The sequence below is a fragment of the Trichosurus vulpecula genome, chromosome 6 (genome assembly GCF_011100635.1).
Source record: "Trichosurus vulpecula isolate mTriVul1 chromosome 6, mTriVul1.pri, whole genome shotgun sequence".
Taxonomy (NCBI): Eukaryota; Metazoa; Chordata; class Mammalia; order Diprotodontia; family Phalangeridae; genus Trichosurus; species Trichosurus vulpecula.
The window spans coordinates 9076077-9148165 of record NC_050578.1 but is presented as its reverse complement, the minus strand read 5'-3'; the positions used below and the strand labels follow the sequence as shown (position 1 = coordinate 9148165).

At 37.6% G+C, this 72089-nt stretch overlaps 2 pseudogenes; one reads left to right on the top strand and one right to left on the bottom strand.

Moving 5' to 3' along the window:
• Positions 1-20595: 20595 nt before the first annotated feature.
• LOC118855347 lies at positions 20596-21047 on the top strand (annotated as a pseudogene).
• A 1733-nt stretch (positions 21048-22780) lies between these two features.
• On the bottom strand, positions 22781-64696 carry LOC118853304 (annotated as a pseudogene).
• Between the last annotated feature and the right edge of the window lie 7393 nt (positions 64697-72089).

Below are 72089 nucleotides of genomic sequence, written 5' to 3'. Positions count from 1 at the left end.
TTCTTTTTGTACCCAGCTTCAGTTAGTCAATTAGTATTTATTAAGTTCCTTATCAATAGAAAAGGTAGCTTTCAGCTTCTAAAATTGGTGAAGATACAGGGAGTAAAGGGAGCACCTGGAGAGAAGTAGGGGCTAGGATCTTGGAGTCTACAAAAAACGAAAAAAGACTGTCTTCAGAATCTTCAGCCCTTACCCCTCCCCCTTTATGCATTACTGCATGAGCTTGCCTGACACACTGCCTGTGTCAGGGGCCTTGAGACATTGAGTAACAGACATTGGACAACCTGGGCTGAGATTTCCTGAACTGAGTTGACAGCTGAATATTGCTCAGAATAGCTTAGTTGTTGTTCTTCTAACAATATTGCTGTTACTGTATACAATGTTCTCTTAGTTCTGCTTCACTCTTCGTTATTTCATGCAACTCTTTCCATGTTTTTTTTTCTAAAATCAACTTGCTCGTCATTTCTTATAGCACTGCAACATTCTATCACAAGTCCTCCCTGACACACCTCTAGCGCGAGGGCTTTTCAGGGCAGCTCATTTGTCTTTGGCGTCTACCTGTCACCCAATTTTCACCTGTGGTTCCAAGAAGCTGTAACATGCACAGTGGTCACACCCTCGTAAAACTCTCTTGACAGAGAGGCTAAACGAGGTTGAGGGTAATTGACAGGCCTCAAACTCATCAATGAGTTGGGGGGAGGGGTGTCTACTTCAAGCATGTAAAGGTGTCCCCAGTGGAATGGGCAGATGAGAACAATTTGTTCCAAAGGCCATCAAGGCAGCTAAAGCAAATGTTGTGGAGCACTTAGAAAGCTTGATCACTCATCAAAGATGCCAAGGTCATGCACTGCATCCTCGACCATTGCCAGTATTCTTGACTTTTGTCCTGCCACTAGACTTTGATGGCTTTAGAAGACAAAGTGATGCTGATGACTTTAAGCAACTCTGCCTCACTTAAGTCCAATTCACACACAAATCAAGATATCACCCCGTGATGTCATTGCTCATCTTCAAAAATGAATGAACAACAACCTACTTTTTAAACATAACCTTTACTTCCAGTAAAGTCCCCACATTGTGGCATGGCACATTCTGGATGTCCTTGAAGTTTATTCCAAAGAGGTACAGGCTCTCACAGACCCCACCAAGCTGGAAAGACTTGCAAAGAATTGACGACACAACCCTTGTCAAGGGATCCTATTAGCTAAGATCAAAGCTGACCATCACTTCAAGTTTGGTCACTAGGTAATAAATACAATGGCCACATCCACTCTTATAGGCAATCTACTAAATTGCAGAGGGCTTATTATCTGTGCTAATAGAGGGAGTGTCTTCCCCAATAAAACAGCATTCTGGAAGTATTGAAAGGAATCTGGAATCAGTTCCCTCCCAACTTTAGCTTAGCCTCTTATCCTTCACACTGGATAGTTCTTGCTGCAGATGTCAGATATTGCCTGATATTCCACATGAAGTCAAGAATTTTATAAGGTGTTTCTTGGACATAGCTAATACTGAAATTTGTTTTGCTGGTCTATATCTATTTGTAATGAGAAAGAATTTTAAAAGACTAAAAGATTGATAAAAATTATTGATAAAAAAATGGATTAAAATATTTAAAGCTACCTTTTCAGTGTTACATAGCAAGAACTTCCATCTTCATCTAATAAGAGAGTAAATGGTTTCATATAAAGAATGAATACATGTAATATTTATGTATATGCACATATGCTTATACATACATGTGTATGTATGTGTATTTCTGTGTATATATATAATATATAATTTTATGTCTTGTATAAGCTGCACCTTCTTTTTGTGGCTTGTGACTTGATTCAGCTGTTCAAAAGATGCCATTCATCCTTAGAAAACTGAGAAGATGCATCATCTTTCCTATAAACAAGTGAATAAAAGATTATGCTATTCTTAAATAGTGCACACCAACAGTTTTCCAGCTGTTGCCTTTGTTGTAATCATGTTCTTTGATCAATTCTAGTGATTGCCATGGACAGATGTTACATGCTACCAAAATAATATTTTCTCTCCATGGGGTATATATAAAATCATAGAAGGAGAATTTGCTTTAATTTGCCTTAATGAGTAATTTAATCTGATCCCTTTATCTTGCAGAAAAATTATAGCCTAGCTTTAAAAGAGAGAGAGAGAGAGAAGAGAGAGAGAGAGAGAGAGAGAGAGAGAGAGAGAGAGAGAGAGATTCCTCTAGATTGACATCAGGCTTGAGCAAGGTCTCTACTTTGGTACCCCAGGTCTCTGCCATTTGATTTTCACAACGATCCTGTGAGGTAAACCCTCTTATTATCCCCATTTTATAGATGGAAGGACTAAAATAGATAGATATGAAAAGGAAGAAAACAAGCATGTGTTATATGCTTACTATGTGCCAGGCACTTTACTGTGAACTTTACAAATAATATCTCATTTGATCTTCAACAATCCTGGAAAAGAGGTGCTGTTATTATCCCCATTTTATGGTTGAGGAAACAGACAAAGTCAGAGGTTAAGTGACTTGCCTAGATACCATCTGATAGACATAGCTAGAAAGTGTCTGAAGACAGATTGGGACTCAGGTCTTTCTAACTCCTGTATTTGTGTGCGTGTGTTCCTGAGTGAAAAAAAAAAAATTCCTTCCCCCCCCCCACCAGGTCCAATCAGCAGCTTGGGATGTAGGGTGGGGGGGTGGGGGGGGATGGTGGTGTACAGTGTAGTGTAGGGTGTGGTAATAGCAGGCTGGTCTTTGGTTCTAGCTGTGGTGACGCTAGGGCATAACACACCCTTTAATTTGTCTAGGAAAGAAGAAATAGTCTCCTGGTTTAGTCCCTATTTTTGCCTCCTATTAACTTATGAACTGAGGAACCCCAACAGAGAATGGAACTCATTCGTAGTCCACCTCCATTAGGTGAGCATGGAGCAGTGAACCCAGACCTAGAAAGCAAGGTCTGATGAGGGAAATTCTCTGTTCCCCTTTAAGGCTTACTTGTCCTGTACCTTTAATTGTTCAAGGGCAGACTGTCCAATAGTCTCCAATGGAATTAATTGATAGTCTTCCACCCACTTAAACCCCACGGTTCCCTAGGGAGGGATGTCTGGCTACTCAAAAAACTTAAAAATTAAAGGGAAAGATTTAAGCTAGGTCAGTTTCTAATTTTTTACATACAATGGAACTAAGAATAGCAAAAACAGCATAGCAAAAGGGATTCCCTTAAATGGTTCAGGGAAAGTAGAAAATGAAAGGTCGTTAGGTCATTTAAAAACTTTTCCCTTTTGTGTAATCAGGATGTGTGATTTACAGAAACCTTCGTCTCCCTCTGATCTCTCCACCTCGAGAAGAAAAATCCCTAGGTTTGACAAGGACTCAGGAGCATAAATAGATCATTTTAATGCTACATTTAAAGATTAAAATCCTACTTAGAAAGATGTAACTGATTTACTGGTAACTTTGTTCTCCCTGAATAAAGACAAACAGTCATAGAGCTAGCTAATAGGGTGTATTAGGAGGGCAGAGTTTATAATCTCAAAGAGGATCATAAACATGTCTGAAAGGTTCAGAACCGCCGGATATAAGAAACTCTCAAAGTAGAAGGCAGAAGAATCAAAACATATATTTAGGCTCCACAGTAACCAACCCATGAACCAGCAACCCCATTTTGATATATTGATCAAAAGCTTCCAGGCCCAATAAGTACGCCTTGAAAGAGTAACCAGGAGGCTACAGAGAAGCATGATTGCGTAAAGCAAAATCATGCTTCCTCCTCTATGGTAAAAAGATTACCCACTGGCCTGAAGTCCTTGTTCAGCTTCCTCCCGTAGGTCAGCTCTGCCACTGGCAGCTCCTGCTTCGGCTGTGGCTGTGGCTGTGGCTGTGGCTGTGGCTGTGGCTGTGGCTGTGGCTGTGGCTGTGACTGTAGCTATAGCAGCCTCTGGCTCCAACGGGAGCTGCTTTTAACCATCCGGCTTCTGCGGGAGGGGGGGGCGGTAAGGTACGCCGGGGAAAGCACAGGTTCTTTCAATCTGCTTAAGCAAGGTGAAGGGCTTGACCAGGAAAGCACAGGTTCTTTCCATCAGCTTAAGCAAGGTGAAGGGGTTGACCGGGAAAGCACAGGTTCTTTCCATCAGCTTAAGCAAGGGAAGCAAGGTGAAGGGGCCGACAAGCTTACTCCAGTCCAACATACAAACAGCATTCAGTTCAGGGGAAAAAGCCAAACTAGTCAAGGGCACTTGTTGACTAAGTGCTAAGGAGCCCATTTTTGGTTGCCAACACATAGGGTTAGTTAGCTCCAATAGAACGGGGAATCCTTGACTTCAGAGGTCTTCCCAGTTGGCCTCTATAGGACCTACAATGGGACCCCAATAAGTCTGATGATTTCATCAGGCCAAACAATCTTTTCTTGAAAGTATGACTGTTTGTGCATCATGCCCAGCTAACTGGAATAAGTTTCAGAAGACAGTGCAAGAAGAGTATGAGAATCCTAATCATTGTTACAATAGGCTATGCAAAAATGTTTAACTATATGGGAGGCTACACCCCTCAATTACACCATCCTATTATTTGCACTCTCTTTGTCAATCAGTTTCTGCCAAAAATACAAGAACATTTTTATAATCAACACCCTAGTTGGTAAAATATGCCTATTGAGCACATCAAATACATCACTTTATACATTTTATATGAAGAAAAGGAAAGGCAGGAGAGAGGAAAAGAGGGGCAGGAATTGGTGAAACATTAACCTGACACCTGAACTAGAAGTTACAAAAGGAAAAGATTCAATTATTTCCCCTTATACCCCACTGCCTAAATCCTTAGCAAAATATAACAGAAGTTAGATAAGCATCTGGTAGCTGTGCTCACTCACCTTTTCAGGATGGGTTGTAAGAAACTCATGTTTATGAAGTGCTTAGCATTGGGCTTTGCCCATATTATACATCTAGCACTATATACACACTGGCTAGTATGATCTGTGACTGTTATATAATATCTTAAATGTTTCCTTATATCATCCAAATTGAGATTTATTTAACTCTCTAGGTGAAAACTCCCAAGGATTTCTGTCTGGGGAAAAGGGACTACACTCTGTCAGCACCTAACCTAATTCCTTAGAACTTTTCTTCTTTGGATAAAAAGCGGCCTTCCACCCAAAAATCTTAGTGTAAGAAACTTTAAAGGCAATGATTTATAATACTTAGCCCAGCATCCTTTAACCTAACCTAATAACAACATGTGTGAATTCAAACTAGTAAAACTACATATGTATTTCCTAGTACTGTTAATGTAAAATTAAATACCTGTCTATATTATGAAACTTTGTGACACCAACATAGTTAGGAAAAGGAATACTCTTGAATTTAGATACTGTTAGTTTATAAACTCATCTGTTAAAAAGTTGTCTAAAAGATGCTAAGCATTTTTGTTAGGAGCATTTTATTTCATTGGGATTATAATAATAATAAAAAAAATCTTTGTTGTTTTACCTGATAAGATGGTTGATGTGGTTATAAATCTCTTTTAGCTCTGCTGGTGATCTGGTGCCTAAATCTGAGGTTGAAGCGCTTAATCTTTATACCTAGCTAGAATTAAAAAGTTTACAAATCAGCTCATATTAAGGAAGTGCCACTTAAATTTGTTCAGCTATATGAAGGCCACAAGATAGGATGAACGATTAGATGATTATCTGTTAGTCTGCAAATAACTGTCAGCTTCTTCTGAGAGATTCTGTTTGAGTAAACTCTCTCATATTCATTGACTATGTGAAATTACCAACTATAATCATTCCATTAATTGTTTTTATACCAGTAAGAGTTTAAACTAGAGAAGTAGAATAGGCTGCAGAGAAAGATGCCGTGCAATTTTTGGAAGTCTTTTTCACTTGCAAACTAACTTATTATAACATCATGAGAGCAATTTATATCCCACCCTAAGAATGATTAGTTTAACTTGCTATCTGAAATAAAATCTTATGGGACTACAATTGATAATATTCTCAATCAGAATCCAGGTATGATCATCAAGAAATGGTCCAGTGATCCATAGTATCAGTAGCCCTATGGGGACGACATCTGAGAACTGCGACTGAAGTTCTGTCATGAGAAAGCTGGGAGAAGGGGATTTTGGCATGGGCTGAAGCCAGACTCTTGACTTGATTTCACCAGTATGGCATTTTCTCTTCAATGCAAAATTTTCCCACTTGGTTGACTCTAACCCTGACTATGACATTCTCTCAATGCAGTTAGCTACCTATACGACTCTTGCCCAGAATCAACATGAAATTAATGGAAGATTTTTGCCCTACTATAGCTATATCCTTCTTTTCCTTTTAAGGAAAACTTTTATAATCATGGCAGGTGATCACTAAAAGATATGGATACAAATTTAAATCTTTATCTAATACACTAAAGCTGGCATACATCTAAGATTCTATAATAAATTGCAAGTATGTAAGGTCTTGTTATGTTAATGTAATGTGAAGATCTTTCTCGTCCATTAATAGGCCTATTTGACCTGCTTGAGTCACATGGAAGCCTGAGTCATATGAACCTGTGGTGGGACGAGTTTGCCAAATGGGTGGAGCAGGAAGTTGGGGTGAGTTGGAGCTTGGAGAGAGAGAGAAGGCAGAGAAAGCAGAGCAGCTAGCGTGAGTGAGAGGGAGAGTAATTTTGCTTAGGGAGTTTGTTTGTGGGGAAGCCTGACAGAGGGAAGGCTTGGGAATGTTGGTGCTCTCTACATTGATAATGTGTATAGGTTTCTTTGTTGCTATGAAGGATTTGGTGTTTGAATAAACATTTTGGTTTCATCTGCCATGAAGACAGCCTGTTATGTCTTGTGATTCAAACCTGGGAATATACTGGCATATTCATAGCAGCCACTGTGGGTATCATGTTGGTGATATATTTGGCATCACAAACAGGATCTCAACATATAAAGCCTCTACTTGGAGACAGAAAAGCTTTAAGGAAGGAAATGGGTATCCCAAGATGGGAGTATTTACCTTATTCTTCTCTGGAGCAGAGGACTCTGTGACTACACAAGGGAGGACCCAGAGATTTAGAAAGATGTTTGCAAGAAATACCAATAGAACCAACGAAAGAAATAGAATGGGTGTGGGGGAGAGGCTAGGCCTTTCTAATAAGTTATCATATTATACGTAAAAACAGAGACAAATTGCTGGAGGAAAAGGTTCAGATGAAAAAGGAGTTAGCTGATTTGCATGGGAAACTTTCTATACTACAGAATTTGAACTTACCTTTAGAAGAGCAAGTTAGAAAGTTTCAGGTGATAGAAGAGAAAACAGCTGTGAATTAAGCTCAGAAAAAGAAGTGAAAAGTCAACAAGAGGAATGTGCATGCAGCCCTTGCACAGGCTGGGATCATTTTGGACCCAGACACCCGGCAGGAAGATGCATGGGAGGAAAATGAAACAAAGTTAGATGAGGAGGCTTCTAGGAATGCATCCATTCATCCAATACTAAGAAGGAAGCAGGAGAACCAGTGGGGCCACACAGTTTACTCAGCAGGAGCTAACAGATATTTTGAGTCCATTCACCCCAAAGATGGGAGAATTGTTAGTATCTTGGATGGTGAGAATCAGTGATGAAGGGGTTGGAGGAGTAAGGATAGATAACATAGATTGTTTGAAATTCATAGGTACTAGTCAGAATCCTTTTGTACAGTAAGCTTTTAAGGTTTTCCATACGCAAGGAGGTAACAATGGAACTAATCTGTTAGCTTTGACTGCAAGAGGATGCAGTAAGCAGTATCCCACTGACTCTATGTGGCCTAGTGGAGATAGACCCTGGTATTCACTTTGAGACTGTATGAGAAAGTGTAGCACCAATGCAATATTCACAGTGCTTGTGGTGTCTATGAATATGCTGGAATAGTTCTGAATCACAAAAGATAACAGACTCTCTCCATTGAAGGCAGAACCAAAGCATTTATTCAAACACCAGAAAGCCAAATCCATCATAGAAACAAAGAAATCTATACACATTAGTAATCCAGGGGGCACTGACATCTCCAACCCTTCCCTCTGTAGGGCCTTCCCAAAAACCAAGCTGCCTTAGGCAAAATGCCCCTCTCTCACCCACGCTAGCTGCTGCACTCTCTGCCTCCTCTCTCTCTTCTCAAGTTACAACAACTTTCAAATTCCTGCTCCACCCATTCAACAAGCTCCTCCCACCACAGACTTATGTGACTCAGACTTCCATGTTACTCAGGCAGGTCAAATAGGCCTATTAATGGATGGGAAGGATCTTCCCATTTACATTACCATTACAGAAAGTTAAAGGAAGAGCTAATGAAAATGGCAATAGTAGGTGGAGATGCCAATGCTTATTAAAGCACTCTCTTAACAATTCCTCATAGAAATATAATAGTGAAGATGGCTCTTCCTGCTTATAAGCACCTAATTCTGACTCTACTAATTGGGGAAATAGGATACCCTCTTTCAGAGGTGCTGGATAAGATTTCATAGTTAAGTGACTTAAGGGAATGGGGAAAAGATAAATTTCCTCAAGAGAGAAGAGCCAATAGCCAGTGGATTCAAAGTCAGAATAGATTATCAAGAAAAAGAATTGTTTACTGCTCTATTAATATCAGGGATAGATTTTAGAAGACTAGATGGTATCCCAACTAATGAACTTTATAAGATGTACCAAGAAAAGGAACTTAATATTAGATAGAATAGGGAAGTAAGAACTGCCCCTATAAATCCTCCTGGATCATTGTATCCAAGTTTGTCACATCCTCAAGGAGAATAGGAAATTGGCCAAGCCCCAGCTCAGATTAAAGATATATACAGACTGGATTACAGACCCCATATCAATTTGACCATTATATCGGAAAAATGGATCAAATACTATAACTAGGGCATTAATAGATACTGGGGCAGAGGCCTCCCTTGTATATGAAAACCCTGATAAATTTAAACATGGAACTCTCATTATCATCACAGGACTTGGAGGAGCTGAAATATCAGCCAGACAAGTTAAGCTAATGATGAAAATTGTACACTTACCTAAGAAAGAATATACCAAGCTAATTGTACTCATTCTTGAATACATCATTGGAATAGATATATTGAGAGGTGTGACTTTAAATTTGCCTGAGGAGAGATACCAATTTGTAGTAAGGAAGATAGGAATTAATACAGTTTTAGTGGGTAAAATAAAAATGGGCCCAATCACTTTACCTGAACCTTCTGAAGTAATTACTTTAAAGCAGTACCGTATGCCACATGAGCAAGATGAAATTATCAATACTACACAGGAATATGTTGAGGCAGGAGTGTTATTCACTACAACCACCAGATGGAATAATTTTGTCTGGCCAGTATGAAAGTCAGATGGGATGTGAAGAATGACAGTGGATTACAGACAATTGAATAAGATGACTCCCCCCTTGTATGCTGCTGTTCCAGATACTGTTAATAGAAAGGATCCAGAAATATGAAGGACTTGGTACGCAGTTATTGATTTAGCCAACGCTTTCTTCACTATTACAATAGATTCTAAATAATGGGACCAGTGTGCTTTCACTTGGCAGGGCAGACAATATGCTTTTACCCAATTGCCACAAGGATACCTGCATACCCATACTGTTTGTCATAGGATTTTGGATGAATTGGAATCACCTGACATACAGCTTACCCACTACATAGATGATATTATGATATAGGGAAAAAATGTAAAAGAAGTGGAGAAGAGTTTGATGCTTTCAATTGAGCATATGAAAAGCAAAGCGTGGGAAATTAAGCCTGCAAGGATTCAAAGATCAGTTCAAACAGTAAAATTTTTTAGATATATAATGGAATAAGGGGCTGCGAGATTCTTCCACAAGCCTGACAAAAGATTCATGATTTTCCTATCCCTACCAATAAGAAAGAGGCCCCAGAATTTATAGGATTGTTTGGATATTGGAGGCATCACATTCCACATCTAGGACAGCTTTTGAAACCCTTATATAAAGTTATTAGGAAGTAATACATACTTGATTGAGGACTTGAGCAGAGTAAATCTCTTGAAGAAACCAATGCTGCTATACAGTTGGCTCTGGATTTATGGCCTATGCAAAATGGCCTAGTGGAATTACAAGTCACTGTACAGGATGAATATGCATAGTGGAGTTTATGGGGTTTTTTTGTTTGTTTGTTTGTTTTGCAGGGCAATTGGAGTTAAGTGACTTGCCCAAGGTCACGCAGCTAGTACACGTGTCAAGTGTTTGAGGCCGGATTTGAACTCAGGTCCTCCTGACTCCAGGGCCAGTACTCTACTCACTGTGCCACCTAGCTGCCCCCATAAACTTTTGTAGCCTTAATTGTTTTTTGGAGGAGAGAAGGGAAGGCATTTGGGGTTAAGTGACTTACCCAAGGTCACACAGCTAATAAGTGTGTCAAGTGTCTGAGGCCAGATTTGAACTCAGGTCCTCTTTACTCCAGGGCCGGTGCTCTACTCTCTGTGCCACCTAGCTGCCCAAATATTTTTATTTGGTTAAGTTTTTTTTCTTTCTTTCCCTTTTTTGGAGGGAGGAAGGCAGGGCAACTGGGGTTAAGTGGCTTGCCCAAGATCACACAGATAGTAAGTATGTCAAGTGTCTGAGGTTGGATTTGAATTCAGGTCCTCCTGACTCCAGGGCCACTGCTCTACTCACTGTGTCACCTAGCTGCCCCCAAACTGGAATTTATGACAAAAACAACAAAGCTGAAATGTACCATTAGGATTTTTGGTCTAGGAAACTTCCTTCATCTGGAGTTCAATATTCCCCTTTTGAAAATCAGTTGTTAGCTGCATATTAGGCTTTAGTAGAGACTGAACAATTGACTCTGGGCCATGAGGTAATATTAAGGCCTGGAATCTCAATTACAACCTGGGTAATGAATACCCCAGCTTCCCACAGAATTGGACATACACGAGAGGCTAGCATAATTAAATGGAAATGGTATATTCAAAATAGATTTAAAACAGGCAAAAGTGGAGTTTCTGCTTTACATGAATCTACAGAAAACATAGATTCTGAGGGAATTGATACACCCCCTGAACCAAAGCAACAATTAGTACAGTCCTTGGTAAAATGGAATGAGCGATATGATGGATTAACTGAAGAACAAAAGAATTATGCGTGGTTTACTGATGGGACAGCAAAATATTTGGGCCATAAAAGTCATTGGAAAGCAGTAGCCTATAACCCATGCACTAAGTGAACTTTGGAAAATACTGGGATAGGTGGAAGTAGTCAATATGCTTACCTTATGCCAGTACATCAAGCTATCAAAACAGAATAAGGAGGATGATTTCATATATTCACTGATTTGTGGGCGGTAGCTAATGGGGTAGCTACAAGGAACTCCCACGTGAAAAAATCAAAATTGGGAAATTCATGGCAAACAAGTCTGGGGCAAAGAATTATGGGAAGATACATGAGACATGTTTTTGGTTACTAATTTGTCAGTTTTTCACATAGATGCTCATGTGGCCCTCACCAAGCCAAAATGTGAGTACAATGCACATGCTGATAAACTAGCAAAGATTGCTACTGAATATAGTGTCCCTACTCTGAAACCAACTGATGATCCAGTACTAGCAAAATGGGTCCATCAAACAGTCAGCCGTTTAGGGGTCCAGGCCATACAGCAGTGGGCACAAGATTGAGGTATTAGTATCTCTTATTCATTGTTAAAATACATAACAGAGAATGTCGTATGTCAATTGGGAAAGGAATGAACTGTTCCCAGGGTAGTAACTGGAGACAGAGCAAGGGAAAAAGTCCCAACCCAAATTTGGCAAATAGATAATATTGGACCCCTACCTCAAGATAAAGGATGTACATTTATATGTACTTGTGTTGATACCTATTCAGGTGTACTTGTCCCTATAAGAATGCAACCCCTAAAAACACATGTAAAACTCTAGATATCATAGGTCTATATCATGGAATCCCAATGCAGATTCAAAATGGCAATAGGTTATATTTCAAAGCTAATGAAATGAAGAGATATTGCATATTAAACAATATAGAATGGATATATCATTCCATGTTATCCACAAGCATCTGGGTTAATTGAAAGAATGAATGGATTATTGAAAGAAAAGTTAAGGAAGTTAAGTTCTAATAATTCTTATCAATGTTGAAAAGATAATTTGTTCACTGCTTTATGTAATTTGAATAATAGACCTTTGGGAGAAAGTACACCTCTAGCCAGAATGATGACCCCAAATCTGCAAATTAGAAAACAGCAAACAAATAAGATCTCAAATATTGAGTACTTGACTTTGAGGCATGATGTCTTAGCACCATATCCAGGGACACCTGATTCAGCAGGATATAATTTACATTGTTTGGAAGACTTTTGGTTGGATAGAAAAGAAATAAGAAAAATCTCTACTGGAATATGTATGAGAATCCCTAAAAATCATTTTGGATGGATATTAACTAAAGCAGGATTAGCAGCTCAAGGAATACATGTATTGGCTGGAGTAATAGATTCTAATATTGTGACATTCCAGAATTTTTGGAATTTTACACTTTTGTAAAAATGATAGAATAGTTCAAGTTATTATTATTCCTTGTGAAACAATATCCCTTGTGAAACTGACCCTTCTTCTGAAATAACTATCAGAGGAACTGAAGGGTGTGGTTCTACTGATGGAATAAAATTGGGAGCTAAAGTATGGATAAAACAAAAGCCAGATGATGTTCCAAAGGCTGAGGAAATTAAAGCATATGGGAAAGATAATACTGTTGCTATGATGGATTTGGCTTTCTGGTGTTTGAATAAATGTTTTGGTTTCATCTTCCATGAAGAGAGTCTGTTATATCTTGTGATTCAAACCTGGGAATATGGGCATATTCATAGCGGCTGCTGTGGGTATCACATTGGTGATATAAGTCTTAGCTATTCATCCTGAAATAATAATCCTTCTATATCCAATGCAACTAAGAAGATGAATACATGGGCTTATCATCTGCCTGTTACTAAATGTGTGTGTATGTGTGTGTAAGATAAGGTCCTTGAAATATCTCAGTGCTGTGGGAATAATTACAGAATGTTACAGCATTTTGCAGGACCAAAGCATAATGCCTTATTTGTTGAAGTTTCAGTGCAATTAGTTATCTTAAAGGAGAATGACTTGTGGTCTACCTTGTCTACCTCAAAGAGACATCCAATTTTACTTAGATATATAATTTAGTGTGGAATTAACACTTGTACACAGAGCATGCTCTAAAATGCAAACAAGTTTCACAGGGTTTTAAAGAGTCTATTTACACATCCTAAATAACAAATCATTGCTAACATTGAAGAGGATGGTTTTAGTTCTGGCATTGGAAGCCAGAACATAGGCAATTAAGAAGAGAGTGAGAAGAAAGAAAGTGGAGATAGCTATTATAGAAGGCCTTCTCAAGGAGTTTAGCCATAAAAGAGAGGAGAGATATGGGATGACAGCTAGCAAGTATGGATGTATCAAGTGAAGGATTTTGTTCATGTGGCAAACAGTAATCAAGAGCAGAGAAAAAAGAGTGTTCCAAGCATGGGGGACAGACAGAGAAAATACCCAGAGGCAAGAAATAAAGTGTCTTGTTTGTAGAATAGCCAGAATGCCAGTGTCACTGGATCCAAAAATGTGTGTTGGGAAGAAAAATGTAAGAAGACTGGAAAGGGAGGAGGGAACTAGTCTATAAAAGGCTTTGAAGGCCAAACAAAGCATTTTGTATTTGGTCCTAGAAGAAGCAGGAAGCCATCAAAGTTCATTGAGTAGGGAGGTGACATAATTGGATTCGTGCTTTAGGAAAATAATTTTAGTGTCTGAATGGAGGATGGATTGGAGTGGGGAGAGATTTGAGATAGGCAGAACCACCAGTAGGCTGTTGCAATAATCCAAACATGAAATGAGAAGTGTCCAAACTAAAGTGGTAGCTATGTTCAAAGGAGAGATGGGGACAGATTAAGAAATAATGCAAAGGTGAAATTGACAGACCTTCACAACAGATTGGATATGGGAAGTGAGAGATAGTGAGAAATACAGGATGACTCCTAAATTGAAAATCTGAAGGATTGGGAGGATGGTATTTTCCTCTATAGTAATAAGAGGTAGGAAGGAGGTTAGGAAGAAATATACTGATTTATTTTTTGGATATATTTAGTTTAAAATGCCTTCTGGACATTCATTTTGAGATACCTGAAAAGTCAGCAGAGAAATTGTGGCAGGGTAAGTAGATTTTACAATCATCAGCATAGAAATGGTAATTAAATCTGTGGGAAGTGAAGAGATCACCATGTGAAGTAGTATAGAAGAAGAAGAGAACAGAAAAGGAAAAAGAGGAGTGATGTCTTGACAACCTAGAGATACAAGAGTATCAAGGAAAAAAGAGTTATCAGCAATGTCAAAGGCTGCAGAGAGGTCAAGGATTGAGGACTGAGAAAAGGCCACTGAGTTTAGCAACTAAGAGATTATTAGTAATTTTGGAGAGAGTGGTTTTGGTGGAATGACAAGGGCAGAAGCCAAATTGTAAGGGGTTAAAAAGAGAGTAAGCAGAGATAAAGTAGAGGTACTTATTGTAGATGGCTTTTTCAAGAAGTTGTACTATGGGGGGCAGAGGAAAACTAGTATAATAGTGAGGATGGAAGGATCAAGTGAGCCTTGGACCACTTCATCACATAACGCTAGTAACACAAGGCATCCGAGTGATAGGTGATGAGGAAGAGGGAGAAGAAGGGACTCATGGATAATAGCTTCATTTTTTTTCCGTAAAATATGAGTCAAGATTCTCATCTAAGAGTGTGGGGTTAGGGGAGAAAGTTTTTTAAAGGGTAAAAATGTTTGGAAGAGCTGCTGTGGAAAGTGGGATAGTCAACTGATAAGGGATGTATAGTAGGATTTCCTAGCAGCATTGAGGGGCCAGTTGAGATTATGTAACATAAATTTGTAGAAACCCAGTCAGAATGATTGTATGATTTTCTCCACTTTCATTCAGCAGCAAGTGTGTAGGAGAAAAGCTAACAAAATGGTGGGAAAATGACAGTAGAGAAGAAGCCAGTAGATAGGAAGAAATTGAAGATAAATAAGAGTGGTAAGTACCTGAGGATCTTCTTTTGAATCCCAGGTGGGACACTTATTATTTGGGACCATAGACACGTCATTTAATTCCTCACTTGTAAAATAAAGACATTTGATTAGTGATCTCTAAGTTCCCTCTCAGCTCTATGACACTATAATATGATACTAAACAATACTATAATATTAAATGGCCAAGCCAAGATTTGAGCCTAAGTTTGAGTACAAATCCAGCCAATCAACTAACATTTTTACCCAAAGAAAGTAGGAGGCAGAGTTGAGGAGGAAGAGTATATTAGGCTCTATAGCTAGCAGGAATGAAAGACCACTGCTCATGGACATGGAGAAATTATTATCGTTATTTTATTACTGAAAAGGTGTGATGGGGCCCTCTGAACTTACTTTCTTGAGTTACCCTAATTTCCAGAGATGACCCCCCCAAATTAACAAAAAAGTGGTCTTTGGCAACTATTAACCTTTCAGAGCCCTTGTAGCTGAGCCAGCAACTTCAAGGCTGGCTCTGGCCAGTCTGCCCAGACTAATAAAGTGCTTCTGTAACTGGGACCCTTTCAGATAAGCAGAACATCCTACCTCCATGGTTAAGACATTCACAATCCCTCCTTCTCTCATGCCACTCCCATTTGAGAAGGAGTTGTCCTCCATTCCTCCCATGAGACCTTCCCTTGTTGTTGGACCCTATAAATAACCAAGGCATTGTCTGTACAGCAGGCTCTTTGGTTACAGAGCTCTCACACACCTGTGACTTTCTCTTATAATAAATCAAGTTACTCTCCATGTCTTGTGAAGTCATGACTTTTGGTTAACAAAGGCACTATCAGAGAATACCTTCTTCAGAAGGTAAACAACTCTAATATTATGGGGTTTTTTTCCATTACAAGTTTTTATTTTCTCTCCTCACTCTTCTCCATTGGAATAAAAATTAACAAATATAATTAGTGAGATAAATGATTATTAAATAACCAATTGTCAAAATAGGGAAAATCCAGGATTTTTATCTTCCCTATTTGGAGATTAGATTCTCTGAAGGGCAGGGAGGATATGAGATGAAATCTTGGAACAGTTACCCCATCCAACTAGAAGACACTACAAAGAATTTAATCTAAGGTGAATTCTGGCCGATTGTGTTCCACTCAGGCAGACTTGATTGCCTAGGCCAGGGTGGATTGGGAGTGCGGGGGGGTGTCTGGTGTGAGATAGTCTCTCTTTGTCCATGAGTGATGTAATTAGTCATGTCCCCAGTCCCTCATTAGACTAGGTCCACCTCTCATCATAATATTCATTCTCTTATTGCTTGTTAACTAATCAGAGTTGTTTGCCACCCTCAGAAACACCTATTCTCCTAAGGGCATAAGAGCATTGAATGGGTTCCATGACAGGTCTTTGTCTTTTGAGAGTGCAGTTATCCACGAGCAATGACTAGTAAAATGACTAATTACAGAAATTATGTCACTCAAAATTGTATATGTCATAACAGTACAGTGAAACAAATTTTTGAATTGGCCAGGTACAAAAAAGGTATGTCTCATTCTACATCTTGAATCCATCACCTCTCTCTGTCAGGAGGTGGGTATCATGGGTTGTTATCAGTCCTCTGGTAACATGTTTGGATATTGCATTGATCAATCTTCTTATGTTTTTCAGAGTTGTTTGTCATTATAATGTCATTATTTTATAATCTGATCTCTTTCCATCTTCTTAAGCTCATACAAATCATCCTCATTTTCTCTGAAACCATCTCTTTTGTCATTCTTATGACACAATAGTATTGCATTACATTTATATGTGTTCAAACACTCCCCAATTGATGGGCACCCCATTGGCTTTGAATTTTGCCACTATAAAAAGAGCTGCTATAAATATTTTTGTAAATATGATTAGATCTCTTGGTAGTAAAGGTCTGACAGTGGTGCTACTGGGTCAAAGAGAATGCATAGTTTAGTGGCTTTGAGGGCATAAACTCAAATTGCTTTCCAATTTGTGAATAAGCTGTACCAATTCAAAGTTCCATCAACAGTACATTAATGTGCCTTCATTTTTTACAGCCTCTCTAGCATGTGTCATTTTCTTTTTTGTCATCTTCAACAATCTGATGAGAGGGAGATAGAATATTGAAGTTGTTTTAATTTGTGTTCCTCTCATATTTAGTGATTTGGAACATTTTTATATCACTTTTGATGGCTTGGATTTCATCCTTGAAGATTGCCTTTGGCACCCACATGTACAAAAATGTTTATAGCAGCTCTCTTTGTGGTGGCCAAGAACTGGAAATTGAAGGGATGCCCATCAATGGGGAATGGCTGGACAAGTTGTGGTATGTGAATGTAATGAAATACTATCATGCTATGAGAAATGATGAAGAGACAGACTTCAGAAAAACCTGGAAAGATTGATATGACCTGATGCTATGTGAAGCGAGAAGAACCAGGAGAATATTGTATACCATTACAGTCATAATCTGTGATGAACAATTTTGGTTGACTTAGCCCTTCTCATCAATGGAAGGACCTAAAACAATTCCAAAGGACTCATGATGGAAAATGCCATCCACATCCAGAAAAAGAATTATGGAGTATGAATGCAGAGCAAAGCAGACTATTTTTTTTTGTTTTGTTTTGTTTTGTTTTTCTTTTCATGGTTTATCCCATTTTATTATAATTCTTCTATACAAGATCACTAATGTGAAAATATATTTAATAGGAATGTATATGTAGAGCCCATATCACATTGCAGGCCATCTTCGGAAGGGAGAGGGAAAAATTTAAAACTTCTGGAAGCAAATGTTGAAAATTAAAAATAAATAAATTGACTTTAATAAAAAAGGAAAAAAAAACTTGCCTTTGACCATTTATCAGTTAGGGAATCCATTACTATTTGACAAGGCACCCTATTGAAGACAACCTGTCTGGTGAACAGGTTTATCCATATTTAAAATGTACTGAAAAATTGGAAGAGGGGTTAGACTGAGACTCAGAAAATCCTGTTGATGGAAAAGTTGTCAATATGGAGACAACAGAGCATTGAACCTATGCAGTTATAAGCCAATTGGCACATACAGGCTTCCCAGAGTTAGCGCTATAGAAGAGACCATGAATAACCTATGTTCTAGTTGTTGGGTTCTCAATTACCAGTCCCAACAGTAATATCAATTCTTGACTCGGGATGAGAAAGAGGAGCATGTGATTAAGTAGGAATAGTTGGGGAAGCAACCATCAGAGGTCAGAATGAGGTCTCAGTTCCCCACATTGCTACTCTACTAGGCATATATTTTCAATGTCACTTTCCCATGATAAGTAAGCAAATAGATATCTGACCCAATGACTTGTTTTTGACATCTCAAGAGAAATATTTCTGAGAGGTTGAAAAAAGAAGGGAAATTCATGAGGTGACTTATAGCACCAATTAAAGTGATGTGCTCAACAGCCTTTTGCCTAGAATCAGTTTAGGTTGGTCAAGAACAGTAAATGCTTTAATTAATTTCCTAATCTATGTTCTGTTGGTAGTACAGCCCATGGGGAAAGCAGATTAATGATTTCTTTTTGGGAGAGCAACAAGTTGTATTTATTTTTAAGGCTGTTCTAAATTATAGTGTATGATTTCTAATGATATGCTAATTAATTTTGCCTTTAAAACAACACCAGGAAGTAGGTATATCCATTTGATAAACAGCAGGATATATCATCTTGGAAAAAAGAAAGAGAAGGAAATAAATGGAATATTAGGACATTTAAGTTCACCTTGGGCATAGTTAAAGCAGATTTTGATATGGGGTGGGGGGTGATGGTAAGAAGAAGATAACAGAGCCTATGTAGAAGGAAGCAAAATGGCACAAACAGTAAAGAAATTAACAAGAAAAATACAGAAGAACATTGTATATTTGACAAATGAAAGTAATGACCTCATTTAGAAAACCATAACCTGTAACTCATGACCTTAGGGCATTGTAAAGATGCATAGAGAGAAGAATTAGAATAAACATATTGCCAGCCCAAGGATACACTCAAGAATATGTGCTATGGAAATAGGATGTGGGTTGGTCATGGAGTTAAAGCAGGCACAACAACAGAAAATTCAAAGGCTTGAGAACTGCACTGATATCCATGAAATTTGAACGAACAACAAGGAAACCTAAAGAATTGGGTGGATTCTCTAGTTGAAGGAAGAGAGAAATTGAAAGACATGGACATATTAGATGAGAGGGAATAAATGAAGCAGGAATGACACTGTCATAGGAATATACTTCGGTCTGCCCAATGAGACAAAGTACTTGGTTAAAACTTTCCCAGTACACATAACAAAACTGGACCAGAAGCAAGATAAAGTGGGGGCAGGAGACCTCACCTCTCAGAATAGAGGCTATATTTCTATCTGCCTTATAAATATAATATTATGTTATAGTATGATATACACATTACTTTATTAAAATAATAGATTTTCTAGGTACATTATGAATTTTGTGACTTTTGTGTGTTGTCTTGGGAACCTAATTAATATTCATATAACATTTCTATAGGAAAGTATTTAAATTTCCAATAGTTGACTTTAAAACATTCTGGAAGAATGCTTAGAAGTTGACAGACCAAGGCTGACATTTAAAATTTCAGCTTCACATTAAAAGCCATTAGGATTAAAAGATCACTGAAAAAAACTTCAGAGTGGGTATTTCAAATCACACACAGGTTACCTTTACAATTCAGTACAGAAATCATGTTCAGTTAAATTCTGGATTGAGATTACAATATTATAAACAAAGATAGTAACATTAATTCAGCACTTTTTAGTATATCAAATTGAAATACATAGGTTCAAAACTTCAATTTTTATGGCAAAGACTTCAAATACAATACAGACATCTCCTGAAGTTACTACCATATCATTTACTAAGGTGATACTTAAACCTCTAGCTGTTTTCATTTTCGCATAAAAGAAGTCTTTTACAGACTTCACAGCAAAATTGATTTGCAGTGAAACCTAGAAGCTATCATAAATGATCAATAAGCTCAAAGCTGCAAAAGTTTGGCATTCCTTACCACAAAGAAGCATGACATGTAAAGGAGGTAGGGAAGCAATTCCTCCATCTTTCTGAGTTTTAAGGTAATTCTAGAATTTTGAATTTTGCACAAATCCCTACATTTAACTTTAGTCACCCCCACAAATACAATTAAGATGACACACTAGCATTGCCAGTATCCTAAATTTAAGCAACCCCAATATTAAGTTCAAATAGACATTCATTATATCAGAAAGTATCAAGCAATGAGTGCACCCTGTTGGTTTCAAAGGTTGAACTTTTGAGAGAATCATGATCAATTTCTTTCTGTTTTGAAGCAAATGTGTAAAAACCAGCTTTGTGTTGTATTCCTAACTCATAAGTACAGATTAGGATTTTCTGTCAGTTGGTACCAATGTGAAGTTATATTTCCACTTGGAAGGCAGAAATTCCACAGCTGAGCAAAAGGTAAGTTAGGGAGGGACAGCAGCAGCCCTCAGTTTACTTTGTCAACTTCTCAACAACTCCATCATGTCATTTAGTGCTGACCAGATTGCTGACTTCAAGGAGGCTTTCCTCCTTTTTGACAGGACTGGTGAAAGCAAGATTACATTAAGCCAAGTTGGTGATGTCCCGAGTGCTCTGGGTACCAATCCAACCAAAGCAGAGGTCAAGAAAGTCCTGGGGAACCCCAGCGATGAAGAGCTGAATACCAAAAAATTGAGGTGGAGCAGTTAATGCCCATGATGCAAGCCATTTCCAACAACAAGGATCAGGGAAGCTATGAAGACTTCATCAAGGGGCTGCATGTCTTTGATGAGAAGAGCAACGACACAGTTATAGGCTCTGAACTTTGCCATGTGCTAGCTATCCTGGGTGAAAAGATGAAGGAAGAGTAGGTGGAAGCCCTATTGAAAGGCCAAAAAGATTCCAATGGCTGCATCGATTGTGAAGCCTTTGTCAAACACATCATGTTCATATAAATGGAACTCTCAAGAACAAATGATCTCTATGAAGAATGACTGGAAACTAAGCCATGAACTTTAGGAACATTCACATTCAACTCTCCGGATCAGTTGACCAACAAGGGAGGAAAAACCAAAGGAATTTGGACTATACTATATTGATGGCCTTCCCAATTTTTTATGTACCTTTTGAGTTTCTTTTGAATCCTCAAATTATATTTCTACTACACAAGTCAAATGTTTGCAGAAGTAAACAACATGGACAAAGTTTCTACACATCTCAAATCTAAGTTATCTCTCTTTCTGTGCTATCCACCATGGGTAAACGTGTACCCTTAAAAGAATCTAAAAATCAATAAATCATTCTGGTCAGTCTCTGGTGCTAAGAAACAAAAGAAAGATAAGTTAGGACCAATGATTCTTGTTTCATTATCATTTCAATTCTGAAAGCTAAAATTATTAATAACATCAGCAGTAAACATTGCAAATCCTGACTAAACACTGTCAGGCTAAGGTTAAACAAACAAATAAAAACTTCAACCAAATTAGTATAAGAATTAAAAGAGTAATACTAATTGAACTTAGAGTAACAAAGAGTTAAGGAAACAGCTTAATTTTTTCTAATTATTACTGCAGTTGAAAAACTTAATAGAATGCTTTCCTTCAATTAAAAAATTTAAATATCCAGTGCAAAGGATCATTGAGGTTTTTGAATATGGATATGGCCCTTCCTTTTACTGATATGCAAAACTATTTGCAATTTATTCCCCCCACCTACTCCATTATTTAGCATAAACTAACATTTCAGCCAATATACTTGTAATTGTATGTCTAAGGTACTATATATCTGTTTATTACTGTTGGGCTGGCAGGTTTAACATTTTTGCTGTTAGGATTGTTAAAGAAACATACTGTGTTTAATAAACCTTGCAAACTACACGTCAATTGTCCAGTAAAGAATGTGAAATTCATAATGATTTATCAAACTTATTTTACTTAAATTTTTGCAAACTTAAGTAATTGAAAAAAATTAAAGTACTGCCAAACTAAGCTTGAAATAATGGGCTAAAGAAAAATAACTTTTAAAACAGTCATATACACATCTGTTTCAAAACTACATTTGCTAACTAGCCCCTTTCCCAAAGTTTTAGCCTAAAAAAACTGTAAAATCTACTAAAAAAAATTTATTTTACCACACAAAGATTACATCAGGTCAAATACAACAAATACTATGATGCAATTTTACATTTATTAACTTATGGTTTGAAGCACCAATTTACACTTTCTAAATACAATAAACATATCTAAATGAAGTCACACTGGTCTTCCAATGATATTTGATTTATCAGGGCAAAAGATAACAACTTTACAAGATTTTCTAACAGGAACCCTTAGTATTAAAAAAAAAAAACTGTGTACTTGTATGTAAATTGTTTATAATGGGGAACCCAGGTGATGGTCTTCCATCTCCACTAAGTCATCCATTTTGTTGCATATTTTATTTTAGATGTTTAGGCTTTAGGCAACTGGTAAGTTTAAATCTGGACATGTTATCTAATTCCCACCTCACCCCCAAAGAACTACAGTTATAAGCTGGTTCTGTCGTATCTCAATTAGCTATTATTACTGATTTATTTTAAGTTTTGGAGAGTGAATAGTTAAGATGGTTCAATTTTTCTTCCATACTGGAATATTGACCAGAAAAACTTAACTTGCAACTTCAGTTCTAAAAGGAAGAGTTAATGCCTGTTTTAAGCTTCACTGTGAAGGCTACTATCTTCTTGGTTCAGCTTAATGCAAGAAGGCACAAAGAAGAAGTTCATCATTGTGTCTGAAGCAATTCTAGCATCTTGAATCTCATACCAATCACTGAATGATACCACGTAATAAATAGTTGGCCTCTGAAAATCATTAAAAGAAGATGGCTCATGGAGAGTGTCTGTTCCCATATTATCAAAGCTCAGGAAATCTCCCACATTCAACTGAGGAAGAAGACAGTTTTCCACAATCTGATCAAGCTCATCATAGAATGGACCCCAAAGATTGCTTATAAATAGAGGTATATCTTTCTTGTATTTCTTGTGAATCTCTGGGATGGTATCCAAGTTCTCAGACAATTTGCTTGCAAAAGAACCATAAACACCACCATTCATGTAATACATAAAAGCTGGTTCCTTATTCCCAGTCTCTTCTAATCCAGAGGAAACATCATTTTCAAAAACTCTCCTTGCAAAGATCTTAACTGCTAAAGTTAATGCAAAAGATAAATAGTAGCTTCCAGGTTCTGAAATGACCTTAATGCCAGATCGTGCAGGAAAGTAGGCATCCAACAATGGACTGATGACATGATTAACCTCTTGCAAGTGAAATTCATTACCTATGAAGCCTCTGCGAATGTCCAATATGATCACCTCAGAGCTAAATTCTTCTGCCATGTCAAACACACATGGAACATTAGATCAAGCATGAATATACACTTGAGGTTCTTTGCAACAATTTGAAACATGAAACTTAACACCAACTATGTGGATGTCAAGTTCCTTCACAAAACAAATCCTTTTATTAAGGAGATATGTTCTGTGAAATTTGCATTCAGTCAAAGGGCCTCACTTGAGGACCTAGAGGGCCACATGTGTCCTTGAGGCTGCAGGTTCTCCATGCCTGGGGCCCTCTGGATAGTTGTATACCTAATCAGAAAGTGTGCTGTGAGATAATGGCCCGAAGAGTCGGGTAAAGCATATTCTCTTTTTAAGCTGAATTTTTTAGGAGGGCTGTGCAGAAATACCTGGGGTGGCCAGGGCCATAGGACATTTGGGCAGGGCTGAGGGGTGTTAGAGGGAGGGACATGGAAAGCACATCACCGACACCACCCATGCAGCTGAGGCAACGGCAGCTGAGGAAGAAAAAATAAATTAAAAATGCTATTTTAAAATTTTCCCAAAACAAGGTGGGGGTGGGTCGGGGTTTAGGATGATAGGCAAGTTCATTTAAGAGAAGAGTAATAGAGTGAGAAAGGGAGGGGCTGAGGGAAGAAAGAAGAAAAAGGGGACACCACAAAAAGATGATGGGAGCTAGCTGGGATGAAGAACAAATGACTGTAGGTGAACTACCATTTGTTTTTGCTTTGGTATTTTAATGGAAAATTATAATTTCCTTTGTAATTTTTTTCAAGATATCTAAACATCAGCAGGGTAATTCAAAGTATCTGACATTCCAGAGGTTACTTTGTTAAATGTTCCACAATAGGAAAGAGAAATGCATGTATTTTGAAAGAAGTCGTAGACATAAAAAGCAACTCAAAACTAATTTGCAAAAATGTAAATTGCAATCATAATACATATGACTTTAAATTTTGCAAAATTATGATCTAGTCTTCACTTTCCACCTAAATGTAAACCCATTGCAAGAAGGAATAGGATCTCCTTAATCTGATATTCTCAGCCCTGCACAAAGCAAGTACTCATTAAATAATTGTTGGATTATATTTATTAAAAATCATTTCTGAATTGCATTTAATTGAATTATTAATTCAGGAAATGCAGTAATTTAACAAGTAAGGTTCTTAGGGCATCATTTGTAGATTAATTTTACATTTACTCTCTGAAAACTGATCTTAATAATCAAATCTTGGAACAAAATGCCAACTTTTGCCTCTCTACCTTCCCACAAGTTATATGTTGTATCCTGTGCCTGGAATGCTCTAGCTCCACACCTTTGTTTCTTGGATTCTCTGGCTCCATATAAGAGTCTACACAAATGTTATGTATTACAAAAGACCTTTCCCAATCCCTCCAGAGTGCTATTTCTGTCACCCTGGTCAAAATTATTTTGAGATACATGTGTGTGTGTGTGTGTGCGCGCGCGTGTGTGTGTGTAGTTCCATTTTTTGATGCCCATCAACTTTTCCCAGTGCCTGGTTTACTGGTCTATAGAAGGACCTTAACAAATTAGTGCTTAATTGAAAATAATTGAGTTTTTAGTTCTATCAGAAGATATGAAGTTAAGTAGCTGTGTTTTCTTGTCCCCTGACCCACATTTATAACTTTGCTTCCTTAAAGTTTAAAAGCTGAAGGGAAGAATTCAGACTTCCATGAGCTTATCCATTATAAGTTTGATTAGACTTGCCAATGTTGCTGCTGAGCAAGAATCTTTAGCAGATTAGGTATATTTTTAGTGTTATCTGATTGAGGCATGTGTGAGAGGGGTAAAAAAAAAAAACACGTGCCACAGTTTAAGACTTTGGTGCCTTCTAAAAACACTATTGTCTAACAAGACAACTTGATTTGCCAACTCACTGTTGAAAACACTGGATCTAGAATATTTGTAGTTGTTAAACATAAGAGCATTTATATTGCCATATTTTGTGGTTTGCATACATAAGGAAACAGTGTTCCAAGTTAAAACAGCTAAATGAGCATGGCTCCCAAAATCTTTTTTTTTTTAACAAAATATGGAGAGAAAGAAAAAGTTATCAGAAAAATGTAGTTCTGAATCCAGTCCCTCAAAGCTTTCTTTTTCACAAACATAATCCTTGAATATTTTCATTCTAATCCTCCTTCACCTGGAAATGTTACATAAAAACAGAGCCAAATTTCAGGAAGGTGACTGTAATAAAAGGAGTGGGATCATTTGCTATTTCTGTTTTATCTCTTGTTTCTTGATCTTCCAAATTAATCACCCTTCTCCTTTGCCCCAATCCCTCTTACTCTTTTTCTTCCCATTAATTTCTGTTTCATGCAGAGTTAGTAGGTCTGTAGCTTGCCGAGGTATGAGATCACCATTATTGAGAAGAAATTTCATTGCTGAAGCCCTATCAATAGCCAAGTATTTTAATTGATGTTGCTGAATAGTTATGAAGGACAAAATCATTAGGATTTTTCATTTTAAAGAGCTAATCATAACTAATAATAAGACATGATCCCATATCCCAGAAAGAACATCTGAGGTCATTGCTGATTATGTCCAAGGTCTCTTTCATGCATATTTTGCTTCTTATTTGCATTTTCAATTTAATTTTGATGAAAAGAATACACCATCTCTGTTTCAAATTAATTAGTTCTTTTCTTCATTCAGCTTATTAAAATATTAAGAAATTATTAAATTTAATGTTAAAAAAGCACTGTCATTTGTGACAAAAGGGATAGACAGCCTGTAGAGAGAGAATTAGACTAACTCCTGCAGTATAGCAAATGAGTGGTTACTAACTTATGATGTTTTCATTAAACAAGAAGCTATAAAATGAAGTTGAAAACATAAATCAGCTTTTCCACAAAATAAAATGATCCATTTCTCCAGGTTCAAATCCGAGATCTCCTCAACTCCAAGTTAATTAATGAGATAGATTCCTATTTTCTCAGAAGCTGAATATTTGGAAGAGGGGAAAACAGTCATCAGTCAGTTACTTATAAAGGGATTATCCAGTTTAACATTTTGCCCATACCCCCTGATTTATTTTTCCCTCTTAATCCCAACTGTAACTTTCTTTCGGTCATTTTTTCTTCTCAGCATTTCCTCTACAGTGATGTAGAGGAAGAGAACGAAGATTTAAAGTACTGAAGAAGGAGAAAAAATATATAATAAATGAAATGAAGTTATACTGGATATCACTGATCATCAGTACAAATGCATGGCTTAAGGAAACAATATAAATTATTGACACTTTTATATTTATATCGTTCTTCTCTTAAGCCAGCAGTAGATGGATACTGGGGTTCAGATCCCAAGAAAGCAGCCTGTTTGTAAAGCCTAGAGTTTTTTTTAAAGGCTCCTCCAAATATGGCCCAAGTCATACTAATAGTGTCACAAAAGCAAGAAATCAAATTTTAGCACTTTAAAACAGACCAGAAATTCTGGAATAGCCATGTAACCCCTGCACGTAAAAATTCCATAGTATGTACTACTGAACAAAAGCCACAACTGACATCAAAAGTATGGGAAGAAAACTGAAATCAAGAAAACTATTAAACTGATAAATAAAAATAAGAGCTGGTTTTATGAAAAAAAAATTGATAAATCTTTGCTCAATTTGATTTAAAAAAAAAAAGAAGAAAACCAAATTGCCAGTATCAAAAAGTGAATAGGGCAAATTCACCACCAATGAACAGGAAATTAAAACCATAATTATGAATTATTTTACCCAATTGTATGCCCATAAATTAGATAAACTTAGGGATATGGATGAATATTTGCAAAAATATTAATTGCCCGGGTTAACAGAAGAGGAAGTAAAATACCTAAATAACCCCATCTCAGAAAAAGAAATAGAGCAAGCCATCAATGAACTCCATAGGAAAAAATCTCCAGGGCCAGATGGTTTTACATGTGAATTCCATCAAACATTTAAAGAACAATTAATTCCCATACTTTATAGATTATTTGGGAAAATAGGCAGAGAAGGAGTCCTACCAAATTCTTTTTATGACACAAATATGGTATTAATATCTAAACCAGGAGGAGTCAAAACAGAGAAAGAAAATTATAGATCAATTTCCCTAGTGAATATTGATGTCAAAATTTTAAATAAAATATTAGCAAAAAGATTGTAGCAACTTATCACAAGAACAATACACTATGACCAGATAGGATTTATTCCAGGAATGCAAAGCTGGTTTGATATTAGGAAGACTATCAGCATAATTATCACATCAACAACAAAACTAGCAGAAACCATATGATTATCTCGATAGATGCAGAAAAAGCTTTTGAAAAAATACAACCATTCTTATTAAACACACTAGAAAGCATAGTAATAAATGGTGTCTTCCTTAAAATTATAAGTAGCATCTACCTAAAACCAGTAGCAAGCTTTATATGGAATGGGGATAAGCTAGATGCATTCCCAATAAGATTGGGGGTGAAACAAGGATGTCCCTTATCACCTCTATTATTCAATTTGGTACTAGAAATGTTAGCTTTAGCAATAAGAGAAGAAAAAGAAATTGAAGGAATTAGAATAGGCAAAGAAGAAACTAACTTATCACTCTTTGCAGATGACATGATAATTTACCTAGAGAATGTTACAAAATCAAGTAAAAAATACTTAAAATAATAAATAACTTTAGCAAATTTGCAGGATATAAAATCCCACATAAATCCTCAGCATTCCTATATATTACTAACAAAGCCCAACAACAAGAGATACAAAGAGAAATTCCGTTTAAAGTTACTGTAGACACTATAAAATATTGGGGATTCTACCTGTCAAGATAAATCCAAGACATATATGAACACAATTACAAAACACTTTTCACACAAAAAAGTCAGATCTAAATAAATGGAAAAATATCAGTTGCCCTTGGTTAGGCTGAGCTAATATATTAAAAATGACACTTTTATCTAAGTTAATTTACTTATTCAGTGCCATACCAATCAAACTATCAAAAAATTATTTTACAGAGCTGGATAAAATAATAACAAAATTCATCTGGAAGAACAAGAGGTCCAGAATATCAAGGGAATTAACGAAAAGAAATGCTAGGGAAGGTGGCCAACCCATACCAGATATTAAACTGTATTATAAAGCAGCAGTTATCAAAACTACTTGGTACTGGCTAAGAAACAGAGTGGTAGATCAGTGGAACAGGTTAGGTACATAAGACACAGGATTCAACGGCTATAGTAATCTACTCTTTGGTAAACCCAAAGAATCCAGCTTCTGGGTTAAGAACTCACTATTTTACAAAACTGCTGGGAGCATCGGAAAATAGTATGACAGAAACTGGGCATAGACCAATATCTTACACCATATACCAAAATAAAGACAAAACAGGCTCATGATTTAAGAATAAAAGCTGATATTATAAGCAATTTGAGAGAGCTAGGAATAGTTTACCTGAGAAGAATTCATGACACAATAAGAGACAGAGATCACTACAAAATGCAAAATGGATAATTTTGATCATGTTAAATCAAAAAGTTTTTGAAGAAACAAAGCCAATGCAACAAAAGATTAAGAGGGAAGCAGAAAATTGAAAAAGAATCTTTACAACCAGTGTCTCTGCTAAAGGCCTCATATCTAAAATACACAGAGATTGAGTCAAATCTATAGGAATACAAGTCATTCCCCAGTTGAGAAATGGTCAAAGGATATAAACAGGCAGGTTTCAGAGGAAGAAATTAAAGATATCTATAAGATATCTATAGGCATATGAAAAAAATGCTCTAAATCTCTATTGATTAGAGAAATGCAAATCAAAGCAACTCTTAGGTACCACATCTCTCCTGTCAGATTAGCTAACATGAAAAAACAGGGAAATAATAAATATTGGAGAGGATGTGAGAAAATTGGAAAATTGTTACATTGTTGGTGGAGCTGTGAACTGATTCAGCCATTCTGGAGAGCAATTTGGAACTATGCCCAAAGGGCTATAAAAATGTACATACCCTTTGACCCAGCAATACCACTTCTAGGGTTGTATCCCAAAGAGATCACACAAGTGGGAAATGGACCAGTATGTACAAAAATATTTATAGCAGCTCTTTTTGTGGTAGCAAAGCATTGAAAATCAAGGTGATGCCCATCAATTGGGGAATGGCTAAACATATTGTGTCATATGAATGTAATGGAATATTATCATACCATGAGAAATAAGGAGTAGACAGACTTCATTATAACCTCGAAATACTTATATGAACTGATGCTGAGTGAGGGGAGCAAAACCAGGAGATCATTATACATGATTACAGACACATGGTATCTGTAAGGACTACCTTTGATAGAATTCTCTCCTCTTATCAATGCAAGGTTCAAAGATAGCTTTAAAAGTCTCATGATAGAAAAAAACTATGGACATGCAGAGAAAATTTATGGAGTCTGAATGCAGATTGAAGCAAACTATTTGCTCTCTTTTTTTCCTTCTTTTTTTGGTTTCATTTCTTCTTTCTCATGATTTTTTCCACTGGTTATAATTCTTCTTTACAACTGGATTATTATGTAAATAAGTTCATTATGAATGTATATGTAGAACCCACACTGGATTACGTGCTGTCTTGGGTGGGGGAGGAGAGAGAGGGAAAGAAAATTTGGAACCCCAAAAATTGTGAAACTGAGTGTTGTAAACTAAAAATAAAAAATAAATTTATAATTAAAAAAAGTATGTGGAGTGTCTTCTCAATAATGGGATATAAATTTTAATAGTTTTCCTAAATAATAATGATACAGTCAGACTTCTGTTTCTTCTCATTCTGTAAATGCATTATTTTTAACTTTGCATAGTCCTATAGCATTCCAGGAGCTCCTCTCCTGTGTAAACCATGTCACCCTTAGCTGAGCAGATGCCATAAAAACCTAGTCAGTTTAACCTGTTAACTTCACTAACTTGGCAGACTGGTGCACACCAGTCCTGAAGGCAACACTACCATTTTATTAGCCATTGGATTAAGCAAGGAAATGAAACAGTATTATTTTGTCTGATACTTTATTTTGTGCATTTGGCCATAATGATAATAATACTAAAGACTTTCCCCACAACAACCTGAGGTAATGGTAAAGAAGGATATGTCATCATATAAAGACACTAAAAATGAGCATGTGCAGCAGTTAGGATGGTGGTGCTGTTGGTACTGGTTTGAAAGGAAAAATATATATACATGCAAACAAATATGACACAAATTATGGGCTTCACTTAGATTTCATGCTAGCTAAATTCAAGGAACAAGTGTAACCTATATTCAGCTTCATGTTTTATGCTGCCCAAGCTCTAATTTTGTAATCTCAATGGTTATAATGTTGTAGCTCAGAGATTGACAACACCATCAAAATAAAATGAGAGGATGATTACTATCATCTCCAAATCACAGAGTCAGGCCAAATGAGATGAAATGAAAATTATTTTTTTTCCATTAGGGCCCAGTGTCCAAAATACAATCAGCCCTAACAGTAAAGAAAATAAAGCCTAATGGATACCTTGCATTTCACTTATATGATAACACTTTTCTTCCCTAAGTGCATCTATGTCATCATTCCTACTTCCCAAAATTGGACACTGAAGGACAAAGTTGTATGTAAGGGGGCCACCAAAATATATCAGACATGGAAATGCGAAGGGTAAGAACAAAATATAAGGCTTTTATTTCCTTACCTAGACCTTAGCACTCTTATGTATCTATTCATCTTCCAGGAAATATATTCTTATTTTGAACAATGGTATTTTTCCCTTCTCTATGTGGATATAATGACACAGCTTAAACTGAGGTAAATGTAAGTCATTGCTTGTCGTCAGGTATTCCTCATAGCAGAACACCAAGAAAAAAGTGGCTGCCAAATTTGAACTCAGGTTGTGTTATTCCAAGGTTAAGATTCTGGTAATTTTACTGCTATGTGAAGAAAGGATGGAGCCCTATTAGTTGTGAAATAATAGTCTCCCCTCTCATCTATGTGTCTGCAGAAATCTAACAATAAGTTCTGGGTGCTCTGTGAGTCAAAATTCTTTTCAAATTGTAGTTCATAGGCCTCCACTTATGTTTCCTTTTTTGTTTGTTTGTTTGTTCCAGTAGACACAAGTTCATTCAAAGCAAAATAATTCCATAAAATAACATATTAATAAAGGTAACAACAGAACATTCTCCCCATACACCTGGAGCTCATTATCCCCCAAAATAGATAGTTTCTATGAGAAGAAAAAGCATGAATGGGGTCACATGTGGTGAATATACATGAGGGATCATGTGTTGCCAAGGCATTGGTGTAAAAGGGTGACTCCTACTTGCAATGTTTCTGATCTTCTGGTGTCATGTTGCTTTTCTATAGCAAGAGCTAATATTTATGCAATCCCTTAAAATTTGCAGAACATTTTGAATATGTGCCTCATTTGACCTTTAAATCAACCTTGTAAAGTAGGTGATATTATCGCTCCCATTTTGCAGTTAAGGAAATTGAGGCTAAGAGAGGGTAAATGACTTATCCGTGGACACACATCAAGTAAATGTTTAAGTCAGTATTGAAACTCAGGGCTTCCTGACTCCTAGTAGAGTACTTTATCCACTATGTTGCCAGCTCCCTGATTACAGGGCAGACCTGCACAATTTGGCAGTAGGTAGGTGCCAAAATTGAAACAGCCCAAACTTCCTCAGGCCACAGATAGGTTTCTAGCAGCTCACTTTCCAAGCAAAGGTATAATTAATGATTAAACTATTTTGCACATAAACCATATTTTAAAAAAGGAAATTTCAATTAATATCAATTAATTACACTTATTAGCATTTTTATTTATCATGAAATCACATTAATGTTTAAAAATTGCTTTCCTAAGTTGCAAAAGTTTTAATACATTTTTCAGGTTTTCTTACTGTTTACATTTAGTTAATGGGACATATTACACTTCTTTTTGTTTGTTTGTTTTGCAGGGGGGATGGCAGGGCAATTGGGGTTAAGTCACTTGACCAAGGTCACACAGCTAGTGAGTGTGTCGAGTGTCAGAGGCCGGATTTGAATTCAGGTCCTCCTGACTTCAAGGCCAGTGCTCTACTCACTACGCCACCTAGCTGCCCCAATATATTATACTTCTTGTCAGCAATGAGTTTATTGTACTCCAGAATCATGTTTGAAATCGATTTCTATAGAAATCTAAAAACTAACCCTAGTAACTGCCTCATTTTCTGAGTTTACTTTCTTGAAAAACCATTGTTCTTTACTGAGATATTTTTTAACAATTCGTATGCTTTAATTTGTTTGTCATTGGTGTTCAATTTGCTTAAATCAGGATGTTTCAATTTGAAATGACAACAAAGATTGTATTCCTTCAGAATTGTTATTACTACTTGGCAAACAAGGCACAATATTTTGTTGCTCATGTAAGTAAACAAACATCTATTTTTCCACCCAAGATTAAACACCCTATGTTATGATTCAATCTTCCATTTCTTTTTATCAGCCATTTTACAAATTCACCCCAAAAATGTTAATGTTAGAACCAAAAAAGTCTCCACAGCAATGCTCACAAACAAAGAAATATTGAACTGAGCGTCTAACCTTGGAGAGAGTACCAGATACTCATGTAATTTGGATGGTGGCCAAGCAGCAAGGGAGGGGAAGAAGCCCTTGAGTTGTTCCTGTTCATCACATAGTGGGGATCAGCTGTGTTGGCACATGTCTGCACTTACTTTGTCCCTATTCAATGCCAGTAATAATTGAAAACAGCAAAAAAATATGACTCTTGCTCCTCTCAGAGTAGAGACTGATGATGGTTGGTTGCTTTGGATCACATGACAAACAGGAGAGAATGTGCACTGGCAACTCATCCACCAAGTTATGTGATGGGCACAGTAGTGACTAGTGAATTTCAGGTTAAATGGGGCATAGACAAAGCACTTGTTACATCTTTACTTTCTTCTACATCCTCTACATTTTTTTTCTTGGACTACCCAAAAGCCTTTAGTGGACCATAGGGCATTTGTTGCTTCTCCACATCATTTGATATTCAATGCCATCCTAATATTCTGCCTACCATTGACTAGTGACGATGTAAGTAGTAAGCATAAAGGGAGAACCCCTTCTTTCAGCCACTGCTACCATAGTCTGAAGTTGCTGTGATTAGTAAGTCTCTCTGTGGGGAGAGGAGGGAGGGGGCAGCCATAGTTCATTTCAGCAAATTCTTTCAGCCTCCTAACCTAGTAAGGATTAGTATTTTCCAAGTCACCTACTATTCCCTTATACATTGTGGCTAAGGGTGGGGGAGGGGAGAAGTAATGGGTTTAATTAGCTTTTCCTCCACAGGTGAGTGCTACAGATTTTTCAGCCAATAAATAGGAATCACTTTGTCTTAGCTAGGCTTCGACAGAAGGCAGCAAATATCTAGTTTGAAATCATATCCTTTCTTTAAACTACTTTCTCTTTTTCTGTGCTTTCTCATTCTCAGCTCACTTTTCATTTAAATTCTGGTCAGAAACACATTTTTGTCCTTAGTTTTTAATCATATTTTACTCACCACCCTAATCGTGCTCTCATTCCACAAATAGAAAAGGAAATAAATGAAAATTTGATGAGAAACCACTTTTAAACTCCTCCAATCATGCTACTATATTTTATGGAAACCACAAGGACTAGAATCAGAAAAACTCTGAAAAGGTTGATAAATTCTATTCCACTCCTCAAAAAAGAATTAAAATTCATTTCTCTCTTGACTCTCTATTTGCTTTTGTTGTTCAGTCATTTTTCGGTCATGGCCAACTCTTCATGACCTTATTTGTGGTTTTCTTGGCAGAGATACTGGAGTGGTTCATCATTTTCTTCTCTGGCTCATTTTACAGATGAGGAAACTGAGGTGAACAGGGTTGAGTGACTTGCCCTTGCCCTTGAGGTTCACATAGCTAGTAATTTTCTGAGACATGATTTGAACTCCAGAGGATGTCTTCTGGACACCAGGTTCTGTATCTGCTGTGTCACATAGCTGGCTGATCTCTCTATAGGTATAGCTATACAATATCAAAAATAGCAGCAATGTGGGAAAAATATTAATGAAACAATTATTTTTTTCTAAATGAATCTAAAAACTAGTGAAGTGCTTAAGATGTCATAAAGTATAAAGAAAGACCTTTAGCATATTGATGAGATCTGCTTTGTCAAATTTGTGGACAAATGTGGACGAGAATTTTGCAAGCTGAGGGGACATTGATGGGTTATACTTGTATTAGTGGAGGAAATATATTCATCAATGATACCCACAAAGTATTCAAGACTAAGCTACTTCAGCTAGTTTTATCTGTGCTTCCATTGAGTTAGTGAATCTCAATATTTTAAAAGCCAAATTAAACAAATTTGATACCATGTAGTTTCAGACTAAATATTGACTCAGACTAATCACTAGAGTGAGTTTCCAACTATAGAATACACATCTATTATGATGAGAATAATAAAAATAATTTAAATTTAGTCATTTAAATATAGTACATAATAGTTACAAAGCACTTTCATACATAGTATCTCATTTTGATCTCATAAGAAAAGTAGTGTGGAGCATTGAATAACATATGTTCAAACCCTGTCTCTGACACTCTTTGTGTGGCTCCAAGTAAGTCTCTTAACCTCTCCCAGCCTCTATTTTCTCATTGGTAAAATGCACAGAAAAATACCTGCAGTGTCTAGATCACAGTGTCAAATGAGATGATGTATATAAAGCACCTCAAAGAAAAGAAAGACTCTGAGAAGAAATCAACACATAGAGGAGATGGAACCTCTGTCGTGTCCCTATCCCCACCTTGTCTCAACCTAGCAGCCAAAACATCATGTCCTGCAAAAAATGGAGAGATTCAGCTATTACCTATGCTAAACCCACAGATGAGCTTGGTAGAAGGAATGTTTTCTAGTAATTATTTTGTTCAACTCCACTTTCTCCAAATACTACAGTGGTAGAGGAGAATGTGCTATAACTTCTGAGGAAATATCCTTTTGTAAAATCTAATTAATATAAACTAGTTTTACAATGTTGTGGATTTACTAACTGGCAATTGATATTGGGAAGAGCACCCTTGATAGGGGTTGATATTAGGAAAAAAGCCCTGTCCCTTCAGGGATACCCTTACAACCCCAAAGTTAAGAGTAGCTCTTTGTTATGGAAACTCAGACCACTAGTCTAAGCATGATTTTGGGAGAGTAAGTCCAGAGCCTATATGCTGCATGGGAAAAGACTATCAAATTTGTCAATTAAGAGATCACTGGTAATTTTTGAAATTTGGAATTTTGGAAATTTCATTTAACTGATGATGTCAGAAGCCAGAAGCCAGGATTGAGTGAGAGGAAAGGAAATGAAGTAGAGAGTAGACAAGAGTAGACAACCTTGGGCTAAGACAGTTTGGCTAAGAAAAGCAGGGAAGGAAGTAGTATATAGGGAGATGTTGAAGGAGGGAGAGAGAGAGAGAGAGAGAGAGAGAGAGGGGGGGGGGGGGGGGGGGTGAGAGAGAGAAATTGAGGTTGCACTGAAAAAATGGAGGAAATGAAGGTATCAAGTGCATGTATAGAGAGATTGGCCTTGGCAAGAAATGAACTATTTCATTGTCAGAGACTAGACCAACTCCCCAACCTTTTCAGTCTCCAGACATCCCGTTTCCTGCCTACCACTCATGTAGTGCTCTCCCCTATATTGGTTATAAACTCCTTGAGGACAGGAACTATCTCCCTTTTTTATTCTTGTATCCCAGTGCATAGCACAGTATATGGCATGGAGTAGTTGCTTGATAAATGTTTTTTTCATTCATTCACTGAATCATTATCAAAGTGGTCAACCTATGAACTTATTTTTGTTTAATTCTTTTTCTTTGTTGCAAAGGATAATTTATTTCCTGATTTGGGTAGGGATGGGGTGCAGAAAATGATGCAGAAATAACTGTGTTGTGTGATGTAAAAACAAAAAGCATCAATAAATTCTCTATTCTAAGAAAATGTTGTTTGGTTAGCTTAATCATTCTTTTTAATCCTTGAAAATGCTAATATAAAGTATTTGCAAAACATTTTTATATTCAAATGGCTATTCTTATATCACTGGGTGCCTCCTCAGTGACACTATCCACGGCAGATTTTTACTGTTTCATTCAGGTAAAACTTATTGAATAATTAAACAGATCTATTTCATTTTAATGATTCTTTATAGAACTAGTTTCTCTTCTAAAAATGGTTCTCTCTCCTCTCATCTTTCTTAGTCCTCCTTCAATACTTTTAGAAAAATTCTTCCTCTTTTTCTAACACACCAACCAACATTCTTCTGTTTTTCGGTAATTGTTAACTTCCTCACACCCAGCAAATGCCAACAGGAGTTATTTGGGTTTCTGAAAACAAGTATTTAATTTCCAGCTCACTCTAGCCAAAAATCCCAATTTTGTAATGGAGTGTCAAGCTTTCCAAAAGCCAATTACTTAGGGGACGCTGGCACTGTGCTTCCATTAATGTAATAGCATAGCCACAGTCCCTAAACATGGCAGAATAATGCATTAGCAAGAATGCTGTTTACACTGTTTCCTGGGACACACAGTGATCTAGTCAATAGGACTTTAAAATGTCTTGTCTTTGAAATCAAGGGATCATTAATCTTTACTATGTCATTGAATCGTCACTGTTACATTTACCTAATTGATGTCCATGGCAATAGAATAGTTTTTTACAAGAGACTTGTAGTGTGTAGTCTCATTTACCTAAAAGAAACTCTGTAAGTTTCTGTGAGGGAGTAAACAGGGAATTAATCTTGGGTACCGAAGCAAACAGAAAAAGAAGAGTTATCTGTATGTTCAATAGGCTTTCTTTTCCAATATCATCTTATTATCCAGTGTGTGTTTTTTTAATTGAAAAGGAAATGTGTTGGTACATTGATTTAACACGCTTTTTACACTTCAAATGGCATTATGGAGCAGTACTCAACTACCTAAGATCAATGAATGGAAGCTCCAGCAAATAGTGTTGGGGCTTAGAGTCAGGAAAACCTAAGTTCAAATCCCATCTCTGACATTTAACTGGTTTTGCATCCCTAGACAAGCTCATTTAATTTCTATTTGTTTCAAGCAAATCCCTAGGATTTATATATACAGTCATAGATAGGATACCTGTCCTAGCTGGGAGAATCTGTGGAGATTTGTCCTTGACATGCCCTGATGGCCACAGAACGAAAGACTGTGATTTGACCAGACCAACTGGCCTTCTAGATGATAGCTCATTTGGAAACTGAAAGTTTAAATTGTCTGCAGCACAGTGTAAACTGCAGTTGCTGGTTTATTTCTGTATTCAACAAACTGGAGCAGGGAGGAAGGTATAGGCCTGTGATTCCATCATTTATAAAAACTATTCCTGGCATGGAAACTACCTCCACCAATGCACATCAGCAACTCAGAATTCCTCAAGAAATAAATTAGACCACTTACCCAGGGTTGCTAACTCTACAGTTGTCCCTCTCTTCATTGTGCCATGATGTCTTTTATAAGAAATACATAGGCTTCATTCATTAAAAATCTCAATCACAATAAGCTCCAATAAAGGAGGGACCATATCTTTACTAAACTTTGGATTTACCTAGAATCCACTACCACATGTTTCATCAGGAGGTTCTTAATGAGTATTTGTTAATTGAATCAGAGGATAAGGAGGTCATGACTGTTATTTGGTGTCATATAGATCTACACAGATTGAATATTTCATTTTATAATTTAAGTGAATGGAGATAATAATTTCACAAAGTTTTTATATAAGTACATTCATAGCCACTGTTTCCACCTGAGTGTTAATATGATTTCAAAACTCCAAGCATCCAAGATTTCATCTTCATGTGGACTCAGAAAAGTCATTAATCATTGGCTAACAGTCTGGTGATGAATCTTTGTGAACTTAGCTAGATTAGTCCTCAGATAACTACACACACACACACATACACACATACACATGCGCACACATGCACACACACACACACACACATTATTGCTGGACCTGCACTAATAACCTTTCTTTCTCAGCAGGATATGTAAGAACTTGTGCCCACTAGTGTAACCTTATAAAATTAAGCATCAATTCATTTCTCACCTGGCTGCACAACTTTGGGACTTCTCTGACTAACTTTTCCACTATACTCTCACATCAGATACCTTTCCTTACCCCAACTTTTCATTTTCCTTTTGTGTTTTCTCTACTGTCATTAGATTGCAAGTTCCTTCAGAACCGAGACTGTCCCTTCCTTCCTTCCTTCCTTCCCTCCTTCCTTCCTTCCTTCCTTCCTTCCTTCCTTCCTTCCTTCCTTCCTTCCTTCCTTCCTTTCCTCCTTCCTTCCTTCCTTCCTTCCTTCCTTCCTTCATTCCTTTCTTCCTTTCTTTCTCTTTCTCTATTGTATTTGTCTATTCAGCACTTAGCACAGTGCCTAGCACATAGTAGGTGCTTAATGAATATTCATTGACTATTATTTACTCTGATGAGGCATCAGAGCAGAACTCTAGTTGATGAAATTGTGTTAGCGCACACTTAGTCAGTGTATATTTTATGTTAGTGTAGCGTTGCCACATCACTAGTGTTAGTGTATACTCTCTGTTAGCATTACTTAGGACAGAGACTTTAGTGAAATGTGTCATCTATATGTATGGCTTTTTATCTCATTTAGTATATATACTTCAAGAGAACGAGGGGTGTGTTTAGTTATATGGCTCTTAAATTATCTTGTACCCTTGTACACACATACACACACACACACATAAGATCTCCAATTAATACTAATGAAAGCTGTTAAATATTGTAATAGAGAAGCTAGGTGGTGTGATGGATAGAGCACCAGGCCTGAATTCAGGAAGACAAGTCTTCTTGAACTCAAATCTGGTCTCAGACACTTACTAGCTATGAGACTGCAAAGGCAATTAGTAAATGAGAAGATCTTTCCCACCCATTTGAATGGGCTTCAGCAGGGGGCTCTCAGCATCCTGGGGGAGTGGCTAACGCAGGAGACAATGGTAGGCGCCTGCGTTCTGGTCACTCAGATGATGTTCTGGTCGACAGGATGACATCTTGTGACTATATAAAAGGAGAGAAGACAGCTTGGAGATTGAGATGTAGTGGAAGCAGGAGAAGGAGAAGCAGCAGCGGCAGCTGCAGCAGCAGCAGAAGTGGCAGCAGTGGCAGCAGGAGCTCCTAAAAGCAGGTCTGACCCTCATGCAGACCAGGAGTGCTGAACGAGGGCTGGAGGCCAGTGGGTAATCTTCTTAGTGGAGGGTCCTAGTATTGGGGGGAAGCACCAGTATGGCTTGGCTTGCTGCCATAATATTTTTCTGTAACCTCCTGGTCACTATTATGAGATGGGTATATTGGTTTTGGAAAGTTCTTGCCAGGATATCAAATTGGGGACACTGGTCCATGGGTCTACTATTTTGGAGCTTCAATAAATGCTTTAATTCCTCTGCTTTCTACTTAGAGAATTCCTTATATCCTGTGATTCTGGACCATTCAGGCACATTCATGATTTTCTTTGAAGTCATGAATTCTGCCTTATTGTTATAGAGACTCTGAGCAAGTCACTTAACCCTGTTTGTGTCATCTAAAGCCAGGTTTTGCCTGTTTCTAGGTCCTGGTAAGAAACAAGGCCCCATTTTCTGCATTTTACCTCAGTACAATCTCACGTTTCGAAGTTCATCACTGATTACATCATACAAATTGACCATGAGAGAAATGAGAACAAATTATAATATGACATCAACATTTTAAAAATGAATAATTTTGAATATTTTTTCATAAACTGATGATATTACAATTAAAACAACATTTCAGAGAACTTCCTAACAGAAGACTGATAAATTTGGGGTGCAGCATAAGACTTTTTTAACTCAGCCATTGAGAAAATTTGTTTTGATTTATTACATATACTTCTTAGGGGAATTGTTTATATTCCCCCCAATGGAATTGGAAGGAGAGAAAATGGATTTCTATTAATTTAAAAAATTGAATAAGAAAAAAATTCATCTCTCCCTCTCTGCCAATTCGTTTCCTGTTACCCAAAAATACTCCCAAATTTCTTTCATCCTTAAAAAATATTTCATTAGAACTTATCATCTCTGTTAATTTTTATTTATATTTTTCCTTTGAGGAAAATCTTAGAGGGAGAATGTCTGAGTTCTACCTGACCTGTTCCAAAGAGAAAGCATATAAGGAACTAGAGAAAGAGAAGAGGAGGAGAAGGGAGAGGGGGAAAGGGAGAAGTTAGAGGAAAGGAGGAAGACATGAAAGAAGAGGAGGGAAGAAAAAGGAGAGGAGTAGGGGAGTAGGAGGAGGAGAAGGAGAGGAAAAAGGAGGAGGACTGGCAAGGAAACCAGAGGGGAGGATAGGGAGAGGAGAAGGAAAGGGAGGGAAAAAGGAGGGCTAGGAGAGGGGGAACAGTAGGAAAAAGAGGAGCATGGGGAGTAAGAGAAGAAAGGAAATATGAGGAGGAGGGGGAAGGGAGATGGGGAAAAGGATGAGGAGAAAGGTGAAAAGAGAAAGGAGGAGGGGGAAGGTGAAGAGGAGGAGAAGGAGCGGGAAGATGAGAGGAAGGAGAAGGAGAGAGAGGAGAATGGAAAGAGAAAGAGGAGGAGGAGAAGTAAAGGGAGGAGAGGAAGGAGGAAAAGATGGAGAAGAGGAAGAAAAGAAGGAATAGTAGAGGGAAAAAGAGGTGAGGAGATGGAAGGAGGAAAAGGTGAAAAGGAAGAAGGAAAGGGGAGGAAGAGGGGGAGGAGAGGAAGAAGAAAGGGAGGATAAAGAGGAGGAGAAGGAAGAGGAAGAAGAAAGGGAGGAGGAAGAGAAGAGGAGAGAGAGAGACAGAGAGAGAGACAGAGAGAGAGAGAGACAGAGAGAGAGAGAGAGAGAGGGAGAGAGAGAGAGAGAGAGAGAGAGAGAGAGAGGGAGGGAGGGAGAGAGAGAGAGAGAGGGAGAGGGAGAGTGAGAGGGAGAGTGAGAGGGAGAGACAGAGGGAGAGACAGAGGGAGAGGGAGAGGGAGAGGGAGAGAGATTAAAAGAAGGTGCACTTTATGGGACTTTGCACTCTCAGTTTGAATCTTAGCTCTCACAATGTCTGTTTAGGTAACCGTGAATAATCCACTGCCTTTCTCTGGGCCCAACAAAGGGAGTTAGAGTGCATGGTCTTTAAGATCCTTTCAGCGCTAATTAGCTAGTGATATGGTAACATGGTACAGCAGAAAGAGCACTGTAATTGGAAGGTGAAGACCTGGGATTGAATCCGGATTCTACTACAGAGGTAGCTAGATAGTAAGGTGGAGAGAACACTGGGTTTGGATTTAGGAAGACGAGTTCCAGTCTTACCTCAAATACTTCCTAGCTAGATGATTCTGAGCAAGTCATTGAACCTCTGACTCCTTTAGTTTCCTCATCTGTAAAATGGGGATATTAATAGCCCCTACCTCCCAGGGTGGCTGTGAGGATCCAATGAAATAATATTCATAAAGAGCACTGCAGATCTTAAAGCCCTATGCAATGCTAGTGTTTTCCAAAGCTAAGGCTCAGCAAACAAGCTGTGCCTTGAGATTAGAATAACAACCATCCTTTGCTCTCACCCTGTGGATCATTTGATGGTGCCTGAGCTCAGGCAAGCACCGACAGGCCTCACTGCAGCTGTTGTGTTTCTCTGTCGCTGTTATGCCTCACTGTTGCTGTTGTGTCTCACTTCTCCTGCTACATCGCATTGTTTAACTCTTTGTCCAGTCACAAGTATGTAAATTAAGGTTCAGCCACACTAAAGCAGCACCCCCGCCCCACTAGAGGCAGGGCTCTGGCATATGTATCTTTGCTTGCAGGCCATTTCAATCACTTTGAAATTAAACTTCTGCTTGATTCCTAACTCTCCTGTCTCTAGGCTGCTTTATTCGGCTCTGGCCATGGTCCAGTTGACACTATTATTATTTCTAACTACCTATGTGAACTTGAGTAAGAGATAGGTTACTAAAACTCTCTAAACTCCAGTTTCTTCATATATAAAATAAATCTAAATCTATGATCCTGTGATTTCTGATGAGTATAATAGGACTTCGGTGATTGGCACTGGAGTTCAATATCAGGGCTTCTGTCACCAAGGATAATGCTTATCATGTACTTTGCTGCCACTGCTACTATCTTAATGCTATATTCTGTCTACTTCTGTGACATGCATCTATTTACCATTAATGGACCTGACACCAAATGCTTGGTTCTCTGGCCACTGTCTATCGTCAGACATCCCACTTGTGAATTCATCAGCCTATTCCCTGGTGGTGAATCTCCTTCAAGACTGAGCCAAAGAGAGACTTAAGAAGAGATGGAGTGGAGAGAAATAATTCATGAACTGATTACTAGGGTGGCCAAGCCAAGATGGTAGAGAAAAACCAGGGAGTTGCCTAAGCTCTCTCTAGTTTGTCTTGGAAACTACATTAAATCAAACTTCTAAAAGGATTCCAGAGTGACAGAACCTACAAAAAATGACTGAAACAATTTTCCAACTTAAGATAACTTAGGACCTGAGGAAAGGTCTATCCCACTGAGGTATAGGGGGAACTCAACATTAAAAGCCACAAAATAGGCTAAAAATGAGCAAGAAACAAAAAAGAGCTCTGTCCATAGAAAGCAAAGATGGCAACAGGGACGACAAGGCAAACTCCAAAGAGGACAACATTGTCAAAATGCCTACATGCAAAACCACAAAGGGAAACAGAATTGATCTCAAGCCCCCCAAAAATTTCTTAGAAGGGCTCAAAAAGGATTTTAAAAGTCAAAGAAGAGAGGTACAAGAAAAATTGGGAAAAGAAATGAAAGATATGCAAGAGAGAGTAAACTGCTTGGAAGAGGAAGGACAAAAATTGACTGGAGAAAACAATTTTTTAAAAAAAATAGAATTGGCCAAATGGAAAAGGAGGTGCAAAAGCTAAGTGAAGAAAATAATTCCTTAAAATTTAGAATTGGGCAAATGGAAGCTAATGATTATGAGGCACTTGACACTTACTAGCTGTGTAACCTCGGGCAAATCACTTAACCCCAACAGCCCTGCCTTCCCCCCTCCAAAAAAAGCTATTGACAATGAGAACAGTATACTTTTCTTTTCCTGTCTTCTGTGTAATGGCTAGATTTGTTCTAGAGCTTGGAGTAAACTGAACCTGCCAGAAGGTATTATATAGCCCTATTACAAAAAATGGGGAGGTGCAATGGAGGACAGGGGAGAGAAGATGGAGCCAAACTGGCTATTACTCAAAAAAAGATTACTGGAAATTTTTAACAAATAATTTCTGGACCAATATTCTCATCTTTATTCTGTAAATCCATTGTTGCATAAATGAGGTGTCATGATGCCAAAGCATCTAGCTAATTTATTGATAAAACTGGCCAAATCAAATGTATAAGTGTTACACACACGAACATATGCACACTTCACATATGCACTATATATGTAGTCTCCTATATGGCCAAGAAGACCAGAATTCAAACCCTGCTTCCAACAATTAGCTATGTGACCCTAGGGGTGTTCAAAGAGGACTAGTACCTCTGATATGAAGTCCTTTTCAGGGCTACTCATCTACCTCTGGTTTCTACCTTTCACCCTGTGGCTTCACGAAGTTATAGCATGCACAATGGCCACAACCTGGTAAAACCACCTTGCCATATGGGTTAAACCAGGTTGAGATAATTGACAAGCCTGAAATCTGTAAGGGGAATGTGAAGCATGTGAAGACTTCCCCTAGGCAGCTGTGAACAATTTATTCCAGCAGCCATGAAGGTGGCTGAAGTAGGCATTGTGGAGTGCTTAGAGCTTGGTCAAACATCAAAGAAGCCAAAGATACTGGTCAACCCACTGCATCTTGCCAATGGACTTCAATGATTCTGGAAGAGAGAGTGTGTCTGACAACTTTGCACACCTCTGCCTCCCTTAAATCCAATTAAGTTGTAAGTTAATTGGTCTGCTTTGAAAACAAAGGACAAGGGAGATGATTCTGGGAAGATGGTGAAGTAGGTCAGAAAATTCCAAGCTCTTCAGGTTTCCCCCACAAACAAGATAATAATAGCACCTCAGGGCAAACATAGAGTGGAAAAAATAAATAAGAGTAAGAAAAAAACAGTGGTCCTCCTGGGACAATAGAAGATATGAAGAAAAATCGCAGAGTGAGATTTGGTCCCTGTGAAGAGTAACTACCTCCAGGCTAGGTCTGCTTAAACAACAATCAGCAAGCCCTGGGGTTAGCTGGGTTGAGAGGCTACCTAGGCCCCAGCCACAGGAACTTTTCCCCACCTCCTAACAGTGAGGGGAGTTGGGCATCTGAGCTGGGGAAGATCAAGGGAACCTCTTTTGATGAGGAATGCCAGACCCACTTTGCTGTGGAGACATGGGGGGGGGGGGGCAGAGAGCAGAGTGAAGAAGGAACCAGCATATTTCTGGTGAGTGTAAAAGCAGTGTGGCAAAGACACCACTGGCTGTGGGCACATATAGGAGGCTGGAGGTCTTGGTTTCAAGTCTAGCCCAGAGGGGAGAACTGAAGGAGGATTTAAAGCCAGAAGTACCACATCCCATACACCAAGGCTAGAGGTGATTACAAAAACTTAGCTATTAAACACTGAAAAAAGAAATGAACAGGCAAAGGAAAAAGAATCCAAGCATAGAGAATTACTATGGGAATAGACAAGACAAGTCTTCAGAGGAGAATACTGAAGCAAAGAAACCCTTCTCTATCACAAAGAGTAACATCAAATGGTCACCTGCCCAAAAAGAATTGATAGAAAAACTTTTAAAAAGACTTTAAAAATCAAATGACAGAGATTGAAGAAAAATTAGGAAAAAAAAGAACAATCTAAGAAAAACAAGATTACAAAAATAAAGTCCGCCAATTAGAAAAGGAAATCCAGAATCTTATGGAAGAAAATGATTCCTTGAAAATCAGAATTGGACTAGGGGAAGCTAGTGAAGTTATAAGAGATGAAGAAATAATAAAACAAAATATAAAGAATGAAAAAATAGAAGAAAATGTGAAACATCCCAAAAGAAAAACAACTTATCTGGAGAATCAAGAAGAGAAAATATAATAATAATTGGACTACCTGAAAGCTATGATCAAAAAAAAAGAATCTTGACACAGTAATACAAGAAATAATTAAAGAAAATTGTTCTGAAAAACTAGAACATGAGGAGAAAGTAGAAATAGAAAAAAAAATCCACCAATCAACAGCTGAAAGAGATCCCACAAGGAAACCCTACAGGAATATCATAGTCAAATTCGAAAACTCTCAGCTCAAAGATAAAATATTATATATAAGCAACAAGAAAAAAACAATTTAAATATGGCAGTACCACAATTAGAATCACACAAGACCTAGCAGCAGCAACATTAAAAGACCACAGGCCTTGAAACACTATATGTTAAAGAGCAAAAGAATTGGAGGTCTTATTAAAAAATATCATATCCAGTAAAGCTAAGGATAATTCTGAATGAAAAAAAAAGAATATTTGATGAATTGTCAGATTTTCAGGATTTTGTTAAAAAAAACTGAACTTAATAGAAGATTTGACATACAAGAGCTAAGGAAAATACAAAGTACATACCAAGGACTATAAGTCCCTTACAAGGGACTCAGTAAGGATAGACTATTTACCTTTTATGTATGTAAAATATAAAATGCATATCTAAGATTGTTATTAGTAATTGAATAGTTTGTAAAAAAATGGGGTAGATATGAGCATGATATAATTAAAAAAAAACTATTTAGGAACAGCTAAAAAGAGCAATTTTCTTATACAAATGAGGTGCAAGAGGAAGAACCAACACAGAGGAACTAGATGTGGGAAGAGGGCTGCTAAGTGGCTTAGCAGATGGAACACTGGGCTCATCTTCCTGAGTTCAAATATGACCTCAGACATTTACTAGCTGTGTGACCTTATGCAAGTCACTCATCTCTCTCTACCTGAGTTCCTCATTGGTAAAATGAGCTGGAGAAGGAAATGCCAAACCACTCCAGTATATTTACCAAGAAAATTCAAAATGGGGTCATGAAGAATCAGACATGACTGAAAAGGACTCAACAACAACATAAAGTATTACACAGATAAACTAACGCATTAATATTATAAAACATAATTGTTATACCAGTTTACATCAAACCAAATACAAATATTAAACTTATCTTGGCCTATTAGGCATGCTAATAAGGGCTATGCATGTTAAAACTTTTTTAACATGAAGAAAATCTTACTGTTTACTTAGATTCTTTATAAAATATGTATTTGCTTTCAATCTCACACAGAGTGTTTCATAATGAAAACACAAATCAACAACTTGGTAAGTACCAGGGTCACCCAAAAAGTCAAGTTTCTAATTAGATCAGAAGGCTCTATGTGATTAATTATAATCCCAGTACATCAAATCTTACTCCATCTACTGATTGCTTTTAAGTTCATCCCCAAAAGCCATGAAATTCAAGGTCTTGGTTCCAGAAAACATCCATTAAATTTTCAGTCCATCGTGTTTTGGTTTCTCTTCAGAAATTAGGTCAAAACATAAATGTCTTCAAATGTCTATTTGACCTGCATTTCATTCAGCCAAACTGGATTTCTTAATAATTAAATTTCTTTTTGAAAGTTCCTAATTCATTAAATTGAAAAAAAGTCCTTAAGCCATTGGGATACTTTCTTCCTTGTTCCCACAGCCCCCTCCCTGAGTTTTCTCAAACTCTGTCCTCATTTATTACTTCTAAATTCCTTCTAAGTACATCTTTCCAATAGTCAGTACCAGCAGGGCAACTTCACATGCTGCAATTTAATGAGGAACAGGAACAAGTCATGAGTCCCTGAAGAAAAGTATTACCTGATCCACTTCATTTATTCCTCCCAATAATCATACCATTACCTACAACTTCTGTTTTTAATTAATGATATCTAATGATTAACACTGTCCAATTTGCATCCAACTACAAACCCTGAAAAATTAGAAGTGGATGAAAACTGACCGCCATTAATCACTCTACAATGGGTGCTTACCTAACTATCAAGTAGGAACATTCCGTACCTTCCCAAAAGTGATCAATGAAAACATGTGGGGCAGACGGAGGTAGTATTGAGCAAAAGTGTAATTGATACCAAACAAGACTCAAAGAAAATTCCCTTTTGAGACAATCTCCCATTGACTTTAGGGAATATTTTACACTAAAATTCAAGGCATTGTTTTGATGCTCCTGTTGCTCAAAATGCTGCCTGAAATGATCATCTTGAGATAATATACTCAACTTGATTCAATAAAAAAGTTAGAGTCTATTAGTTGGTGGGTATTGTGCTAGGGTTGAGGAGAAAGTAAAAAAAAAAAAGAATGAGCTGTCCTGATCGCTGTCTACGCAGGGTTAATTATCCAACAAAGGAGTTAGGATGCAAATAGTTATACTATAATATAGTGTTTAGTACATTTTAAATGTTTGTACAGAAAAGGCATTTAGAAACATCAGGAGTGGGCGGCTATATATTGTCCATAGTTCAGACAGTTGTATTGGATTATTCTGATCCCAACCTCCCTTTTTTCCCTCCAACTAGGTAGTTTATGTCAAAAAAAAGATTTGAGGGCCTGAATTATCTTTGAGATATCCATGAAAAAACCCAGTGAGTTTGTGTGATTTCCTTATATAGATACTCCATTTAAAGAGTTCAGGGCATTCTTTTACAACTTAATATACAATTCATAATAAATGATTGAAAAAGCACTTAAGTGCTTGCTCTGTACCAGGAAATATGCTAAGCACCATGATACAAATACAAAAGCGTGAGTTTGACAAGTCAATGAGCAATAATCTTCTAACTGGTTTTGTCACTCCCATTTTTTACCAACTCCTATTTGTCTTTCAAATTATTATAAATATTTCTCAAGCACATCCCTAAGCATGTCACTTCCCCGCTCAAAAACTGTCAATGGCTTCTGCATTGCCTTCCTCATTTCAATTCTTTAATCTTGTATTTGAGGTCATCTATGATCTGAAACCAACCTGCTTATTGAGTTTCATTCCCCATTCATCGCTTCCTTACCCATATCTTTTTATGCAACAAAGCTGGGCTCTCCATTGTCAGAATATTTTTTATTTTCCCTCATCAATCAATTTATCTATGCCATGTCTCCCACGTGAAATGGAATGAATATATCATTGCCCCTTTCAGTCTATTTAACTCCTGTCCATACATGAGTCTACAAGTCAACAAGCATTTAGCTGTTTACTACGTGCTAGCTCAAATGGTCCCTCCATGAAATCTTCCCTGAGAACACTAGGTAAAAGTCATCAGTTCTTTCTCTGAACCCTGCTCTTCACTGTTTAATTACACACACACACACACACAAACATATATATATATATATATATATATATATATATATATATAATTATGTATGCATTTGTATGTATGTGTTATGTTACAATATATAATACAATATGTAATATATGCAAATATAATAATAACTTTGCATTTATTTCACAATATGTTTCACTCATTTATAGTATTATTCCTCTCCCTTTCCTACAATTAACTTAGCACCAGGTTCACAACTCAGTTTTAGAATTGATTTTATTATCTATTTTATACCATAGGTATTTCTGTACATCTTTTATATTATCTTGTAAGTTTATTGAGGGCTAGTCTCTGGACCCTACTTATATTTATTTATAACTTTTGGGCTACCCACTTCCAAAAGAATTGATAGAGCCTTTCCAAAATGAGGGGATGGGAATGGGAAGGGGAGACAAAGTTAAAAGACAAATGAAATGGGAAAATGAAAACCAAAAACATAATAGAGAGCAGGCAAATAGATGCTAAACACATATAAGTTAGTTACTACCCCCAAAGCACTGAGTTCTGAGTTGCTTGACATCTAAGAGAAAAAGGACAACTTGTTAGATGATGCAGTCCTCAATAATGAATAAAAAACAGATACATGTTAATTTCGAGAGATTTTTTCACTGCACTATATTCACAGAGGAATTAATCCCAAAAGTCTAATTCTAAAATCATGTATTGAGCATCCGCAATGTATTTTATACCACACTAAATACAAAGGGGGTACACAACAGAATAGCACTTTATGCCAATGGACTTAGCAGTGGGTCATAAGACAGACAACTGGGCGATGACTGTACCTGTGATTTCATTGATAAAAGGAATGTCTAGATGGAGAAAATCTATCTCTCCCAATGCAAGTTGACACCTTCTCTGCAAATTACTGTCTTCCAGAACTGCCTTGAACATTAAGACATTCAATGACTTGGCCTTGATCACACAGCCAGTGTGTGTAAGAGGTTAGATGAGCTCAGGTCTTCCTGAGTCACACACAGTCAGCTCTCTGTATCCTGCTCCATAGCTGCTGTAGAACAACAGTGAGCTCTATATAAACAAGTAAATATAACAAAAGGCAGAGTGGGACAATGCATGAAGGTACCAAGGGATGTAAGAACTCATTGTGGGGTAAGGGGAGAATCATTTTTAAGGGACACATTGAAGGGATGTTGGGTAATTCTACATGTCATTTACATTGTATTTCCCACAATACCTAGAATGTATGTACCTTGCAAATATAGTCATCATTTCATATATATTTGTTGAATGGGTGCTCATAGTAGAAAGCACAGTTAGGTAAAGAAATAAATGAAGGCACTTGGGCATTCCAGCAGGGAAGGTTAAAATATAATTTCACATAAACAAATACTCACCAGTCCTGACATGCTAAAGGGAAAGTTGTCATTAGAAGAAGTGTGTTTACTTTTTCTGCTGCCATTCTGTACGGTGCCACATTTTATGGAAATCAAAGTCATAGAAACCAAACAACTCTCATCCCTAATATGAGTGGCCAAACAAGGAAAAAGAAGACTCACATAAAGTTTTTTATCTTCAGCACCATGATCCATCATGCCCAGTGTTCACTTATGAGTGGAAAATTCACTGTGGCCTATACATTTCCCATGCATAATGTTATCCCGCTATAATGAAATCTGCATTGCGTTTTCTCAAGTAAATAGCTTCCAGGATGATTATCAAGTAAACCTCTATTAGCAATGAAATGCTGTATATAAATTTCCCTTTCATGAAATAAAGACAGCTGTGTATCAATAAAATATTGTCACCTGTTGGCAAAATATATTAGACAAATATAGGGAGTTCAGATGCCTAATTACAAAAATGTTGAAATAATACCAAGCTGTTAATGTAAATTAAAACAGAAAAGGCAACATCATGGACACAGACCATTTCTAACTCAGCTTTCTGAGGATTAAAATACAAAGCAGGACTTAAATACTAGCCATTGAAAAACAAATGAAGAAACAAATACTGGTAGGATTGTTACAAATTTTCAGAATTTCACTCAGGTTACTGTGTCAGTGTATTATCAGTTGTCTGTTTTTTAGAGACTAATAGAACCTGAAGTAAAAAAAGAGACCATTGAGTCCAATCATCTCTTTAAACATATCCCTCCTTCCCTACCACATCCCCAACCACCCACTCTAAAAAGAGAAAGAGAGAGAGAGAGAGAGAGAGAGAGAGAGAGAGAGAGAGAGAGAGAGAGAGAGAGAGAGAGAGGGAGAGATCTGAAGTGTTGGGATCAGGTAATGCAGGTAGTAAGTACTACGTTGAACTAGGACTAGGGGCCAAGTTACTGAATCTTGTACACAGTGCCTGAACACTCTTTATTTAATGTGGCAGATGTTTTCATAAGAGATGATTCACATTTCACACTCAACACAATAGAAATTCATGTAAATGCTATGTGATGAATGAGTGAATGCTTAGTGATTCAGCTGTTCTGACCAGCATATTTCTCCAAGCTCTTTGGGACTAGGAAACAAGTGGGAAATGTTTTATTAAGGCATTCATTCATTCTTTCTTTCTTTTAACAATTATACACTGATCATCAAATAGATGTGCATAGCACTAGCCTAGTGAATAAGCAGTGTGGGATCGTGGAAAGGTCATAGCACTTGGAGTAAGAAGACCCGGATTCAAGTTTGGACTCTGAAATTTACTAGCTATATGAGCTTGGGTAGGTCCCTTACCCTTTCTGAGCCTCAATTTTCCCATGTGTAAAATGGTAGGAATGGGGGAGAGATAGTATTTTTAATACCAACCTCACCTTATTCTAAGGATAGTACTTTGTGAAACTATCATCTATCTACATGCATATTATATATATACATATATTATATATACATATATATTATATATGTGTATGTGTGTGCATGTTATCAATATTAAATGTGACTTTAGGCAAATAATCATGTAACTTTTCTGAACTTCAATTTCCAAGTATGGGTAATAATATTTGTACCAGCAATCATAAGAATTTGTTATGAAAAAGTATTCTGTGAAACTTAAAGTGTGATAAAACCATGGGATATAATAATTATATGTCTAATATATGGCTACTGTCAGTGAAGCAAATTTTAGTGTAAGGAAGGTGGACTTTAGTTGTTATTTCTTAGTGTGAGGAAGACCAGAGACCTCTCTGCGAGTCTTGTTCATTAGCCTCAGGGCACAAGGATCACCAAGTCCTTCCCTTGGACAGGGCTGCTGACAAGTGCAAGGTAAGAGTGTCTGCTCATTAGTGATCAATTTCAAGAGAGAAATAGTGTCTGCTCATTCATCTCTCTTTGCTACCACTGCTATATTGGATATATGGCGTTGGACACTGGACAACTTATAGGGCCCAAGAAACATCTAAAGGCTTTATATCTATGTATGGTTTCAAAGCCAAATTCACACTCTACTTATTTTCATTGGGCCTCCCAAATTCTTCTGTTTCATTTTCCTCCTCTGCATAAATGCTGATAACAATAATAGTGCTGATCTCTCAGTGTTATTTTCAGGATCCAATGGATACCATACATACAGACCTTCGAGTGACTTAAAGTGCTTTGTAATTGTAAGCTATTATTAGCTAATAATTCTCAACTATGGGGATATTTTTCTTCCTAAAAATGGTTTTGACAAGACTTTGTTTTTCTTACAGGACAGCCTTTAAGAGACACAGAAAATTTTATTGGATAAAAAGAGGAATTTCTATGTGAATTGAATAATGAGGGAGAGAAGGAAGCACAGTATAAGGTTAGTGTTGATTTTCTTAGTAATAAAGGTGTGACATACACTGTCTCTTGAAGGCCCTTGTCATAAGGAATAGTTAGTGATGAAATGCATAGAAAGGTAACCGATTTCTACTAATGTTCAAAGTATATCAGATATTGTCAATGTTATTGATACATATGTTGATATCTGATATCTAATAACAGTAGAAGAATTTTTTCAAGGTAAAACTGCTAAAATATGTGATAATAAATATTAAATATTTAATTTAATTATTAATATAATATTAAATAAATGAACAATAAAATATTTCTGGTAATGTTTGGACAGTTAAGGAAAGAAAAGGAATTGTGATACTGTATCAGGAGGACCGAGTTTATAATCTCAAAGAGGATCATAAACATGTCTGAAAAGTTCGGAATCGCCGGATATAAGAAACTCTCAAAGTAGAAGGCAGAAGAATCAAAACATTTATTTAGGCTCAACAGTAACCAACCCATGAACCAGAAGCCCCATTTTGATATGTTGATCAAAATCTTCCAGGCCCAATAAGTACGCCTTGCAAGAGTAACCAGGAGGCTACAGAGAAACATGATTGCGTAAAGCAAAATCATGTTTCCCCCTTTTATGGTAATAAGATTACCCACTGGACTGAAGTCTTTGTTCAGCTTCCTCCCGTAGGTCAGCTCTGCTGCTGGCAGCTCCTGCCTCAGCTGTGTCTGTGTCTGTAACTGAAGCTGCAACTGTAACTGACGATGTAACGGTCGCTGTAACTGACGTAACTGTCGTAACTGTCGCTGGCTCCAACTGAAAAAGGAAAGAGAGAATCTTCAAGCTGTCCTCTCCCCTCTTATAGGGTTTTTGACATCATCAAGCTCCGCCCTAATGACCAGGGCCGATTGGTTCCTGAGTTGGCCCCTCCCCCTAGCATAGCCGCCAACACCTCCCCTCAGCCAGCCCCATGACTCATCACACAGGAAGTTGTCTGCTTCCCGGCATGCTCCCCGGGCCTCCTGCCCCGGAAGAGCAAGCCACAGTGTCCAGAGGCTCAATAAGGTAAGCTGAGTCATTCAAAGAAAACAAAGGCCATTCTGGCTACACTCCACCCCTTGTTATAGGATACATAATCTAATCAGCCATGTATCCTAGAACATACATTGTGATCCAATTACAAAGGAAACTAAAACATATCATTCATTATAAAGCAAAACATATCATTCAGTGACATTCCCAAACATTGGTTAACGATTCAAATGCGATCCACCCCTAGATCCCAGCAAAATAATCTCTTCAATCAATCATCCCCAAAATAATTATTAATAATTCAAATATCCACCCCTAAATCCTTGTATCCATTACATAGGATCAATAATATCATAACAATAAAACAACACAGCAAGGATAACACAAAATAAGTAAACAGAACACTATCATCATTTCCACCCCCCTTGAACGATTGGGGCTCAAAATCTTGGGGTGAGGGGTGAAGGTCTCATTTTCCATAGCTTCTTCATGCTGAAATTGGATGTAGAGATGGCCCTGCCCCCAAAAAGTCCCATTCCAGAGGTCATTTCTTTAACGAGCTGGCAGGAATTCCAAGAATGCTACATGCTTAGGCAGTCACCGGAAAGTGCAGGGTGCTTAAGCCTGAAGGAAACAAAACTAGCAACAAGGTTAGCCAAAACAAAGGACAAAAAGAATAGACAAGTATGGACTATAATTCTTCAAATAAAATCATCTCAAGTTTGGTTGAGATTTCAGTTATGCAAAGATCCAACATCAGAGCCAAACTCAGGTGGGAAATGTTTCTTTTCAAAAGGAACATAATGAGGAAGCCAAGAGGATCCCACCCTAGATATAGACTAAGATTGTCCTCCCAGCCTTTCCCCAGATGTACAAGTTTTCATCCGTTGATCACACAAGGTCACCTTCACTCTGAGTGGCTTGTAGGCTTGCAGGAGCACTTCTTATTTCCCTATTTCTCGTGTTATCAAGTCCTCTATACATTCTGTATAATTCATTGGTTGGAATTCCATCTATCATTTCAAAACCTACCCCTGCTCTCAATAAAGCAGTAAACATTTCTTTCCTTGTTACTCTCCTTTGGCGCCAAGTTTGCTGGTTATTCACCCTTCTCTCTTGAGGAGATCTATCCCTTCCCCAGTCACCTAAGTCATATAACTGTAAAATCTTATTTATCACTGTTGTAAGATGGCTCCCTACTTCTCCAAGTAATAAATTCAAAATTAGTTGTTTATAAGCAGGGGGAGCTGTCCTAATTATTAAATTCCTATGAGGCAGTTCCATTGAATCATTGTAATATTTGTCTGCAGTTCCTGTCATAATGGCAGTCTTCATTACCTCCTCCTTTAGTCTCATGATACAATCTCTAAGTGAATACCAGGGTCTGTGCTCAGTGGGCCACATAGAATCAGTAGCATATCTCTTATTGCATCCCACAGCGGCTAATGCCAACAGAGTAGTCCTGCTATCACCATCTCCTTGCTGATGATGTTCCCTAAAAGCTTGTTGAACTAGAGGATCATGGCTGATACCTATGAATCTCATGCAGTCTGTCCCATCTACTGATATTCCACCGGCCCCTTGATCACTGAGTCTTACCATCCAAGATATCAACGGTTCTCCTATTCTTTGGCTGAATCTACTCAAAATATCTGTGACCTCTTGCGGTGAGAAATCTTCCTGAATTTCCCTTGTAACTGAATCTTCACCTCGGGTTTCTGTCTTCCTCCTTTGTATGGGTCGAGCCCTTGTCTGATCATTTAACCATCTCCTATTCTCTGTGTGTGGCACATCCTGAACCCCAGTAGTGTTTTGTGCCTCAGCCCCTAACATTGTCTCATTCTCTCCCCACTCACTTCCTCTGCCACCATGGCTAGGACGAAGCAGGCAGTCAGGCTCTTTCTGGGCTGGGTTGAAATGCACTCTGGGCTTTTTTGGTCTCCTGTTGCTCTTAGCCACATTAATAGAAAAGTTCTCATTTGAGTCAGTTTGGTCTTCTGCTATCTGAGATTCCCCTTCTTCCTGTGGGGTAGGAGTGCCCCCATGTCTTTCACTTAATCTCAATCTTTCGTATACTAGCCGGTAGGCTGATAACACTATCCAGCTTTGCCTAGATAGTGATGCCCCTGACTGAATCCCAACTTCTCGTAAACACTTTTCCAAATCCCTAGGATCTCCTCTCCGTAGCCTTGGTTCCCAGTTTTCACAGGGTCCAGCTTTTTTAGCCAATTCTTTTGCTAGGGAGGAATAAAATGGATCCTCCCATCCTGGGATATTCATCTCTTCCTCTGAAATTGTTCTGCTTCTAAATAGAGATCTTATACCTAGCGATCCTGTTCGTGACGCCAAATGTATCAGGAGGACCGAGTTTATAATCTCAAAGAGGATCATAAACATGTCTGAAAAGTTCGGAATCGCCGGATATAAGAAACTCTCAAAGTAGAAGGCAGAAGAATCAAAACATTTATTTAGGCTCAACAGTAACCAACCCATGAACCAGAAGCCCCATTTTGATATGTTGATCAAAATCTTCCAGGCCCAATAAGTACGCCTTGCAAGAGTAACCAGGAGGCTACAGAGAAACATGATTGCGTAAAGCAAAATCATGTTTCCCCCTTTTATGGTAATAAGATTACCCACTGGACTGAAGTCTTTGTTCAGCTTCCTCCCGTAGGTCAGCTCTGCTGCTGGCAGCTCCTGCCTCAGCTGTGTCTGTGTCTGTAACTGAAGCTGCAACTGTAACTGACGATGTAACGGTCGCTGTAACTGACGTAACTGTCGTAACTGTCGCTGGCTCCAACCGAAAAAGGAAAGAGAGAATCTTCAAGCTGTCCTCTCCCCTCTTATAGGGTTTTTGACATCATCAAGCTCCGCCCTAATGACCAGGGCCGATTGGTTCCTGAGTTGGCCCCTCCCCCTAGCATAGCCGCCAACACCTCCCCTCAGCCAGCCCCATGACTCATCACACAGGAAGTTGTCTGCTTCCCGGCATGCTCCCCGGGCCTCCTGCCCCGGAAGAGCAAGCCACAGTGTCCAGAGGCTCAATAAGGTAAGCTGAGTCATTCAAAGAAAACAAAGGCCATTCTGGCTACAGATACAGACTGGAAAGATCGTCCTTTACAGAAAACAACTTTTTCTGTCCTCAGTAACTATTCCATGTTAAAAGGCCTTAGAGAGGCAGTGTGCTTTACAGGGTTTGAAAGTGGAAAACTTTGGGGAAGGGAGACGGAAGAGGCATGTCTGGTATTAGGGTCTTTGAAAATTCATAGTTGGCCAATAGGATTTAACAAGAAGCCAAAATATTTGACACTGAGTTCACCACTCCTTGACTTTTCACTGACTTCCTTTATCCTGATTGCTCTTGTGACAGGAAGATGTAAAGGTTTTAAAACAGTCAGTTATATCTGAATGTGAGAAAATTCACCATTTCTTATGGGAGGAAGAACAGCTACAAATGTGGAAACTAGATGTGGAAATGAGAGACAACTCAGCCAAATTCAAGAAGAGCAAGGCCAAACTGTCAAAACAAATCCAAAATCTGCAACAAATAACATTAGAAGTAGAGGATAATTTGGACAAGTGGCCCTTGAAAATGGTCCAGGTATGTATTTAAAACAGAAGTATGATATTACTTTCAAAACCAGGAGTACAAGATGGTTGTGCTTTATTCTCAAAGAGAACCAAAATGGCACCCCTATGTTGGAGTCAAGGTACAGTGTGGCTGATCAGACTAATATGAGCTTAGAAGGCTCTACCAGGTTAGGCACAAATAGTCCATATGAACATTTGGAATGGAGATGTATCTAATTTGTACACTTCATGTTTCTTTTGAGCTACTACAATTCTGCTTTGTTCATAGAGAATAGCACCTTCTTTGATGTGGGTGCAACATGCTAGGCAGTCCTTTGCTGGTGTCTCTCATGACTCACAATCAATTCCAAAGTTCTTCAGGGAGAACTTGAGATTGTCCCTGTATGGCTTCTTTTGACCAGAATGTAAGTGCCTTCTTTGAATTAGTTCTCCATAAAATAGTCTTTTAGGCAAACATACATTTAGAATTTGAATATATCTAGCTGATCAGAGTTGTACTCTCTGTAGTAGAGTTTAAAGGGTTGGTGGTTTAGCTTGAGAAGGAATCTCAATATCCGGTACCATATCTTGCCAGGTAAACTTCAGAATCTTCAAAAGACAATTCAAAAGGCAGCAATTCAGTTTCCCAGCATGGTGCTGATTGACTGTCCAAGTTTCACAGATATACAACAATGAGGTCAGCACAGTAGCTCTATAGACCTTCAATTTGACAGGCAGCCTCTTTTCTCTCTCACACTTCCCTTTGAAGCCTGCCAAACACTGAGCTAGCTCTTGTAAGACATGTGTCAACCTCATCATCTATGTGTAAATCCCTAGAAAGTATACTACCAAGGTAAGTGAACTTATCCACAGTATCCAAAATTTCTCCATTTACTCTAATTGATGATCCCACATAAATTGGTGTCATTCTGGCTGCTGGAAAACCTGTTTTCCTTGGTCTTAATTGTTGGGCCAAAATTAGTAAAAGCAGCAGAGAATTAATCCATATGTGTTGCATCTCAGCTTCAGAGACTGAATTGACTGCACAATCTTCTGTGAACAAAAAAAAATTGCACACCAACTCTCCCTCAATTTCAGTCTTCACTTGTACTCTTTTCAAGTTAAATAGCTGACCTTGAAAGTACAAGGTAGAAGGTACATGCCCTGTCATCTCCAAAACACCGGGAGAAGGGACTGAGGGCTGTTTTGTAGAGAAAACTAATTACATCTTTTCAATTCATTCTTCCAAATGCGTGTTTTCTCATGAGCAAGGCTTAATGGAAATCTGCTGTAATCAAACAATCAGTAGGTGAAGAATTCACAACAGAATAGAATCTTGGGTGGGCTGGGATTTTCAAAAAGTACTTCTCAAGTTGAATGGAACTTTCACTTGGAATCACACGCTTATACTTGAGTTTCCTAATCTAACAGTGGCCCATGATTTCTCATTGTAAACTATTGTACTATGATGTGAGATCATCATCATAATCAATTATGAATTAATCAAACATCTATCAAGCACAAATTATGAATGGAAAAAAACTCTTAAAGAACTTGCAGTCTAATGGCAGAGATGACCAAGACACATGTAAGTATGTACAAATTAAAGGAAGGGAAAGTAAATACAAATATATAAAAGCTGGTTTGGGTGTAATGGCCATAGCACTGGGATGCTGAAAGGATCAGGAAAAGTTGTAATGGAGGTTGATGCTTAAACTATGTCTTGAAGGAAGAGAGGAACTCTGAGGCAGAGTTGAGCAGAGACAGAGCATTTCTTTCTTGGGATGGCCAAGGAAAAGGTCAAAGAGCTTGAGAACCATTGACATAAAGGTTTGGTTTCTCTAATTGTTGCACCATCTGAGGAGGTATATTAATATTGAATGTTGATGTTGAATTCATTAATTGGAAAGTGCCCTGGGTGAGGAATTGGAATCTTTGTCCAAGGGGATCAGTTGAAGAAACTGAGAATGCTTAAAATGAGGTGTTGGGGGGAGGTGATAGCTCCATTCAAGTATCTGACTTTCAAACACCAGAGTGTTAGAACTGTTTTTGCTACCAGAGAGCAGAAGTAGGACAAGTATCTGACTTTCAATCACCAGAGTGTTAGAACTGTTTTTGCTACCAGAGAGCAGAAGTAGGACCAAAGGTTGAACAACCATAATTATTCAAATAAGTTGGTGCTTTAAATCTCTAAAGTGGTAGATATCCATCATCTTATCTGTGAATCACAATCATCATCTGAGTTAGGTATAACAAATATTATTATCTTTATTGTATGAAGGAGGGTGCTGAGTGCTAAAGCAATTGAGAGGCTTACCCAAAGTTGCGTAAGTGGTTAATATCAGAGACAGTATTTGGGCTCTTGCTTTAATAACTCAAAGTCCCATATGCCATATACCTAGACATGGTATCACTCCACAGAAATATTGTCCAAAACCATTTGATCTATCTCTAAAGATGATGATTTCTTTGTGATGGAAAGTATTCAAATGGAGGCAGACAGACCACTTCTCTGTAGTACCATAGATATTACACATGAATCAGGCATGGGTTAGCCTAGGTAAAACCTGAGCTTCTACTAACTCTAATACTCTATTTTTCCCAATTAAAAAAATGAAACAATTCCACCTCTCTAGTTTGGGGTGGATGAAGGGTGATGGCTTCTTTGCTTGGGATGATAATGTAAGATAAGGTTAAGCCTCTTTAATCTCAGAACCTACATTTCCCATACACCTCACCTCACCATACACCTGCTGCCCTCTCATCCTAGAAAACCAACACTTTTACTCTATCAGATGAGTTTTCTATGTGAAGGAAAGAGAAGGCAAAGGCAGGATCAAAATCCTCACAGTTGAGTCTTTTACTGTTTTCAGGATGGTACTATATGACATGAAGCAAATTGAATGAAGGGGGAACCATGTGGCAGTTCTAAGTTGATTTTTTTAACCAAAGTACTATCCCCAGAAAATATCTCCAAAAAGGAGAGAAGATTGTGGGAAGTGATGTCTGTTCTCTCTGAAAAAGACAGACTATCATAGGAATTGACTAAGGAGGAGATTAAAACTCTTCCTTTTTTCTCCCCTCAAGACATGAAAGACACTTTGTAAAGGTAAGTTTCCATTCTATGTCAAACTAAGTAAGAAATAAAGAGTTTCTGAAAGAGTATGGGTTGATGAAAGTGCAAATTGGTGGCTATGTTACTCAAGTGTACTGAAGTTTGAGGGATCCTTAAAGCTGTATAGGGCATGTGTAACTGAATGTGTCCTCTTTGTAGAACTGAAACCCTGCTACTTCAAGATCCAGAGTGTGCCTTCCCAAACTGGATAGCTTGCCAAATCACTGGCGTGAGTGAAATGCTTATGAGTTTCCAAAGCAAGTCAACTCTATTAGCCTCACTTGACATTTTAGAAAGCCCAAGAGTTTCCACATTATTTGCAATGGACTGATGACTTAACATTTTTTATTATATTTATATTTAGCATTTTATTTTCTCCAGTTAATGTAAAAACAAGTTTAGCATTAATTTTTAAAATTTTGAACTCCAAATTCTCTCCCTTCCTCCCTGCCCACCTATATCATTAAGGCAAAATTCATGACCTCAAAGAGGATCATGAGCATACCTGAATGGTTTGGAATCAGAGTAAAATGAATTCTCTAGGTAGAAGGCAGAGGAAGTATATAACATTTATTCAGACTCAAAAGGATCAGACCCAAGGACCAATGCCCCCAGTGCGATATCATGGCAACAACATTCCCAAAGCAATAAGCCTACCTCACTATAGTAACAAGGAGGCTACAACAAAATATTATAGCAGCAAGCCAGACCATACTTATGCTTCCCCTTAATGTTAGGGCCCTCCTATAAAAAGATCACTCACAAATCATAAGTCCCTGCTCAGCACTCTCTCCTGCAGCTCCGCTGACTCCAATTTCCAAAACTCCCTCTTGTGTTCAGCACTCTTCACTCTGCACACTCTGGAAGCTGGCCCTTGGCTCCTGAATCCTGCTACTCTCCATTTCTTGATTTCTTCAGCTTCTTGCTTCTAGTCCTCTTTTTCTCATTTTCTGCACCTTCTGCTCCTCCGTTTCTTGGCTTCTTCTGCTTCAGCCCTTTCCAAGCTCTGTTCTCTCTCTTTATATAGTCCTTCCATGTCTTCTAATTGACTGTAACTCAGGCACATACCATTGGCTCTGGTCTGAGCAACTTCCCTTAGGGCCCTAAGGGCTTCATGCCTCTTGCAAACTAGCACACTAGTTTGCTAACCAGGCTGGGGCTTCACACCTAATTAGTAAAAGGATGTGGGTTTATTTCTAATCCTCCCTTTGTTGGCTCCACCTGAAGCCTATTCAATGAGCAAGAAAAATCTTTTCACTTACTGATTCATTTTTAAAACTTTGAGCTCCAAATTCTCTCCTTTCCTCCCTGTCCACTTCCCCTCATTGAGAAGGAAGCAATTCCATATAGATTATACATGTGTAATCATGCAAAACATACCCTTAATAGTCATGTTGTGAAAGAAAATATAGATGAAAAAAACTCAAGAAAAATAAAGTTCAAAAAAGTATGATTCAATCTGTATTCAGACACCATGAATTCTTTCTGTGGGGATGGATAGCATCATTCATCATAACTTCTTCAGAGTCGTCTTGGATTGTTGTATTGCTGAGAATAGCTAACTCATTCATAGATGATCATGATATTGCTGTTACTTTGTACATGAACATTTCATTTTGCATCAGTCTATACAAGTCTTTCCAGGTTTTTTTTTTTTCTGAGAGCATCCTGCTCACTATTTCTTATAGCACAATAGTATTCTGTCATAATCATATACCACGACTTGTTCGGCCATTCACCAATTGATGGGCATCCCTTCAATTTCTAATTCTTTGTCCCCAGAAAAGAGCTGCTACAAATATTTATGTACATATTTGTCCTTTTCCTTTATGTTTTTTATCTCTTTTGAGATATAGACCTAGTAGTGGTGTTGCTATATCAAAGGATATGCATGGTTTGATTGCCCTTTGGGCATAGCTCCAAATTGCCCTATAGAATGGTTGAATCAGTTCACAGCTTCACCAACAGTGAATTAATGTCTCATTTGTTTTCCCACATCCCCTTCAACATTTTTCATCTACCTTTTCGGTCCTATTAGCCAATCTAATAGGTATGAGGTAGTATCTCAGAATTGCTTTAATTTACATTTCTCCAATTAATAGTGAGAATATTTTTTTTCATATGGCTACAGCTAGTTTTGATTACTTCATTCAAAAACATTTGAAAAATATCTGTTGATTATTTTTCAATTAGAGAATGGCTCTTATGTTTTATGAATTTGACTCAGTTCTCTACATGTTTGAGAAATGAAGCCTTTATCAGAGAAATTTGCTTCAATTTTTTTCACAGTTACTGTTGCTAATTGTATTTCCCTCTATCCTTTACCCCTCGTTTATTCTATTCTCTCTCCTTTTACCCTGTCCCTCCTCAAAAGTTTTTGCTTCTGCCTAGCCCTTTCCCCAATTTGCCCTCCTTCTATCACCCTCCCCCCACCAGGTTCTCTTATCCCCTTCCCCTCCTACTTTCCCACAGGATAAGATAAATTTCTATACTCAATTGAGTTATTCCCTCTTGGAGACAATTCTGATGAGAGTAAGGTTCACTAATTCCCCCTCACCTGCCCCTCTTCCCCTCCACTTGTAAAAGATATTTCTTGTCTCTTTTATATGAGATAATTTACCCCATTCTGCCTCTCCCTTCCTCTTTCTCTCAGTACACTCCTCTCTCAACCCTTAGTTTTATTTTTTAAATATTATCCCTTCATATTCAACTCCTGCCTATACTCTCTCTCTCTCTCTCTCTCTGTGTGTATATATATATATATATATATATATATATATGTGTGTGTGTGTGTGTGTGTGTTTGTATATATATGTATATATGTATGCATATATATATACTCCTTCTAATCACCTAATAATGAGAAAGGTCTTATGAGTTACAAATATCATCTTCCCATGTAGGAATGTAAACAGTTTAATCTTATTAAGTCCCTTATAATTTCCCTTTCCTGTTTAGCTTTTTATGCTTCTCTTGAGTCTTGCATCTGAAAGTCAAGTTTTCTATTCAGCTCTTTTCTTTTCTTAAAGAATGCTAATTCATTGAATGCTGTTTTTCCCCTGAAGAATTATACTCAGATTTTCTGGATAGGCGATTCTTGGATCTTTTACCCTCCAGAATATCATGTCCCAAGCCCTCTAATCCCTAATGTAGAAGCAATTAAATTTTGTGTTATCCTGAATGTACTTCCACCATACCTGAATTGTTTCTTTCTGGCTGCTTGCAATATTTTCTCCTTGACTTGGGAATTCTGAAATTTAGCTATAATATTCCCATCAATTTTTTATTTGGGGATCTCTTTCAGGAGGTGATCAATGGATTCTTTAAATTTCTATTTTAGCTCTGGTTCTAGAATATCAGGGTAGTTTTCCTTAATAATTTCTTGAAAAATGTTATCTATGCTCTTTATTTTTTAATCCTGGCTTTCTGGTGGTCCAATAATTTTAAAATTATCTCTCCTTGATTTTATTTTCCTGTTCAGTTATTTTTCCAATATTTCAATATTTTTCCAAAATTTCCAATATTCCAGTACCCAAATAGATATTTCATATTGCCTTCTACTTTTTCAATCTTTTGGTTTTGTTTTATCATTTTTTGATTTCTCATAAAGTCATTAGCTTCCATTTTCTCCATTCTAATTTTTAAGGAATTATTTTCTTCAGTGAACTTTTTGACCTCCTTTTCCATTTGACCACTTCTGCTTTTTTTCTTAAAGACATCAGTATATTTTTGTGTTTCCTTTACCAAGTGTGGACTCTTTTGTTCATGATATCTTTCATCACTCTCATTTCTCTTCCCAATTTTTTTCTACCTCTCTAACATGATTTTCAAAATCCTTTCTGAGCTCTTCCATGGTCTGAGACCAACTCATGTTTTTCTTAGAAACTTTGGATATGGGAGCTTTGACTTAATTGTTTTCTTCTGAGCATGTGTTTCAATCTTCCTTGTCACATAGCAACTTTCTATGGTCAGAAATTTTTTTCCTGCTGTTTACTCATTTTTCCAAACTATTTTTTTTCTTTTACTTTTAACTTTTTGTTAAAGTGGGGCTTTGCTTCCAGAGTGGAAGGTGAGCTGTCCCAAGCCTCAAGGGTTTTGTGCAGTTGTTTTCAGAGATTCTTCTAAGGACCTGTAAGTTTTCAGTTCTTTCAAGGTGCATTTACTACTCTCCTGCCTTATGCTCTGGTCTGCAAACAAGCACTCTTTTCTCTCCCGGAAGTGTGAGGAGGGTCTGCTATGCACCTCCCCCTGGGACTGCCACCCAGGACTGCAACTTGGATCCAAATATGAGCAAAGCAACAGAGTCCTGCCTCAGTGCTAGCAAAAAGACCCCTGTAATCTCCTTCTGACCAACTACTCCACCCCCTTACCAACTGTGGGCTGAATGCTCTGGAAGCAGCCACTACCAATGCCAATGCCACTGCTGATTCTAAACTCACTCTCAGCACCCACTTCTGGTTTTCTGTGGCCAGGGCCATGCTGGTGTGGCCTGCACTGAACTGTGCTCCACTCTCACCCAAGTGAGATAGACCCTTTCTGTTGACCTTCTAAATTGTCTTTGGCATCTGTGGACTGAGAGGTCTGGAAACTGCCACTACTGCCACTGATTCAGTCTCCCAAGGCATGCTCCAAGTATGCTGGGGCCAGGTCTGGACTGGCATGGCCTGCATTGCACTATGCGCCTTTCTCACTCTGCAGTAACAGACCTTTCCTGCCAACCTTCCAAGTTGTCTCAGGCTGAAAATTTGTTTTACTTCATCTTTTTGTGGATTCTTCCCCTCTAGAACTTGTTTAGAGTCATTTTTGAAGGCATTTGGAAGGGTTTGAGAGAGAGCTCAGGTGAGTCCCTGCCTTTACTCTGTCATGTTGGCTCTGCCTCTACTGAATTCTTCTTTTACCATCCTTGCTAGACTTCAAGGGTGCAAGATTCATGGCTTTATAACCCCCTCCCTCCCATTTTGCTTTTCTTCTATCCTTCATCTTCCTTTTCTTTTTCCTCCTTTCCTTTTTTCCTTCCTTCCTTTTGTCATTCCTTTTTTGCCCTCTCTCCATATCCCTTATATCTCCTCTTGGAATGTACTCCCCTTCTGCTTGCCTCCAAACTATACACATAATTACTTTTATATATTCAATATGCTGCATTTTGACTCTATTTCTTATGTAGCTATGCATGTCTCAAGTCCCCTCTGAGGTCAGAGATCTCTTGATGAAAGAATAGAGTGAGTCTATTTCTGGACAATCTTTCATGCAAAATGGGTGTCAGTAAAATCTGGTTCCACTAAAGACTGAATTTTCGCACCTCTACCTGCAAAAGCGTTATATAGATATTAGCACCTCTTGTAGGTACAGAGTGCATATATAATAACTTCACTTTATCTGTCAAGACCCAGAACTTTGTTTGTCCAAAGTAGTCCCTTAAACAATATTAAATTAACTCTGCATAAATTAGTGTTTCACTTCATTACGCATCTGTTACTGTGCCTGGTTTCAACTCTGTGGAACAAGATGATCCCCTTTTTCTCCCCCCAGCCATGATTTCCTGCCTCATTTTCTATGTCGTCTCTTCCATTAGACTATAAGCTCCTTTGCAGCTGGGACTCTTTCTTTTTTATTATTTGTATCATCAGCACTTAGCACAGAGCCTAGTATATGGTAGGCACTTAATGAATGTTTATTCGATTGGATTCAATGAATGAGTGAATGAATGAAAGCAGAGTTCAAAGGGAGTGCCTTAAAACATAGGAATAATAGATCTCAAATTAGAAGATACCTCACAGGTCATCTTATCCAACATCATCTTTTTCATTTTACGTATAAATAAACTGCCAAAGGAAAATTAAGTTACTTAGCCAAGTAATTTTCACAGGCAGGATAATCCCCCAAATAGTTCTCATTATTTCACACTTAAAAGTGAGATTGCTGTCCTGTGATTCTCCCAGTTAACTTTGATATTAACCTCCAGGCTCTAGACACCACAGTTGATTAACACTTCTCCTTTTTCTACAGGGGATATAACTCTGGATCCTGAAACAGCTGATCCCCATCTCATCCTGTCTGAGGATTTAAAGAGTATCAAATACGTCGATATCCCACAGGACCAGAAAGGCAACCAAAAGAAATTTGACTATGCTCTCACTGCTTTAGGTGCCCAGAGCCTCACCTCAAGGAAACACTACTGGAAAGTGGAAGTGGGAGATAAGACAGGATGGGAAGTGGGAACCTGTAAAGAATCAGTCAGTGGGAAGGGGAATCTCTCCAACTTACCTGGGGATGCTTGTACCTTAGTATGTTTCAAATCTGGAAACCATTTCTGTCTCTGGACCTCACACAATATCTTTTATTTGAATAGACCTATACACAAAGTGGGCATTTTTCTTTATTATGAAAAGGGACATATGCATTTTATGATGCCACAGATAGATCCGTCATCTATAGTCCCCTCAACATAGACTTTCAAGGGCCTCTTTGCCCTTGCTTTTCTCCTTGCCATCCCAATGAAGAAATTACCCCTGGATCTCTCACTATTTGCCCCAAGGATGATAATCACTATAGGAGCTTAAATGACAAGTGACTGAAAACTACATTTAAAATTGAGTTTCTATTCATTTGAACCCGTGTTAAAGTGGTCAATAGAGTTATGTATGATTATCAAAAACCAATGAGAATAAAATCTATCTTGTTCATACTTGGTATCAATAGTAATGTGCCTCACTTTGTATCAACATCCAATGTGACTCACCTGACTAATGCTTCATTGAGAGCTTTAGTAACATTCGATGAAACCAATCCACATATCTGTTTTCTTATTATGAAGGAATCAGATGTAACATTCAAACAATGTATTTGTCTAAGATAGAAACATATTACACACATACACATATTTTGTCTCCATACACACATATATGTATGTTTATTCTTATTTTTCTCAATAATAGGCATTTGTCATTCTCTTGGGCTTTTTCCATGTGGATAATTATGACAAATTCATTTGAGTTGTTACAGATCTTATCCAAGATGTCCTAACGTATTCCTTGGTTTAAAATAAGCGACACATTTACATTAACGTTTATAGACTTGAATCAACTAGGAGATACCACCATTAGTGGCAATCCTTCTTCAACTTGGACTCTACACTGCAGCTTCATGGCATGCTAAGCTTTTGTAAGCATATGTCTTGTAAATGAGCCTGCTTTCTAAAAAATGAGTGTGACTCAGAGGGTAATGGAAAGGTTCTTATGGACATAAAGACATTGTAACATCTCGTGAACAAGAAATTTCAAAAGAGAACCAAGGTTCACCCAACCACAGAAGTGAAAAAGAAGATTGATTGGAACTAGTACCTTCAATAATATGAGAGCAATAAAGAAATTCCCCTAACATGGTGGTTATATTCCCTCCCTGCCCTTGCCCCTGCCCAATGCTGAATTCTTAGGAAGACAGACGACAAGGATCACATAACATCATCATGCCTAAATTAGTTAAAAAGTTCAGCTTTGAAGGGTATGCCTGGGCCAATGAAATAACCAAGAGACACATGTGAGAAACTATTTTATATGATAACATAATGTGTTTGGAGTCTCTGAGTAATTAGTACCCTTCAGTAAATAAGAGACAAGTTCTAATGAGTTCTCCAAACAATGAAATGCCATTATTTTCAAAAATATATTATCTCTAGCCCATTTCTAAATAAGCAATATAAATCTTAAATAGAACCATTCCTTATTCTAAGCCCAGGGGATTTCTACTGCTACATTTAACCTAGAGTATCATTTTCCATTTGTTACTACTCATGATAGCCTGTCAGTTAGCCATTCATTTCTCCCATCCTATACACCTGCCAGCATTTCCTAACTTTACTCACAAGCTCTCTAAGAGATATTCTATCTTTTACTAAAATCAGTATTAATTACGCCCTTTCATCTATTAACTTACTTACTCCACCAAAACCTCTTCTTAGTCTGAAATTATTTACTTTAGTGAATCAGAGAAGGCACCTGCTCAAGTCATCCTGATAATTGACTCCAATGTGTAACAAGAGATGAAACTTTCAATAATTCAACCATGTAGATAAGTACTAAAAGTTTACCAGGTGAAAGAAAAGTGACCAGCCCACTTTGTCCTCTTAGAGAATAGTAGGAATAAAAGAAATCAGATTTACACTATTGCCTAAGAAACTATCTGTAGGACTTTGATAATTTTTTTCTGACTCTCCTGTTTTCTGATTTAGATGAGGTCTCTGTTTCCTGTGTCCCACATTAAGACATTAAGACAAGAAAAATGCACCCATCCACATTAAATACTGAATAATGTTACCTTTTCAAATGTTTCCCTTTATTTCAGGACTTACTTGAAAAAAGATTTATGATTTCCTCAGTGTGTCATCTCTTCAATAAGCACATGTTACTGCCCTTATGAGCCTTAATGGAGAGTCTTCATCATAGAATCACAAAATCATAGCTTTAGAGCTAGAAGGAACATTGGAGGCCATCTCATCCAATTCCTCCCCCCCCCCTTTTATAAATTAGGAAATTGAGGATTGGAATGGGTACATGACTTGCCCAGATTCACATAGCCAATAAACATCTGCTGTAGTTAGAAACATTCACCACCAGAAAAGTTGATGAATATTTCAGTCCACCTTTGTAGGGGTTTCTTAACATCATTAAATTCAAAAGAACAATTGTCATATGTGAAATCATGAAGAAAACATGTATTCATAGAGAGTTTGAAGAAGAAAGGAAAAAGAAAGAAAAAGAGAGGTAGATTATATTTCATTTTTTACAAGTGAGAAAACCAAGACTTAAAAGAGGTAAACAAAACTTTACAAGGGATACGCAGTGATACAGTGCAGTCAGACTTGGCCCCTCCTCCCAAGTAAAAATGAGGAGTACATGCATATAGAAAGCACTAGAGTAACTGACCAGCAAATAAGTGCACTTTACATAACAAATGAATTCTGGCAACTTGTATATATGTTCTTATCTGTCCTGTTCATCATTGGTGGATTCAAACGTTTCTCATTTCTGCTTATCCTAAATTTGTGTGTTTGAAAAAATCTCCAATTCCTTCTTTCCTCCTGAGTATAAAACAGAGGTGTCCCTAACTAGAGAACACTTAGAACCCAGAATGAGTTCTGAATTTTAGATCGAATTGGTTCTTCATCTCTTGGTCTCATAATCTTATAACAAGATATATAACTACTATTATTTGTGTGTGTGCATGTGTGTATGCATGTATGTGTGTATGTGCATGTAAAACTGATTGTCCGTTTTGGATTTGTTTGGTTGGGAAGGCAAAGTTTGCCTTGTAATTTCACTGATGTAAAGAACTCTTGAGTAGTAGAGAGAAAAACTTTCTCTGCTAATGAGAATCATCAAACCTTTTGCAACTTATCACTTACCTCTATAGTTAAATTGGATTCACTTGAAGTTATGTTTCTACCCCACCCACAACACCCAATGAGATCATTGACTGGATAGGCAGATGCAGTTGATAAGTGTCTAAGGAAGAATTTAAACCTAGGTCTCTGAACTCGAGTGAAGCGCTTTTCCCTGTATGCCACACTACCTCCGTAAGCTAAGATAACTGACAAGGCAAAACTGATCTCCCTATTTTATAAGTGAATGAGGCAACATACACAAGTTTCAGAAGATGAATATGCTACTCTAGTAACAATGACACAAGGACTCTGGTCCCTAAAACAGGGCATGGGAACTCCCATTTTTGCAAAGGAGAAAATAAGCATGTTGTACTAGATAGAAAGCCCACATCAAAACCAGAATGACTTAGGTACAAATACCACTTCTGGACCATTTTATCTATGTGATTCTGTGTAGAGCTGTAGGCAGCTCTCTGAGTCTGTAAGTCAAAAATATTGGTGGTTGAAGATTTATGGCAACTAGGTGGAACAGTAGATAGGGCTCTGGGCCTGGAGTCTGAAAGACCTGAATTCAAAGTCAGCTTCAGATACTCATTAGCCTCATGATCATGGGAATTTCACCTAACCTGTGTTTGACTCAGTCTCCACAAAATAAAATGGGAATAATAAGAGCACTTACCTCTCAAGGTTGTTGTGAGGATCAAACTAGATAACATTTGTAAAGTGCTTACTAAAATGCCTGGCACATAATAGGAATTTTATAAATGCTGATTCCCTTCCATTCCAAAGAAGGTAGCCATCTTTATTAGTAGAGGAAGTTTCTTCTGCAAGGCGTTCTTTTTATCACTGGTGTTTTTTCCTCCTTTAAAACAAGAAGTAGATAATTTTTTTGTCTTCTTCCCCCTCCCAAATACCTGTGATTGCAAGCATTAGGATAATTTAAAACAAATTCCAGTAATGTTTAACATTATTTCTAATCCAGAAGCTTGAAATTTTGAGGGGCATAAATTAATCAGAATTTTGAATCTTAGGCTTTTAAGGAGAAAATATTGCATGCTTTTGTGTTATTATTATTATTATTATTATATGAATTTAATTATCAGCATGTCTTCAAAATATTTCATCCAACTTAGGAAACAATTTTGTTGTTGTTTAGTCATTTTTCAGTCATATCTGACTCTTTGTGACCTGTTTTGGGGTTTTCTTGGCAGAGATACTGTAGTGGTTTGACATTTCTTTCTCCAGCTCATTTTACAGATGAAGAAACTGAGGCAAGCAGGGTTTAGTGATTTGTCCAGGGTCACACAGCTAGTAAGTGTCTGAGGTTGGATTTGAAGTCAGTAAAATGTGTCTTCCAGACTCCAGGCCGGCATGCTATCCATTATGCCACCTAGCTGCCAGTAGACAGCATCTTCCTTATCTTCCATCTTCATAAGAAGTGTATGAGTAGGATGTTGAGATAGGAACAGCACTTTATAAAAAGAAGGTTGCCACATATGAAGAAATCTACAAACCTGAATATGGAAGGAGAGTAGAAGGAAGTTCACTCTTTGGAATAAAAAGATGGAGAAAGAATATTATAAAAGAGCTCCTACTATAGCTGCCCTAAATGAGTTTCAGAAATAGGGATAAACACAGATAGATGGTATAGATAAAGCCAGAGGTCTAGACAGATGATAAGGGTATTGGTATAGGCATAAATATAGACCTAGATATATGACATAGATGACAGAGAGACACAAGTGAGAGAATGAGAGAGATATGATATGGGCATAGGCATAGATGTATCAGGTATAGGAATAGATGATAGAGACAATTTTAGCTATATATCAAAAGAAGAGAGAGAGAAGAAAGAAAAAGAGAGAGAGAGGAGATATATATGTTTGGATGGATGCATTTATGTATGTAGAGGATTGTTTTGCTTTGTCTTCATGATCTCTAGGTCTAGCCCAGTGCCTAGCACATGGCTAGCATTTAGTGAATGTGTACTGGAGTGAAATAAATTTACAGCTATACAGATTTAGATATGTGTTAAAGAACTTTAGACAAAATTGCCCTTCCAGCTCTAGGTCCTACTAAATGTGATCAGATGTATCCTCTAGAGTTGAGGAAAAGATTTTCAAAGTTCAAAAACAAAAACAGCTATAGGTTAGTCCAGCAACCAGAGACTTTAAAGATGAAAGTAACTCAAGAATATATAATCTAACAAATGAATTTCTGAATACACATCTGCAAATATTACAAATAAGGAATAAGTTGGGAACAAATATATACATATATATATATATATATATATATATATATATATATATATACACCTACACAAATGATTCTCTGAGAAACTCAGACTTTTAAAACTATATATACAAAAGATAAGAGGAGGTACACATAAAGTGTCTTTCATTGATTCATTAATATTGAAAATAGGGCTTTTTTAAAGTATTACGGCCCTCAGGGAAGGGAGAAATTACTTCCAGATTATGAGTTTGAAA